Source organism: Hoplias malabaricus, chromosome 7, assembly GCF_029633855.1.
Source record: "Hoplias malabaricus isolate fHopMal1 chromosome 7, fHopMal1.hap1, whole genome shotgun sequence".
NCBI lineage: Eukaryota > Metazoa > Chordata > Actinopteri > Characiformes > Erythrinidae > Hoplias > Hoplias malabaricus.
This window is the reverse complement of record NC_089806.1, coordinates 14,133,613-14,189,340: the sequence shown is the minus strand read 5'-3', so window position 1 is coordinate 14,189,340 and position 55,728 is coordinate 14,133,613. Positions and strand designations below refer to the sequence as shown.

At 37.3% G+C, this 55,728-nt stretch overlaps 2 protein-coding genes across 3 annotated transcripts; one reads left to right on the top strand and one right to left on the bottom strand.

Moving 5' to 3' along the window:
- The first annotated feature begins 29,126 nt into the window (after window positions 1-29,126).
- On the top strand, window positions 29,127-38,829 carry LOC136701875 (leukocyte elastase inhibitor-like). 2 transcript variants are annotated; one of them, XM_066676638.1, is made up of 7 exons: window positions 29,127-29,222; window positions 34,570-34,764; window positions 35,900-36,037; window positions 36,296-36,413; window positions 36,547-36,689; window positions 37,322-37,489; window positions 37,838-38,829. In XM_066676638.1, the coding sequence occupies exons 2-7, from the start codon at window positions 34,597-34,599 to the stop codon at window positions 38,243-38,245; spliced, it is 1,143 nt and encodes a 380-aa protein (XP_066532735.1). In that variant the 5' UTR covers window positions 29,127-29,222; window positions 34,570-34,596; the 3' UTR covers window positions 38,246-38,829. The 2 variants fall into 2 exon arrangements, with proteins under 2 accessions (XP_066532735.1, XP_066532736.1); XM_066676639.1 differs by lacking the exon at window positions 29,127-29,222 and adding an exon at window positions 34,205-34,384.
- Window positions 38,830-42,484: 3,655 nt separating this feature from the next.
- LOC136702300 (uncharacterized) lies at window positions 42,485-54,356 on the bottom strand. The gene is made up of 14 exons (XM_066677303.1): window positions 54,140-54,356; window positions 52,389-52,814; window positions 50,886-50,987; window positions 50,589-50,684; window positions 49,873-49,974; window positions 49,638-49,733; window positions 48,553-48,654; window positions 47,290-47,382; window positions 45,917-46,018; window positions 45,677-45,766; window positions 45,270-45,371; window positions 44,909-44,998; window positions 44,107-44,214; window positions 42,485-43,251 (listed from the first exon to the last, which is right to left on the bottom strand). The coding sequence occupies exons 1-14, from the start codon at window positions 54,240-54,242 to the stop codon at window positions 43,157-43,159; spliced, it is 1,707 nt and encodes a 568-aa protein (XP_066533400.1). The 5' UTR covers window positions 54,243-54,356; the 3' UTR covers window positions 42,485-43,156.
- Window positions 54,357-55,728: the final 1,372 nt, after the last annotated feature.

The window sequence follows — 55,728 nt, the reverse complement described above, 5'->3', positions numbered from 1 at the left end:
TGGAATTTAAACCTAATTTCAGATCAATAAGAGTTTATTTGCTCAGAATAAAACAAAATTAACTCCAAATATTATGATAAAAACATATAGGATTATTACAGTAAGCAGTGATATTCTCTGTGTGTGAATGTGTTGGTTTAGCCTTTCAAAAGGTCTCATGCTATGGCAGTGCAGTATGTTATTGATGGTATCTTCTAATAAATCATTTTACTGGTTAATAGATACTTCATTGTGTTAAATGAAATGTGTTGTTGATTTAATAAATCAATATGATCAAAGAGAATATTTTTATTTTTTACTGTATATTTTGTAATTATATATACTTTTATACAAGCATCAGCAGGTAGTGTCGCAGTCACACAGCTGCAGGGACCTGGAGGTTGTGGGTTCTAGTCCCGCTTCAGGTGACTGTCTGTGAGGAGTTGGTGTGTTCTCCCTGTGTCTGCGTGGGTTTCCTCTGGGTGCTTCGGTTTCCTCCCACAGTCCAAAAACACACAGGTGGATTGGCGACTCAAAAATGGGACAGCAAAAGGATCTAATGAAAATGTAAATAATAAATTATCCCCTACTGTTATGCTTGATTGGTGTATGTACAGTATTATCTACCTACCTAACTATTTATCAATTTATTTTGCCACCTAATCCTTATTAGTTTTCTACTAGCTGTATTTAGTTTCTGAGTACACAGATCCACCAAAGACTCCTAAATCATGAAATAAAATCTGATGCACCAGAATGGATGCTAAATCTTTCACTTGATATGCTACATAGGACAGCATTATCCAGAGGAAAAAGAAATAAAAATCAATATCAAATTCGACATAATCCTCATGTTACAAATAGAGCGTGATCATAGAAATATTTAGATGATGAAAACATCCGGGGTTCAAAACTGTGTGTGAGAGTGATTACATGAGGAATTACAGCTGTCTACTCATTCATGAAGATATTCTTGTATGGGAGGGACACAGTGCGTCACTTTACAGATATACATCTATGCCCATGAATAGATGGCAGAGTTCAGGGTTGATTCTGACTCTGCTGGAATGCTGAGGTGTCACAATAGTCTCTGAATCCTGGTTGACTCATTGTGTCATTGTATTAATTGTAGATTTTTAATTTAATTTTGATTTCATACACACTTTAATCCCCAGGACTTATGCTTTGTTATTTTATTTGGTACAGTTCTGTAATGAAATCTGGCAAATATTCACCTCTCCTTCTGGAGAAGAGAATGTAACATATTTTTAGGGAACACAGTTGAACTTTAACACCACTTTTGTACCTTTACACTGACTGTGCCCTTAATGAGAACAACATACCTGTATTGTACCTTTTTGTCTGAGAGTGTAGCATAGGGGTTCATTAGAGGTTTCATGTGATGATTATCTGGTAAAGCTGGTTATGCAAATGCAAGGAAGGAATTAAAGAAATGTACCATCCTCCCTTTCACCTACCCACACATGCAAACGCACACACACACACACACACACACACACACACACACACACCACACACACACACACACACACACACACACACACACATACACACACACATAAAACCTATAAGCACATACAGTGTATAACCTGTCCAATTGAGTGCTTTTTTTAAAATATAAAAATATAAAAATAAGTACAGTCATATATATAATATTGGTGATAAGACTTCAATAAAAGGGTTAAACATTAACTGTCAGCCTGTATATTTTGAGCTGTTTGCTAACACGATCATTTTGTAATGCAGTAATTGTATATTTTATATTAAGGTTTTATATTAACATTCAACTGTGTACAGTGTCATAGCTCCTTAAAAATGTAAGATTGTGTGCTGCTTTGCTACTGTGCAGATGCTTATCACTTGTTCCTGCTTTGCTCTGTTTTTATCTCTATTTTATTTTCTTTGCAAGTACAGTGTAGTTTTAGCTTATATTTACTACGTTTTTATTGAGAAACATTTTTGGATTTTTAGTGACTGAATCAGTAAAGTCTACTGACCACCAAAGAAGAAATCTACAGAATGCCTCTTTGGGTTCCTGCTCTACTAAGCATTCAGTCATTTATTGGTGGTCATTTATCGGTTATTGCTGCCTGCAAGGAGTAGAAATATGTTTTCCAGGCTACACAAAACACAAAACATATGGCTATAAAACTCTGGACTCTGTCACTCTACAACAACAACATCCTGCCCTTACTGACAGTGCAGCATCACTGGATGAGAGCCATGCTCTACAGTATCAGCTGCCAGAGACACCAGAACTGCACGAGCATTCTACACCATCCTCCATCTCCACCTCACCCTCACCCCACCTGAATCTTCCAGCAACAATGGAGAAGCTGGTATCTGCAGGAACGAAGCTGTAACTTTCCCTGTCAGCTAGTCCTCAGGTACAAAGAAAAATCAGCCCAGATTCACCTCCACTACCATCTACTGCCTCAAGTATGCAGCAACCCCCCCCCCCCCCCCACACACACACACACACTACACTCACCGATCAAGGAGTTAGTTAAAGTTGCCTCGATGAAGCTCAGCCAGATGATCTGTTAAACAAAACTCCCTTACAGCTTACAACACCTCAAAGAAAAAGGCAAGCTTCACCCACCTTCTTCCAATGAAAGGGAAGAGGCCACCTCAAGTAATCAGACAGGTTGATACTTATTGGGTCCATTCTGCTATAGTGATAATGTCAGCAATCCATGTTTTCAAAACAAGCTTGGACCCTGTGAATCTGTAATCTGTCTCCTATTCCAGTATTCATTCATTCATTCATTCATTATCTGTAAGCGCTTATCCAGTTCAGGGTCGCGGTGGGTCCAGAGCTTACCTGGAATCATTGGGTGCAAGGCAGGAATACACCCTGGAGGGGGCGCCAGTCCTTCAGAGGGTAACACACACTCACACATTCACCTACACACACACCTACAGAAACTTTTGAGTCACCAATCCACCTACCAACATGTGCTTTTGGTCCGTGGGAGGAAACAGGAGCACCCGGAGGAAACCCACACGGACACAGGGTGAACACATCAAACTCCCACACAGTCACCCGGAGCGGGAATCAAACCCACAGGGAAAAAAACAGGGAGTACAGAACAGATAGTGTAAATATTTCCAACCTAAAGTACCACCAGTCAGATCTGGAACCCAAGTCCTTTGTTTTAAAACTAGCTCTTCATAATATTAGGTCTCTTACAAATAAATCATTTACAGTCAGTGAACCTATTACCTTAGACTTCTTTCTTTCAACAGAAACCTGCTGTCCTTTTAGAATCCGCTCTCCCAGGCTACAGATTTAATAGTGTATGTAGAGAAAACAGAAAAGGTGGTGGAACAGTCACCCTGTTTAAAAATATATTTAAATGCAGGCATGCAGCATGTGGGGACTTTTTTGAGTATCTAAGTACTGTGCTAAAAGGTACACCTCAGATTTTAATACTTACTATTTATACACCACCTAAATACTCTGCAGATTTTATTGATTAATTTACTGAGCTGCTAACAGTCATTGCTACTGACTTTGATCTCTTTGTCATCTCAGGAGACTTTAATTTGCACATAGATAATGCCTTGGACAAAACTACTAAGGAACTTTATGCTCTGCTTGATGTCTTTGGTCTGTGCCAGCATGTGAATGGACCTACCTACAACCACGGGCACACACTGGACTTGGTCACTACCAAAGGTCTGAATATTTCATCTGTATCTGTATTAAACACAGGATTGATTTTAAAGTGCTATTAAATTGTTTATAAATCAATAAACTGCCTCGAACCAAAATATATTTCAGATCTACTAGAAGTGTATGAACCCAGTAGGCCCCTCCGATCATTCGGGACTGGTCAGTTCATAGTGCCCCGAGTCAGAACCACACAGGGGAAGGCAGCTTTCAGTCACTATGCTGCCTGCACCTGGAAGAGACTCCTGGAAGACATCAGATTTGCCCCAAATATTACTACCTTCAAATCTAGACTAAAGACCTTCCTGTTCTCCTGTGCATTTGAGTAGCACTGCACTTAGACTGAATTAAAAAGGTAGATCTATTTATTTTATTTCTAGTACCATTTTAATAACTGTACTTTTTGATTGCTCTGTTTAATTGTCTTTTAATATAATATAATAATTAAAATAAAGTAAATTAGTTCTAAAGGCATCCCACAGCAAATATTTTATTTAGGGTACAACAATAACTTATAAAATGTATAAATGTATAAATATACATCAGAATTACTATATGTTTGTATACATTTTGGGAGATTCTCTTCATCAAGTTTTGACCACTAATTTTAAAATAAAAGTAATTCTGCATAGTGCACATTTAGTAAGAACTATTCACCACTGGAGGGCAGCAAATATGCAAAACGAGGTTAAACACTGGTTATATAAGTCTGATTAGTCAGAGTACTCTGAAAGCAATATATTTAAGAAACTAACCTTCACACAAACTGTGAAGAAATCTATCTATCTACCATGTGTCTCTTTAAGTGATGTTTGGAGGCTAAAATAAAAACAGTCCAAACATTTATTTGCCCTTTGGGTTTGCAGACAGAGACCAAATGGTGGGTGCTGACAGCCTATAAAGTTGTCTGAATTACTGTTTAACTACCTCTAGTGTAAGTATCACTCATCCACTGATCCACACACTTTACACTTGTACGATAATGTGTGTGGAGCAATAGAAAGGTGGTATATCTGGAGGCATGGAGGATGTTATGTGTTTGTGTGCCAAGATGCATGTGAATTTGGGACCTATAAAACAGCCATGGGCCCATCTGTAACCAAAGCTGAAGGCAGGAATGCAGTAATAATATATGCCACTATAAATATGATATACAATGAGGATGAAAATGTATATGATACAAGGCCTACAAACCAGACGGTATAGTTTACACATCTGTAGAAAAAGCTTTTTTTTTTTTGAATGTGTATAGAGTATTCAACTAGCTATTTTGGTGCTGGGGGCTGCAGAGGGTGAACATATCTCTTGCCAGCCCTCTCTCTCTCTCTCTCTCTCTCTCTCTCTCTCTCTCTCTCTCTCTCTCTCTCTCTCTCTCTCTCTCTCTTGCTCCTTCTCAATTTATCTTATGTAAGACATCAGTGCACTGACCCTGGCTCCTCCCACCATCCTAAGCTGCTAAGGAACTTCAGGCTGTGGGGACGTATGAGTTGACGTGAGGGAGTCCCTGGGAAACTCTGGCCTACACGCTTCTGGAGATGAAAGCATGGGTCTGGCACATGCATGATATAAACATGGTCAAGAGCCAACTGGTTTCACTGCAGCTGCTACTGCACAGGGAACATTACGGTCATTTCAAGAAGGTTTACTATAGCAAATCAACTAGAAATCTGTGCTCTAAAAATGCTCACATGCTTAGGTTTCCCAAACTGTAGGTTGATTACATTAGAATTACAAATAATAACAATTTTTATATAAGAAATATGTGTCAAAATATATTATTAAATTTATTTACACTTGCTAAAATATAATAATTTTGCATAAAATTATATTGACAAAAAATCAACATAATGGGCAGCAATGGTATAATGTTTAAAAAAGGGGGCTTAGGATTCCCAAAGACTGGCAGGGAATTTGGGGGCAGTAGGAGTGAAGTAACAGCACTGTTCTCCTCCCTCAGTCTGAACCCACAGCTGCTCCTCGGGCACCGGGGATGGCTGCCCACAGCTCTGGATGTGTGTTCACAGCCCCTAGTGCACTAGTCCGTGTGTGTGTGTGTGTGTGTGTGTGTGTGTGTGTGTGTGTGTGTGTGTGTGTGTGTGTGTGTATGTGTGTGGTTAAATGCAGATGACACATTTCATTGTACGTTGTACAGTGACAAATAATTGCACATTTACACCAGTGGCGGATGATGGTCTTTCAAGGAGGAGAAGCTCAATTTCGGCCTACATCATAAAATGTGTCGGTTTATTTATACGTAAATTCACGTCTCCAAACACAAGCAGCAACTCACTAGAAATAGAAGCTCGATTTGTCGCTAGTCGTTTTTTAAAAAATGAAAATGCCGCTAAGAGGATTAAGATAGTCTGGTTCAACTCAGAACAGAATGAAAATGTAATGCTCCCTCGGATCTTTACACCAAAGGATCGCTGATTCGCTCATTTCGCTGTCAATCAAAAAGGGATTCAGCCTCAGACAGATCATCCAATCATCATGCAGAAGCTGAGCGTCCGGGCCTTCCGAGGCCAGCCCACTGCCCCATAGACCCCCAGAGACACTGAGCGTCCGATGGGCGGGACAAAGCCCAGCATTTATCCAATCACTCGTCTCGTTTTGCTGCACTTCGCTGCTTCTCCATTGAACTCTGTGGACGCTCAGCGTCCGTACTGTTTAATTCACTGTGAATCTGCACGAATGATTGAGAGGAAAGCCGCATCTTTACCAGTGATAAGAAGCTGATACTGAACAAAAGTTGAGCTCGTTGTAGTGCATATTTATGCAATGACATGTACACACAACAGTATATATTTGATCACTTATTTTTTGACATTAGGGGAAGCTGAGCTTCCCTTGCAGTCTTAGAGCAATCGCCACTGATTTACACATATTTGCCGGACCGGCCTAGAAGAGCGATTTAGAGATACTTATTGACTGACTGACTGACTGACACCTAATGTTGAAACGCACATGCGCGAGTAGGAACTGTTCAGCCGTATTTCACACAGAGAACTTAAGGTGCCGTCACTAAAACGTCTGTTGTTAGTTCAGCCATATTTCACATTCCAGTTTGTGAACTAAATTTGGAACCATTCGGCGATGACCAGAGGTCCTCTTTTCCCTGGACAAGTACTCTTTTTGGGACCTAAAAAATGCGTGTTCAAGTGTTCAAGGGGCCAGAGAGTTGAGAGCTGGATTGGGACATGGTCGCGCCTCTTCAGCGCTGTAGGTCCACCATCCACCGCGGTGCAGCTCAGTGTTTTATTGGAGACTCAAACAGAAATGTGTGAACGTTGTTGAGATAATATTTATCATAGTCTCTTCTTTATGTTTGGAGAATATTTCTGTGAGCCTTTTGTTTTCTACTATATATTTAACAAACAGAAAGTCATCTTGTCAGTCGAACCCTTAGAGAAAGTCAGTAATAAATATCTGATTCCCAGTGATGCCCTGTTCCTTTATCAAGTATAGATTAATTGTTTGATAAAATGTTAAAGTCCTTGGTTTTAGAAATGTTCAAAACCTTAAATGTTGTCTTGTTGCTTTCTGGTAAACAAGTTGCTTTAATGTCATCTCAACAATCAGTTTTATAGCTTTGTATGAACAGAAAATAACAGGCTTTCCATGATCAAACATTCACTGTCAGCACCTGGAATATATACTATTTTTATAGTTTATTATTATTTATTATTATTGTAAACAAAGCCACTGATACGAAGCACCAAAGCTTCTCCAGACCTTCCAATGACAAGGGTAAATATTTTGGGCTTTCCTGTTTTTGAAACACCAGAAAAAAACTCTGTGACATGACTATAAGGATAATGGCGGTCTGGCCAAACTAGGCTTGCCTCGTTTCTCTTTGCTCTTGTTCTCATTTACATAATGTAACTAAAGGTTTAATATATCACTGCAAACACAGATTCCTCTCCTCTGAACAGTAATTTTACTGCATTAAGTTTTAAGGATCCACAGTGAACAATCACTGAAAGTTACAATACAGGCTCAGCTGCTCTTGCCAATCAACAGGAGACGCCTCCTCATGACTCCACTGTACTTGCACTGCCCCCTCCTCCATTTTTTTCATCTATACAGTATAGAATTTAAATATGTCATGCTTAAAATGGTTTGGAATCTAACACACCATCACCACATCAGTGTCACTGCAACGCTGAGAATGATCCACCAGCCAAATTCTATCTGCTCTGACCATAGAAGAACAGAGTGATTGGACAATTGATTGGACAAGGAGCAACAGATGGACTACAGTTGGTAATTGTAAATCTACACAGTGTTCCTGTGTGGTCAGTGGAGCTGAGACAATTGACAGTGAGTGTACAAACAAGGAGGTGGTCATAATGTTATGGCTAATCTGTGTATTTACAAATTAAATTCAAATCAATTAATTTATTCTTTCATTCATTTTCTGTAACTGCTTCATCCTGTTCAGGATGACAGTGAGTCCAGAGCCTAACTGAAATCACTGGGAGCAAGGCAGCAACACACCCTGAATGAGGCACCGGTCCCTCACAGGACATCACACACTCACACATTCACACCAATCGACCTATCAGTTTGTCACTTTGGACTGTAGGAGGAAACCCAGACATGCAGAGGATACCAACAGACACGGGGAGAACACACAAAACTCATCACAGACAGTGACCTGAGCTGGGGATTGAACACACAATCCCAGAACCCTACAACTGTGTGACAGCAACATTACTGTAGTGCCACTTTGCAAATAGTTTGAGGTGAAACACTGGCATTTTAAAGCAAATTTAAATGAAGTTAACATTTTAGACTCTTGTTTTATTGCATTCATTGGAAATGATTTTGCATATATAATGCAATATGTTTAAAATATCACAACTGATCAATGGCTGGTGCATATATATTTTGACCACCAAGAATTACATTTTTTAAAATAAAGAATAAACCCCCAGTTGTGATATTAGTTAATAATTTTGTTTTATTTTTGTCATCCCTCTGTTTCATTGATAGTGTAAATAAATAGAAAAGTAACAGTAAGTTCAAATGGCATCAAAATGAGTTAATAACCTGAACACAGCAATGGCACTATTATACTGACTAATAGACAGAGAAGCAGAAGCCAGATCTGTCCTTCAGTTCAGATACACTGTCAAACTGTGATACCTGACACTTAACCAACACGTTTACACTCTTTCAGAATAGAATAGAGTGTGAGACGCGGAGACAAGCACACTTACACTGAGACAGCATTTTCACATTAATACATACTGCAAGAAAACCAGCACACAAGCAGTGAGTGGTACACACGTTAAAAAAGGACATTTTCTTATGAACATTAGTGTTATATTAACTAAACATTTTCTGATTCAGATTTATTATCTTTTATGTCTTAATGCAGGGTAAGGATTTTAAACACAAAAACATTTTTTTACAAAACACATTTCTCATGAAAATGAGTGGAAAACTTTTCATATCAATTAAATTATATATATATATATATATGTATATATATATATATATATATATATATATATATATATATATATAGTAAGACGTGCTCTCTCTCTCTATATATATATATTCTCACAGAGATTTTTCATATTTTTCAAATTTTTCATAAAGATGATGAAAAGGTGAAAAGTTCAAATTATGTATAACTTTAAAGGTACACATCAAAATCTGAAGTGCTAAAGACTATGAAGTCTTATGTCTCATTGATTCATTAATTCATTGTATGTAAGTGCTTATCCAGTTCATGGTCACGGTGGGTTTGGAGCTTACCCAGAATCTCTGGGCGCAAGGCTGGAACACACAGAGGACAGGGCGACACACACTCACACATTCACTCACACATATGGACACTTTTGAGTCACCAATTCACCTACCAATGTGTGTTTTTGGATGATGTTTGGAAGCAAGAGCACTCAGCGGAAACACATATGGACATGGGGAGAGCACACCAAATTCCTCACAGTCACCGCCTTGCGCCCAATGATTCCAAGAAGGCTCTGGACGCACTGCGACCCTGAACTGGAGTGGTTACAGATAATGAATGAATGAATGATTTTGCAGTTCTCAGAACATAGTGTAGGGCGGCACGGTGGTGCAGCAGTAGTGTCGCAGTCACACAGCTCCAGGGACCTGGAGATTGTGGGTTAGATTCCCGCTCCGGGTGACTGTCTGTGAGGAGTTGGTGTGTTCTCCCCATGTCCGTGTGGGTTTCCTCCGGGTGCTCCGGTTTCCTCCCACGGTCAAAAACACACATTGGTAGGTGGATTAGTGACTCCGAAGTGTCCATAGGTGTGAGTGAATGTGTGTGCGTGTCTGTGTTGCCCTGTGAAGGACTGGCGCCCCCTCCAGGGTGTATTCCCAGCCTTGCACCCTATGATTCCAGGTAGGCTCTGGACCCACCGCGACAATATAGTGTTAAGTACAGACTCAAAAACTCAGTATTTTGCTTCTGTATTTTATACAGCCATATATTGGTCACAGACAGACATATTATTTAATTATTATCATATTTGGCTGGTTTTATCATGGCTAATAAATGTCTAACACCCTGCAGCTCAGTACTGAATGCATACTGCAAATGCAGATTTTTCAGCTGCTGTTTAATGGTAAAAGAAAAGGTTCAGTGACCAGCCCCATGCTCACAAATGGAGACTGGAGGGAGAGATACTGTTTTTTATGCAGCTGGTACAGGTCAATACATGCTATTGTATCAGATAGTGATACCATTGTCATATGTAATATATTTGCAACAACGTTGGTTATGATAAACATTGGTCTATTGAACAAGACTAAGGTCCTAAATCTAAGCCATAAGCCAAGCTAAGAGTAAGTTATTAAATGAATGAAGGGAAGGCAGTTTGCCAAAGTGTACTGATGTAACACAACTAGACCTTCCTGATAAACCTGCTGGCCTAGAGGACCTGTTAACCCATCTGAACGTCTGAATCTTTTGACCTATATCACTGCAGACGCAAACTTGGCAAGGCCAGTAATATAGCTGAAAGATCACATGCTCTGAGTTGCTCTGTTACGTGATCATTCAAACACATTAATATCTGATTGCCCCTGAGTTCTGCCAGGACCAAGGGTAAGACTCAGGCCTGAACAAATTCCATAGAAGACCAGCACTTCATTCTACCTCTATTGAGCAACACAGGTTTTGTTAGGAGCAGGTGCCTGTCATGGCTTGCCAGTATATTCAAAGTTTAACAAGAACATACTTATCCTTTAAAAGATGTTTTAACATTCTTACATTCTCAGATTAATTACAACCCAAGGCTATTATTCAGGGAACCTCTGTGAATCTCAATGAGTAAAAAGCATGAGAGAATTGTTTTATATCAAAATCACATACATATTTTCCCCAAATCCTAGTTGTAGGGGTGAGAAGTGTATACTGGAGTGTTTAAGGGGTTCAAACTGTGTGTATAACTGTGTTACCTCTGTGCTAACTGATGTGCTTCCTGTAGGTTTATCCCTTTTCCTCTTGTGGGTGAGTAAACTCCAGAACTGCCTCCATAGGAGTGACGCGACTAAGCACACACTACCCACAATCCAAACGTCCTTATCCCGCAAGAAGTTCTCCATGGCAACCAGAATCACAAACACAGCGAGTCAGTCCAAGCCTCCCTCCGCCCTCAAACTTCTTCTTTAATGAGACCTTTAATTCCCTCTCACTCTCATTTCACTGGGTCTATCTCACTTGCTCTTTTTTTCCTCTCGCTCTCACCTAACAGCCGTTTGGCTGTTGACATCAGCAGTACAACCAAGCCACAGATTACGAAAGAAAGGCTGGACTGGATGCCCATACCATCCACCCTCCTGCCCCTCGCCCCTCCTCCCCTCTTTATAAGGAGACTGTCACTCAAAGAGATGAGTGTGGGACAGGTGGCCATGTGGCTCTGGGGCAATGCAAAGTGGTCAACGCAAACCAGTGTATCCTTTAACGTTAGACACAGCACTTAATGTGCTCAATCACACCACCCCAACCCCCCAAACCCCCAACCAGCCCACACACGTGAACTTACAAACGTGCATGCACACATAGATACACATTCATGCACATTAAGGGTGTTAATATTTAAATCACCAAAGATTCATTTCAGTTTAGATTCTGTTTGAGAAATTCAATGCATTATGAAATAAATCTGAATAAATAAATCACAAGATTTTCCTAAGATTCAGATTTATAAAACACTAAACCTCTAGGTACCTTACAATATGATTTAAACAAAACCCCTTGCATCTTGATCTACAACAAATTTTGATTTCTGTAGCCTACATTATGATTTCCTCCAGCATCTGACATTAACAAGTTCTTTAGTTTATCTGAATTTGGTTTATTTTTTAATATCATGGTCATTATTGCAGTGAGGATTTGATTGCATTAGGTTATAACATCTTAGGTTGATCCTTGGCAAAGGGCATGATGATCTCGCAAATAAGTGTAGAAGTTCTACAACGTGTCTCTAAGTTTCGTTTGGAGATTGTAAAACCATTGCTGGCAGTATGAACCCAAGACATTTCATGTTTTGTCTCGTCAACTTCAATTAATTGGTTAATGCACATCCATTCCTGCATTTCAAGCCTGAAAAACATTCCTATATTTGGCTACATTGGCAATTTAGGGAGAGTAAAAAGTGTAAAAATAAAACCACTAAATAATAATAATGTCATTTAAAAAGGGTGATGTCAACTGGTGACTGCAATCATGACTTGATACAAAATCAATATCTACACAAGGCTGAGGTTTTGAGGAGAGAAGACCAGCAAAGGATTTCCAGTTTGTCAACAAATGAAATTCATTCAGTAACCGCTTATCCAGTTCAGGGTCGCAGTGGGTCCAGAGCCTACCTGGAATCACTGGGCACAAGGCAGGAATACACCCTGGAGGGGGCCCCAGTCCTTCACATGGCAACACAGACATACACACACACACACACACACACACACACACACACACACACGAGTCACCAATCCACCTACCAATGTATGTTTTTTGGGAGGAAACCGGAGCACAGGGAGAACACACCAACTCCTCACAGATAGGCACCCGGAGTGGGAAGCGAACCCACAACCTCCAGGTCCCTGGAGCTGTGTGACTGCGGCACTACCTGCTGCGCCACCGTGCCGCCACAAATGAAATAAATTGTTAAAATGTTTAAAGACAATGTTCCTCAAACAAAGATTGGAAGTAATGTGCACATTTCTCCATCTACAGAGAAGAAAATCATTAAATGAATTTCAGTGCATCAATGGTAAGTGCTCCAGGAGAAAGACATAAAAGACCATCCAAACTGTTATCAGCAACAAGTCCAGAAGCCATTGCACGGGGTTGTGTCAGTGCCCATAGCAAAGGTGATTTACACTTCAGTGATGGCAGCATTAATGTAGGTATGTACATGCATTTTTAGTAAGGCAATATAAAACAACATGCTGCACATCTGTCATGGCTGCGGAAGAGGACGCTCTGGGTCCAGGACTGGCCTTTTTCAGTCCTGACCTGTCCCCAATATTTGAGATGGAAAATTGTGACAAGGACCCCGTACTGTTGCACTCATTAAGATGTGTTTGCATGAAGAATCAGACACAACTCCACCTGAAACACTTCAAAGCTTGGTATCCTCTGTGCCAAAAGTATTGTGAGAAGCAATGGCAAAATTACAAAGTGGTAAATGCTTTAAAATCCCAACAATCCCAGGCCTGAAATGCAGGAATGGATGTATATCCACAAATGAAACAAAGTTGACCAGACAAAAGATGAAAGAGTTTGGGTTCATACTTTCAGAAAAGCAATAAATATTAAGCAAATTCAAGAGATGTATTTATTTATTTTTTTTGCATTTTCCATACTATCCTGGCTTATTTTGGGTTGTACAAGCTGTGAGTGCACAACTGATGTATAAAGGGATTTTTGCAATTTTATTAAGTAAATAACATGAGCAAAGAAATAAATAATTAAAACCAGGATTGAATTATTCAGTGTTTGATTAAATTACTAATTTGCAAATCAATATTTAAACTGGGCATTTCGTGAAATAAAAGTCACTCTTTAACTGCATTAGGATCTGGCACACCTACCAACTCACACACTGAACAATGATCACCCAGTCAGTTTTAATGAGCTGCTTAATTTGGAAAACATTGGATAAAAATGTGTATTTCTGATTATGTGCTGCTACTTATGACAAGTGCAAAGACTTCTACATTTTCCTGTCTTTTTATCAGAGTATCTGCAATCACAATGCTGGACCCGTGATTATGTGAGAGTGCAAAGATGAGGTTACAAAAGGCAAAACACACTGCAGGCACAGAAATATCAGTACATAGTAAAAATGGTGAAAACAACAATCCCTGTCATTCTTTTAAGAACCCAGAACTGGGCTCTATTTTGCATTATAATATAATTTAAATTCATCCTCAGAATCATGCAGGCCAATCTATTTTAAGTTCATTGGTGAAAGCCTCTTGAGCACACGATGTCCAAATAATGCAATGGGGAAATGAAAATATGGGTAGCCCAGACCCTGTACAGGAGGTACTTCAGTAAAGGAGAAGTGCAGTGTTTGAAACTACTCCGTGGTCTATGCCTTGAGAGAGAATGAAAAAATAGTTTCTAACCTCTGAGAATTTTCCTCCATTATCTGTAAGCACTTATCCAGTTCAGGGTCGCAGTGGGTTCAGAGCCTACCTGGAATCATTGGGCGCAAGGCGGGAATACACCCTGGAGGGGGCGCCAGTCCTTCACAGGGCAACACACACTCACACCTACTGTCACTTTTGAGTCGCCAATCCACCTACCAACTTGTGTTTTTGGACTGTGGGAGGAAACCAGAGCACCCGGAGGAAACCCACGCGGACACGGAGAGAACACACCAACTCCTCACAGACAGTCACCCGGAGCAGGAATTGAACCCACAACCTCCAGGTCCCTGGAGCTGTGTGACTGCGACACTACCTGCTGCACCACCGTGACAGAATCTATGTTTGCAACACTCAGTTCAATTTATTCATCAGATCCTACTAAAAGACTCTGAAGATCTTGCATAACCATGAAGCGAGCTGCCTGAACAGATCAGTTTAAAGCACTGCCCAATGACTTTGATAATGAGTGATAACTTTGATTAATGCATAGTTCACAGAAGAGCAACAAAACTCTAAAGCAATAAATATTTAAGTTATATCCAAGAATAAATTCTCTCGTGTACCTATACAACTTCAGACGTACCTCTACACCGTCAACTTATTTAATTAGTCCTTGCCTCACCCACCTACTTCTCTGCCAGAAGTCTGCTGTTCAAGCTTCCCTGGAAACCCCTCCCCACAAGTGTACAGAATTGATCACATTAATTTGTGACATACGAAGCCATGATTGTCTGGTTTCTTTCTTTTTTTTTTTTTTTATTTGTTTCAGGCATGTTGTTGACTGCTTTTTCCTGCAGAAAGAATTTTATCATATTTATAGTTATAGTTGATTATAAACAGTACCACACTGCCATATTAATGAGAATAAAAATAGATTTTCATTGGAGTGTATTTAAATCACAATTAAAATGTAATTCATTCATCTATTTAAGCTTTTATTTCCAAATTCAGTTCATTATTTAAAAATTTTATATATATTTATTTTATTTTATATTTGTTATATTTCTTTTTTATTATTTATTTATTTGCTCATGTGTCTATGTAACAAAACCTCTCCATTTCGAAGAGAAGGAATTCACTAATTAAAAAGGATGACGGGGTACATACAGTATGTCGTATCATATCAAGAAAACCTGCCTGTGGTCAGCCCTGTTACAACACAGTTCCCAAAACAGGTTTATAATCAAAACAGATGCTCACACACTGCTGGGTATCAAAGGCATTCTGACTATTCAAACTTGGCCGACAAACATGATGTCTGGCCAGAAGTGATATTCTACTAATGTGAAGAGACTAATGTGTGTGTGTATACTAGGGTGACCAGACGTCCTCTTTTACCCGGACATGTCCTCTTTTTTAGACTTAAAAAAATGTCTGGGCGGAATTTCACAAACGTCCGTTATTTTGTCTATGAAGAGCTTACATAGAATTTCGAGAAGCGTTTCGTTCACAAACTAGTCCCGCCCTCCCATACTCCGATTGGTTCGCTTGAGTGAGAAGGGGGCGTGGTGAAGTAGCCTAAAATCTTCTGAATGGACGGTCTGATTGTAGAGCTACCGTTATTGGTCGATAACCTTCTCTGTAATCATTTAATTGGTCAGTCTGCACGTCAGTAGTCGTCACCCCCATCTCAGATCTGGTCACCCTAGTAACTAGCGTGTGCACTATGAACTGCAGTTGTATGGAAGGGTTTAAACCTCTCTGATCAATGTATGATTTATTGACTTTGGATGATTTTTTTTTTTTTTGTCTGTTAGTTCTTTTTTTTGCAGTGAACTTTCATAGCTTTTGCTCAGGCCACATTCATTCATTCGTTCATTCATTCCTTTTTTGTAACTGCTTTATCATGTTCAGAGTTGTGTTGAGTCCAGAATCACTGGGCATAAGGCAGGAACAAATCCTGGACCGGGCATCAGCCCATCACAGTGCTCGCACCACATTTAATGTTATTTTATTAAAATCAGTGAATAAAGGAGAACTATCTGAGCTTGTTCCTTTATTCAAACTCCTATCTGTGGTAAATGTGTTTCACTGAATTGATGTTTAGTAATTGTGGTAAAGGTAGTAACTGTATAAAAAAACAGGCCAGGAACGTCTAAGCATGTTTTATTATATGATGTGAATTTAATTTGAATGCACAACTTTATTTGATATAAGACAATGCCAAGAAGAATAAAGACAGAGAGGGAGAACTGCCGAATAGCTCCCTCTAGTGGTGTGTAGTTGACAGTACAAACAAAACTCAAAGCGCAAAACAAAACGTGTTACAAGAAAATCACTTTTAGTTTTTGGTGCACAGGTATTGATATCACAGAAATGTTAACATAAAATATAACTAATATTCATATATAATACATTGCTTTTATTAGAAACACACTTCTACTTTGAATAAAAATGGATCATTTTCCTGGTTAATTTGGGAAGAACAATGTTTACTAATTTGAAAAAGAGAACTATACCTTGTGTTCATTTAATTCACAAACAAACAAAACGTCCACTGTCAAATGCTGAAATTCTAAATATTATATACTTGTGCAAATTATATTCTTATGTGTAAAAACAAAAATGTATTTCTTTTCCATGCACTAATGACCTATTTATGGTTAACAATTGGATATTCATTGATAATAAAACAATATAAATATGTAACAATTGTCAATTTTTGAAGTTTAAAACTGCTGAAAGAATAACTGTGATCCTGGGTATAAATGTCTGTTTTATACTGTTCAGTCTGCTGAGAGAATGTTTGAATACCTGATAATTATTATAAGTATAAGTGTGTGTGTGTGTGTGTGTGTGTGTGTGTCTGCGTTTGATACCTGAACATGTTTGAGCTCCCAGTAGCATCGCAGTGTTTCCACTCGTTCAAGGTGTCTGAAGAAATCTAGTCGACTGCCACTCGGTCCAGTGCTCACACACACAGCATGAAGAGAGGAGCTTACTGAATCAGGACCACCACAAACACTCTCTCTTCCTCCAACACACCTCTTAAGACTGCATAGAAAGATAGAGAAAACGAGGCAGGTATAGGCAAGAATGAAAGACAGGAACAGAGAATGATGATGAACACTTACTTTTGTAACTTTAAGGACCATGTCTGCATCAAAGTCCATGAGAAACAATAGACTGAACTACACTATTCTCTTTATACATTGTCAACTTTAGCGTGTAGTGTTCTGTCTAAAGGCTCCATAGAGGATCTGATGATGAGGTTAGTTAACACTTACTAAAAATGAAAACTGAAGAAAAGCACAAAGAATTAAGCAAACTTAGTAAAGCAATTATAGAAACTGCCTGTGATAATATGGATTTGTATTTACTGGTAGGTCAAATGGACTTGATCCATACTGCATTAAAGAGCAAATTGTATTTTACAATACAGTTACAATTTTGTGAAAAAAATTCTGAAATTGAAATCAGTCCCAACTAATAAAAATCCTCCCAACTAATAAAAAATACAAAAAAATCTTAAACATTTTTTAAACGCACTGTATACATTCATTCATTCATTATCTGTAATGCTTTTCCAGTTCAGGGTCACAGTGAGTCCAGAGCCTACCTGGAATAATTGGGCGCAAGGCGGGAATACACCCTGGGGGGGGCGCCAGTCCTTCACAGGGCAACACACACACACACCTACGGACAATTTTGAGTCGCCAATCCACCTACCAATGTATGTTTTTGGACTGTGGGAGGAAACCGGAGCACTCGGAGGAAACCCACGTAGACACTGGGAGTACACACCAACTCCTCACAGACAGTCACCCAGAGCAGGAATCAAACCCACAACCTCCAGGTCCCTGGAGCTGTGTGCACGCGACACTACCTGCTGCGCCACCGTGCCGCCCGTGCACTGTATACAATTACAATCCAATACACTTTCTGTAATATGTAGTGAAAAAGGTCCAGCATTCGTGCATAGCCCTAGCTATGCAAATAGGAAACAAAATGGCGCAGACAGAAAAAACACAACATTATTTCAGCCAGTCAACAACAGGGGAGATTCATGCTCGTGCACAGGACTTGGGAAGGTGAAGGCTAGGGAAATTGCAAGCCCAGTGCTGTTATGTTGGCAGTGAATTTTGGGAGGAGGGGTTTTCTGAGCAGTAACTAAGCAAATATTTTTCAAATTTGTCAAACCATAAGTTTAAAAAATGAATTTTATTAGATAATATATTATCTCTTTCAAACAAATTCATCATTTTAAGCAGAGCAAATTTCCTTTGCACTGGGTTCAGTTTCATAATGGGTTTACCAACAGACTTGCTCCAAAATTGCATTGAATATTTCATATTAACTGACATTAAAAGTACAGAATATATTTCACTTCTGCTTCTATTTACATGATAGATTTTTAATAAGACTAATCCAAGTACAAATACGAATATTATATGACATCAAATAGAATAGCAATGTTCAATGCAGAAACACACCCCTGTTGTCCATTAGCATTCCAAACCAACTAAAGTCATCCAGCCCCCACCTACAGCTCAATATGCCTCATAGTGTTCATGCCAACTGGCCATGAGTGAGGTCCCAAATGAGGCATGAAGCTACAAAAACAATGCAGTGTCCCATTGTAAAGGTCCATAGTAAATAATAGAGTAGACTCTCCGGTGCTCAGAAACTGCAGAGACAAAGCATTCACTGAACACTGCTCTATTTTTATCTTATATGATCCTGAATCAGGTCTGGCGCCTGTGCCCAAGAGGCAATTTACAAAGCAAGTGAAGTGAGAGTCTACAGCTCATTTCTCAAAGTGGAAGTCTGAGTATACATTCTCACAAATAAAATGGTTTTCTCCTAGTTTAATTACTTGTTTTTAACTTGTATTTTCTTGGCTTAAAACAAACTTGCATTCATATTGATTGAATTGATTAAGCTGTAAAATGTTGGTAAAACTGGTTTTGAACCTTGATGTTCTGTGGAGTGGCAATGAAGCCTGGCTAAGTTATTATTTATTATAGGACTGCAAAACAGAATCAGGACTCTTAAGCAGCTCATGGTCGTTTAAAAAGTTTAAAATGTCATTCACAATCATATAGAAGATTTACAGAGACCTTTTCATAGGAAACCTTTTTTTAGGAAATCAAACGTTTGACATTTCTCCAAGTAACTCATTTGGCACATTCATTTTTAAGACAGTGGAGATGTTGATAAATGAATGTAAATGCTTGGCATATACTTTCATGAGTCAATGAAACTGCTCAGAATGTTGGGCACAAGGCAGGATCCCTCCCTTGCCCATCACTGTACTGGAAAACATTATATGTTTAAAGTATAACTTTAACATACATTGTTATTTATACAAAATATGTAAAGTATAAATATGGAATGCAAAAAGCTCCCATTATTATTCATTGAGAGAGAGTTAGAGAGAGAGAGAGAGAGAGAGAGAGAGAGAGAGAGAGAGAGAGAGAGAGAGAAGATAGAGAGAGAGAGAGAAGAGAGAGAGAGGGAGTCTGTCTACTTTGTTAATGACCATCATTTCATCGTCCTCATTGCTGTGTTCCAAGGGCTCAATTCAAAGGCTTTGAAGTGCTCATACCACAGTAATGAAAGATAAACTCTCTCTCAACACATTCTCCATTATGTAAACTTGCATTCCCTCTCTCTCACACTCTCTCTCTCTCTTTCTCTCTCTCTCCATTTTCATGTGCATATCCTTGCTGTGTGTACATAATGTCCTTGAAAACAAATCTAAAGAGTCCTAACACTTGAAACTTAAAGATTTAGTCGAAGAATTAGTCAAAAATTGATGGAGCTGCAGCCAAGCTAGTTCTCACATTAGTTGGACATTTGAAGTTGAACAAAAGGCCTTACATGTTAGACTACCTCTTGTTAAAATAAGAAAGGCAGAGGAACAATACAGATTATCGGCTAGAACATTAAGCTAACATACTCGTTACTTACTTGTTAACCGTATACCATAGGCACATGTGGACATTTACTTAAATGCTTTTAATGGCAAATGCTGCTAGTTTACCTATATGGACTCACAGGCCTTACCCACAGTATCACAGTGTATATTTTTACATCTAATCAGACATAATTACAGATGCATTTACAAACTACTGTAACCTAACCACTAGTGAGATCCCCTTTTAATCTGTGAGGATGTAGTTGTCAGTACTAAATGTTTGATATTCTCAATCATTCTCAACATCAGTCAAAGGGATTTGCCTCAATCAAAATTAAATGTCAACATTCATAATGGTCAAAAGAGTGAGTAACATAGTAATGTTTTACTCAGACGTTATTCTGGGCTTTGAATAATGTTGAATAACATAGCATTCATGCATCTCACTAAATCATTAAAGAGGATGTTAGATGACACAGCATATATGATTAGCGGTGATAATTAGCTTCATGTTCAGCGAGCAGCTCAAAAGGATCTTTACAGTATGCGGCTAAAGCATGCTAAGAATTATAGCACCATTTCATCTTCATTAATTTTGACTGACAGTTTGGTCTCACTGGCATATGGTTGGGCAAAGGTTTGAGCCGCAGAGACATGATAGATCGCTTCAAAGCATGGTCTATCTATAGCTCTGGGTCTGAAAATTCCTATCTTGAAGCCTAGCAGCACCATCCCACTGGTATAAAACCCATATTATAAGAACTCATTGTAATAAATGTACAGTAAAATAAATAATATCACTTTAAAGCTTAGAAAAAAAAACATGCCACATCTCATACATACAACATGCCTTCAAACAATCTGAATATGCTAACAAAAGTACCACAAAGCTATCAAACATCTAATGCTCTCTGTGAAATACTATAACAGTGTTGAATTACTATCAATGAGGGATGAAAACTCTCTGCTATGCAAAAACCAACGAACATCTCTGCTCAAAGTTGGAAGCACTGAGAAAAGGGTACACCATGACTGTAGCATTCTAGATATTAAAATATAATATCTAAATCAAAATTAATATCTAATAATATATTACAAAAAACTAAATTGCTTATAATGAAAACAGTTTTATAAATGTGGACTTGCCGACTCACCAACTAAAACTAAACATTTTATCAGCTCCAATGTCCATAGAGGAGCACTTTGTAGTTCTGCAATTACAGACTGTATTCCACCTCTTTTCTACATACTTTCTTAACCCTATTTCAGGACCTGCACAGGTATGATTTGGAAAGTGAATGATTCTCAGCACTGCAGTGACACTGATGTGTTGATGAGGTTAGTGTGTGTTTTGCTGGTACGAGTGGATTAGACACAGTAGGGCTGCTTGAGTTTTTAAACCCCTCTGTGTCGCTACTGGACTGAGAACCAAAAATATCCAGCCAACAATGTCCTGTACCCACTGATAGACTAGCAACAGATGAACTACTGCCTCTGACTTAACCAATGACCAACAAGCTAGGAGTGTCTAACAGAGTGGACACAGCACAACCGAGAATGATCCATCACCCAAATCATACTTGCTATGCTATGGTGCTTTGGTGATTCTGACCATTGAAGAGCAGGGTGGGATAAGAAATTATGAAGAGAAATAGATGGACTACAGTCTGTAATTGTAAAACTAAAAGTGCTTCTTTATGCCTTTATGGTCTATGGAGCTGATAAAAAAGGACACTGTATGTAGATCCAAAGTCGGTGCTCCTAATCCAGCGGTTCCTAATTCATGGTACAGTGATATACCATGAATATACCATGATATAACTCAAAAGAATATGTGATGTCTTTATTCTCTTAAACGTTATTTAACTGCACAAAAAAATATTTGGAACAACTGAGGATACAAATTGTTGCAACATGTGGAACATTTGCCCATTTTTGCTTGATACCAGACTTCACATGCATAATACTGTATGGTCACTCCTGTCTGATCCTTAAGTTCATGACTTCCATCCTTTTCTACACAGATACAATTTCTATGGATTCTCTTTTCACAACATTGGGTTTGGTGGCTGGTGAGAGACCAAAATCCTTTGAACACTTTTTTATGACATGTTTTTTGAACTGTTTGACAATTTTCTCAGAATAGTGAAGTGAAGTGAAGTGAATTATGGCACACCTTTATCTGCAAAGACTGTGCCTTACTTGAATACGCATTGTTGATTCACCAGTAAGCCTCCTTGCAGTAAATGGTTTGAAAAGTCCTGTCTAAATTATTCTATACAACTTTTATCTGTGGTGGCACGGTGGAGCAGCAGGTAGTGTTGCAGTCACACAGCTCCAGGGACCTGGAGGTTGTGGGTTCAAGTCCCACTCCTGGTGACTTGTCTGGGAGGATTTTTCGTGCGTTCTCCCCATGTATGCATGGCTTTCTTCCGGGTGCTCCGGTTTCCACCCATGGTCCAAAAACACACATTGGCAGGTGGATTGGTGACTCAAAATTGTGTGTGTGTCTGTTGCCTTGTGAAGAACCGGTGCCCCCTCAAGTTTGGGCACCAGTGCGGTGGTGCCCCCAAGGGTGTTCCTGCCTCGCGTCCAGTGATTCAGGGTAGACTCCGAACCCACTGCCACCCTGAACTGGATAAGCAGTTACGGATAATGAATGAATGTTTTCAGTTATTTGCCCCATAATAACTTTTTTCAGGGTGTGACAGGCATCAAATTCAAAACAAATCCTAAACACTGGAAATATTCTTAGTTACTATTGTGAGTTAAAAAAATGTTCAAGAGAATTAATAAATGACATATTCTCAGTGTTATAGGACATAAACATTGCTGTGTGTGAATGAGTAAGAGAGAGAGAGAGAGAGAGAGAGAGAGTGAGAGAGAGAGATAAAGGTGAATGCTAAACCTCTTGTTCTCTTGTTTCATTGTAATAACACTCACAGCTGCTGAACACAGAACTATACAGTGTAAAATTACACAGACCTACTTTTCCACTTGCAGGAACACATTAAAGACACATACACAGCTGATAACCCTGTCATCAGTGTTTTACCTGCATGAGAATGGTATAGTATATATAAATACACTGTCAAATAGAGTACTGGCTGTGTATGCAATGCAAACGTTATGGCAGCTACATTTAAGTTCATAGAGTTATACTCCCTTAATATATCAGGTTTATGAGGTCCTAAATAGGAGAGAGATTTTCAGTGTCAAGAATAGACTATGGCTCACACACACACACACACACACAAACACACACACACATACACACACATACACACACACACACACACACACACACACACACACACACACACACACACACAAAGAGATAAGCAATTTTAACTTACATTTCATATTTAGGCATATTGGCAATTTTTTTCTCTTTTCCTCCCATTTTGTTCAAATCTAAGGTCTCTTCCTCTCTTCTCCTCTCAGTCCTCAGTGAGCTAATGCAAATTCACCAAGTGCACTGGCCCCACTGTGTGTGGTTTTCTCTGAGGAGGGTACTGAAGTGGTTGTTCAGTGAACGAGAGCAGGCTGAATCAGACGAGTGTGTTGATGAGTGGATATGGGGATGGGAGAGAGTAGGCGGAGTGTAACTTGTTATTGTGGGTCATGTGGAATTTCAGCTGCATGTGTTCGGTGTGGATCAACTCAGTGGGAGCCTGCAGCAGAAAGGGCTTAGCATCATTGATCCCCACTTGAATTTACACGTGTCCTGACATATACAGTATACAAGGAATACCTCCAGGTGGAAAAAGGTGCATTATAATTGAACAGATATATCTCCTTTGCAAAAATATATGTTCTATACAAAAAATCATCACACGCTTTGGTTTGTTTGAGTCAGATCACACATTTATTGATTTTGTAAACAGACGTAAAGACACATTCTCTACAGAGAACACAGTAATGCACCATTTAATCCAATAACTGTGTATGTGCTGAATACTGAATAAAATGTTTATTTCAAATAAAATGTAGCCTGTGTCAAAGGCAAAATTTCCATTGTCATTTGTCATAGCCCCCCATGTTGGCTAACTCCCAATATTACTCCAAGCCCTCACTGCACCCTGGAGAGAAACTTTATGCTTGTTAATAATTCATGTTATTGTCTGTATGTTTTATGCGTAGTCGTGGTCATGATATTTTTTACAGAGACAGTGGATGTGTCTTGGGTCTGCCCTATGCCCATGTGCCCCCTCCTAGCATTTTGTAAGATTCCAGTATACACTGAATGGGGTGTAATGAGTCTTTGTGAATGATGTCAAACGAAACCCATCTCAAAAGTTTGTTCCCTGTAGAGAATGTGGTAAACACAGCGTAATGATAATTTAAGCAAATGCATTACAATATTTTTAATGTGGTGCGAGTTTTTTCATAACTCTGAGCACTAAAGTAGATGTACTTAGATAATTAATAAAGGGGTGTCAAACAATTTCCATTGCAGCGGGCAGCACGGTGGCACAGCAGGTAGTGTCGCAATTACACAGCTCCAGGGACCTGGAGGTTGTCGGTTCGTTTCCCGCTCCAGGTTTGGTGTGTTTTCCCTCTGTCTGCATGGGTTTCTTCCGGGTGCTCCAGTTTCCTCCCACAGTCCAAAAACACACATTGGTAGGTGGATTGGTGACTCAAAAGTGTCTGTATGTGTGAGTGTGTGTGTTGCCCTGTGAAAGACTGGCACCTCCTCCACCTATACCCGCCTTGCGCCCAGTGCTTCCAGGTAGGCTCTGGACCCACCACGACCCTGAACTGGATAATGAATAAATGTATGAATCCATTGTAGCAAATGGCAGGTGCCATTAATAAAGAAATCTTGAATGACCTTGTCAACAAATAATAGAAATAAATACATGATTAGACCAATAGAAGAAAACATTACCTGACATAATTGACATACAGTACTGTAATGCACCTAAGAGTTTTATTTTTTTTAATGATTTATCTTAATAAGTGTAATGAATGTATACAATTACACATGTATTGGCAGGATAAATTATTTTGCTCTATTTACTTATTTGTATTTATTCTAATTAGTATACGTTTATAAATATCACACTGACAAGATAAATCACTTCTTAGGTGCCTAAGACTTTTGCACAGTACTGTAGTTCAGTTGTTGCTCTCCTATTTTCAGCTTTCTAAACAGGGCACTCTGCTCTCCCCTATTGTTTTGGCCAGAGTGATCTCATCCTACCTCCTAGAGGGGGTGAGGACACCCTTACATTGCAGAAGAACCTGTATTTTCTCATTCCAGTGTGCAAACCATATTCTGTAACTTTAAACTGTATATTGACTGTTTATTTCTTGATGAGAGAGCTGCTTAAAACTAAAATTCCCTAAAGGAGACTTCCAGAGGGATTAATAAAATTTTATCTATCTACATAAATTAATCATTTACATTAGTGTTGTTTTGTTGAATTTGTGTAAATAAATGTTACCTGAGAAACAACAGTAACGTGTAGTCAAATGGTGAGTCAGTGACAATAAATAGTGTTGCTGACACAGAAACACAATACAAACAAAAAGTGTGCCTTAAATAACCGATGAACAAGGGGCATTACGCCTCATGGTTTTCTTAGACCTGGTGTAGCAGCTACTGTGATGCTCTGGATTCCACATTAAACATGTCCTACCATGTACCACTGAAAATACCAGGGTCTAGCCCATGTTCTTGTATTGTCAGGTCCTACAAAATATACAAAAAAGCATAGGTTTGTAATAGGTTTGAGTTTAAAAATGTTAAATACAAATATAGTCTAAATAAATAGCACTGGAATGGCAAAAAGGTTCTATTTATTAACAAAAAGTAAAATATCTAAAACATAAAAATTAAGCCTTACCATGCACAGGTAGGTTAAGCAAAGTTAAACAAATGTGTTGTGTCAAGGAAAAATCTCTCTCACTGGGCTGGTTTTAGCACCACAAAAGGCTTCACTTGCACAATATAGAAAACAACTGATGACAGTAGTGTGAAGCTGAATGCAGATGCATTCCTGGCAATTGTGTTTGAGTGGCATGCTAGGCGTTCTGAAGATTAATGCTTTGTATATTCTATGGCAAATCTGGCAGGGTAACTGCAGCCTCTGGACAGACCCAATTAAGTTGTGTTTTAATTCCAACGTTCGCACAAGCCAGGTGGCTGTATGTGTTCAGCAGTTGTATAAAACAGAGCTCTTTAAATATGCAACTGTCTCCACTATCCCAGTGAGAACTCTCATTAGTCCGTTCTAATCATTCTTGTTCTGAGATTTCCCAGGTAGTTGCTTTAGTTTTGTCAGAGAAAGCCTTGGCCAGCCTAGCAAGAGACCACCTTGCTGCTCTAAATCTCCCAGCATAACAGTGTGTGAGGTCTCTACCAAAACTCAAAAAAGACAAAAAATTTCTTTGAAGATATTTAAGGTGTGAAATCAGTGAATCAGTGTGTGGTTGATGTAAGTGGAGCTATTTTTGTTTTTTGTACGTTTGTTTTAAGCAGCCTTTACTTGCATTAGTAAACTATGATTATACTAGTGTAGTATATAAATTAGTATACATTTTATTGCTTGAACATTCACAAAGAAGCATCAACAAATACACTATATTGACAAATGTATTCACTCACCCATCCAAATAATTGAATTCAGGGGTTCCAATCACTTCCATGGCCACAGGGGTATAAACCCAAGCACCTAGGCATGCAGACTGCTTCTACAAACATTTGAAAAAGAATGGGTTGCTCTCAGGAGCTCAGTGAATTCCAGAGTGGTACAGTGATAAGATGCCACCTGTGCATTTGTGAAATTTACTCACTACTAAATATTCCACAGAAAACTGTCAGTGTTATTATATCAAAGTGGAAGCAATTGGGAACAACAGCAACTCAACCACAAAGTGGTAGGGCAAGTAAAATGACAGAGTGGGGTCAGCAGATGCTGAGATGCATAGTGTGCAGAGGTTGCCAACTTTGTGCAGAGTCAATTGCTACAGACCTGGTTCCATGGCCAAGCAGCTGCATCCAAGCCTACCATCACCAAGCGCAATGCAAAATGTTGGATGCAGTGGTGTAAAACACTCCCCCAATGGACTCTACAGCCATGGAAACATGTTATGTAAACATGTAAACATGACAAATCACACTTTTCCTTTGGGCAATCCGATGGACAGGTTTGGATTTGGAGGTTGTCAGGTAAACAAAGCTACTACTGCATTGTGCCAAGTGTGTTTGAGGGGGGATTATGTTGTGGGCTCAATCTTCGGAAGCTGGGCTCGGCCCCTTTGTTCCAGTAAAAGAAACACTTAATGCTTCAGAATACAGAGATTTTGGACAATTTCACACTCCCAGCTTTGTGGGAACAGTTTGGAGATGGTCCCTTTCTGTTCCAACATGACTGTGCACCAGTGCACAAAGCAAGGTCCATAAGACATGGATGAGTGAGTTTGACTGGCCTGAGTCCTGACAATGTCCTGACCTCAACTTGATAGAACATCTTTGGGATGAATTAGTGTAGAGACTGCGAGTCAGGCCTTCTCTCCAACGTCAATGTCTGACCTCACAAATGTGCTTCTGGGAAAAAGGGTAAACAATTCCCATAAACACACTCCTAAACCTTTTGGAAAGCCTTCCCAGAAGAGTTGAAACTGTTATAGCTGCAAAGGGTGGGCAGACAGAATATTAAACCCTATGGATTAAAAACAGGATGTCACTCAATTTCATATGTGTGCAGACCTGCAAATACTTTTGGCAATATAGTGTAGTTGTAATATTTCAGAATTCAGAACTTTTTCAGAATATGCTCATCCACTGCTTCCATTCTTCTAAGAAATGTGCTTCTGTTATTTAGATCTGCTGGGATATTTTTCAAAATGTTGTCTTTAAAGTCTTTAAATACATTCACCAGTGTTAAATCAACTGAGAGTGTTAATGTGTGATACATTTTAACACTCACCGTGCTAATTTAGCACTAATGGTATTGGTTTAACACTGTATTGTTTAAACCAAAAATTGGTATTGGTTTAATTTGCTCTGTGAGAAAGAAAACATCTGGAATCTGACAATGTGCTCATGTTTAAGTAACTTGAGGGCAAATACCTAATGCCTGTTTAAATGTTATATAATGACGAATATCTGTTTTAGAGCATGGCTTCTTGAAATACACTTATGCAATGCTGGAAACTTCAGTCACTGCTAAAGTATCATACTGACTGGTCAAAGTCCAACTGATGAATCAAGATCTTTGGGTTCAAAACTAACAGGCCATAACCAAACCCATAATGTACACACAAGACCTCACCCTTTCTCTCTTTCTCTCTCTCAGACCCAGATAAATACAGAGAGGCGCATATCCAGGGTAGTGCTTATAATGCAGCCATTATAATGAAAAGTGATAATAAAAAAATCTACAAAATGCTTTCTCATGATTTAACTGTAACACTTTCATTTCAATCAATCATCATCAGTTATAACCTGAAAGGAAGATATATGTAGAGCTTGCAGGTATTTCACGAATCTAAAGAGCTTTCTACTTCATATACTCAGTTATTGCAAATAGATTAACAAAACATATAAAGAAAGAAAACAGGAAAACTGCAGTTAAAAATGAAATATTCATCACTGCTCTAATTCTCTGAATGAAATGAAATATTGTTTACACGGTGTTACATTTGTACTCTGGTTAGGCGTGTTATCTTTCTTTAGTGTACTACTGTGTTGTGTCACTTTCCCCATTGTAAGCCCCGGTCCAGAGCTCTCAGTCAGTGACCACCAAGTTCTTTTAACTACTGTAAAAGTGGTTTAAAACACTTAAAGAGACATTGCAAAGGAAAAGGAACGTCATGCTACATTTTTATTAAATCAAAACCTAGTGGTTTGCTTACTAATTTCTGTAAATAGAGAGATGTTTCTCGCTGAGTACGAGTGGGTGTGAATGGTTTAGGGCGTTCACCCTTTCTGTTTGTTTAAAGTGCGCGTTCACGAAGCTGTGGGTTTAAAGTGCGCGTTCACGCCGCTGTATTTTTTTGAGTAGGAGCGGCGTTCACAGAGAAGAGCTTCGGTTTGTGAGTATTTCTAACCCCCTGTTCTCCTCAGTTTGTGGTTCCCTAGTCAGAGGTGGTTTTGTTGTTTTCCAAAGGGAGTAAACACGGCCCGGCAGCTCTACTGTACTTTATTCCGCTGATACACAGTGTGCTTACATTGCATTGTGGGACCTCGATGCGGAAGTAACGATGTCTGTCGATGTTCGAGCAGTTTTAGCGAATGAACGGTGGGGCATAAACACTCAGATGTGGTGAGACTGGAGTAAAATTGGCTTGAAGGATGATGTCACGGCTCTGAGATGAAATATGAAATATGAATTCCTACGGAGACCCAAAGACGCCATATGACAACATCTGTCGAGAGAATATTTGACTATTTGTGCGAAATCTTTTCGCAGCCACCCTCCTGTTTTCTTCAAATCATGTGCACTTATTTGTAATTGGTTAGATATTTCCTTCCATTTTGTCACAGTAAAGTATTTTTCGTATAGCTGTTACTGGAGTCAAGCTATCCGCACTTTGGAAACTGACGGTCAAGCCATCCGCACTTCAAATCCGAATGCCCGTATAGGCGCGTCATTACGGTTTTTCATTGCGGAGAACACCACGTCCGCTTTGGGACAGATAGAGAGTCTGAAACCCGCGTTTGAGCAGCGATGTCTCTGTTACTAAATAAATGCACGCAATGCTAAAATGGACTAAAATTAACAAGCCATTAGGAATATATTTCATTTTAAATCACTTTAAAGAGGCAAAACATGCTTTGATTATTTCATATATTTACGTATTTTTTACTTTTCTATAAACACTTAACTGGCTTTGAATAGTAATCCTGGTGGACATGTAGAAATACAGATTACATTTTACTGTCATTAAACAAAGGGACCTCACTGTATAATATTCTCATGGATTTATACTGAATACTTAGCAATATGGATTTCTCAAAAATTACCCATAATGCCTAAACTGTCATTAAACAGAGGGACCTCTTGGCTATTACCTGTATGATTTTGACAAAATTTCACTGTGTACTTTTCTCATAGAATCATACTGAATACCTTCCAATATGGATTTCTAAAAAATTATCCATAATGCCTAAACCATTCCACTGTCATTAAACAGAGGGACCTCTTGTCTACCAACTGTATGATTTTGTTAAGATTTCACTGTATACTTTTCTCATAATCTCATACTGAACATTTACCAATATGGATTTCTCAAAAATTACCCATAATGCCTAAACCATTCCACTGTCATTAAACAGAGGGACCTCTTGTCTACCAACTGTATGATTTTGTTAAGATTTCACTGTATACTTTTCTCATAATCTCATACTGAACATTTACCAATATGGATTTCTCAAAAATTACCCATAATGCCTAAACCATTCTACTGTCATTAAACAGAGAGACTTCTTGGTTATTACCTGTATGATTTTGGTAGAATTTCACTGTGTACTTTTCTCATAAACTCATATTGAATATTACCAATATGGATTTCTCAAAAACTACCCATAATGCCTAAACCATTCCACTACCATTAAACAGAGGGACCTCTTGGCTATCAGCTGTATGATTTTGGTAGAATTTCACTGTGTACTTTTCTCATAAAATCATACTGAATACCTTCCAATATGGATTTCTAAAAAATTATCCATAATGCCTAAACCATTCCACTGTCATTAAACAGAGGGGCCTCTTGGCTATCAGCTGTATGATTTTGGTAGAATTTCACTGTGTACTTTTCTCATAAACACATATTACATATGTACTGATATGGATTTCTCAAAATTTACCCATAATGCCTAAACCATTCTACTGTCATTAAACAGAGGGACCTCTTGGTTATTACCTGTATGATTTTGGTAGAATTTCACTGTATAGTTTTCTCATAAACACGTATTACATACGTACTGATATTGGTTTCTCAAAAATTACCCATAATGCCTAAACAATTCCACTGCCATTAAACAGAGGGACCTCTTGGCTATCAGCTGTATGATTTTGGTAGAATTTCACTGTGTACTTTTCTCATAAACACATTTTACATACATACTGACATGGATTTCTCAAAAATTACCCATAATGCCTAAACCATTCCACTGTCATTAAACAGAGGGGCCTCTTGGTTATCAGCTGTATGATTTTGGTAGAATTTCACTGTGTACTTTTCTCATAATCTCATACTGAACATTTACCAATATGGATTTCTCAAAAATTACCCATAATGCCTAAACAATTCCACTGTCATTAAACAGAGGGACCTCTTGGCTAATACCTGTATGATTTTGGTAGAATTTCACTGTGTACTTTTCTCATAGACTCATACTGAATATTAACAATATGGATTTCTCAAAAATTACCCATAATGCCTAAACCATTCCACTGTCATTAAACAGAGGGGCATCTTGTCTACCAACTGTATGATTTTGTTAAGATTTCACTGTATACTTTTCTCATAAAGTCATACTCAATATATACCGATATGGATTTCTCAAGAATTACCCATAATGCCTAAACCATTCTACTCTTATTAAACAGAGGGGCCTCTTGGCTATCAGCTGTATGATTTTTACAGAATTTCACTGTATATGCTTCGCATAGATAAGAAAGATATTTTCTGAAGCCCATGGGAAAGGACCTTGTGCATTTTCATATCATATGGCAAAAGCATTTGAGTTACAGTTGTTTTTCTGTGATGCTTGGAAGGCAGACTGCACAGCTGTTTTTAAACAGAATCTGGAAATACACAGTAATTCAAGTTCTTCATAATTTTGATAATTATTAACGTTCAAGTTGTTAGGATGTTGGAGTTGGGGGGGTTAGAGGTGGTTCGGTATAGGTTGGAAACTAACCCTAGCTCTCTATGTTTTTGAACATAACCTATAAAATAAAATATGCAATATTATTAAGAGGGCCGAATAATATTGCATGCCCCACTTTTCAGTTTTTTATATGATATTTTATTTTATTCACGATTGTGTCCCACTTGTTGTTGATTCTTCACAGAAAAATTTAAATTTCATATATTTGTTTGAATCCTGAAATGTGGCAAAAGTTTGAAAAGTTCAAGGGGGCCAAATACTTTCGCAAGGCATTATATATTCTGCTGTTGCATCAGTGGTCTCTTCCCTGCAGTTACATAAGCATGGCATGCTGTACTCTGGGAGGCTCTGTAGCGGATGGATGCTCTCATTTGATTGGTTGTCATGTACGTTATGTTCAAAAACATAGAGAGCTAGGGTTAGTTTCCAGCCTATACCGAACCACCTCTAACCCCCCAACTCCAACATCCTAACAACTTGAACGTTAATAATTATCAAAATTATGAAGAACTTGAATTACTGTGTATTTCCAGATTCTGTTTAAAAACAGCTGTGCAGTCTGCCTTCCAAGCATCACAGAAAAACAACTGTAACTCAAATGCTTTTGCCATATGATATGAAAATGCACAAGGTCCTTTCCCATGGGCTTCAGAAAATATCTTTCTTATCTATGCGAAGCATATACAGTGAAATTCTGTAAAAATCATACAGCTGATAGCCAAGAGGTCACTCTGTTTAATAAGAGTAGAATGGTTTAGGCATTATGAGTAATTCTTGAGAAATCCATATCGGTATATATTGAGTATGACTTTATGAGAAACGTATACAGTGAAATCTTAACAAAATCATACAGTTGGTAGACAAGATGCCCCTCTGTTTAATGACAGTAGAATGGTTTAGGCATTATGGGTAATTCTTGAGAAATCCATATCGGTAAGTGTTCAGTATGACTTTATGAGAAAAATACACAGTGAAATTCTACCAAAATCATACAGTTAATAGCCAAGAGGCCCCTCTGTTTAATGACAGTGGAATGGTTTAGGCATTATGGGTAATTTTTGAGAAATCCATATCAGTAAGTATGTAATATGACTTTATGAGAAAAATACACAGTGAAATTCTACCAAAATCATACAGGTAATAGCCAAGAGGTCCCTCTGTTTAATGACAGTGGAATGGTTTAGGCATTATGGGTAATTTTTGAGAAATCCATATCAGTAAGTATGTAATATGACTTTATGAGAAAAGTACACAGTGAAATTCTACCAAAATCATACAGCTGATAGCCAAGAGGCCCCTCTGTTTAATGACAGTAGAATGGTTTAGGCATTATGGGTAATTTTTGAGAAATCCATATTGGAATGTATTCAATATGATTTTATGAGAAAAGTACACAGTGAAATTCTACCAAAATCAAACAGCTGATAGCCAAGAGGTCCCTCTGTTTGATGACAGTACAATGGTTTAGGCATTATGGGTAATTTTTGAGAAATCCATATTGGAATGTATTCAGTATGAGTTTATGAGAAAAGTACACAGTGAAACTTTGCCAAAATCATACAGGTAATAGCCAAGAGGTCCCTCTGTTTAATGACAGTGGAATGGTTTAGGCATTATGGGTAATTTTTGAGAAATCCATATTGGAATGTATTCAGTATGAGTTTATGAGAAAAGTACACAGTGAAATTTTGCCAAAATCATACAGGTAATAGCCAAGAGGTCCCTCTGTTTAATGACAGTACAATGGTTTAGGCATTATGGGTAATTTTTGAGAAATCCATATTGGTAATATTCAGTATAAATCCATGAGAATATTATACAGTGAGCTACTTCTGTTTAATGACAGTAAAATGTAATCTGTATTTCTACATGTCCACCAGGATTACTATTCAAAGCCAGTTAAGTGTTTATAGAAAAGTAAAAAAAAATACGTAAATGTATGAAATAATAAAATCAAAGCGTGTTTTGCCTCTTTAAAGTGATTTAAAACGAATTATATTCCTAATGGCTTGTTAATTTTAGCCCATTTAGTCCATTTTAGCATTGCGTGCATTTATTTAGTAACAGAGACATCGCTGCTCAAACGCGGGTTTCAGACTCTCTATCTGTCCCAAAGCGGACGTGGTGTTCTCCGCAATGAAAAACCGTAATGACGCGCCTATACGTGCATTCGGATTTGAAGCGCGGATGGCTTGACCGTCAGTTTCCAAAGTGCGGATAGCTTGACTCCAGTTAGCTGTTGGCGATATGATAAGGCATACCCCTAAAATACAGCATAACGTGGAATAGATACGAAAAACATGCAGTGAGAAAAAATGCAAGTGGACACATCATCTTCATCTGTAACAGATCACATTAGGTCAGTTCATTCACCTTAAAAAATACATTATCAGGAGGGGGTTTCTTTCTCTTTAAACCAGTCTCATTCTCAAAACTGTTATAGCATCACCTGATGTAGGCCAGGCCTGTTCATTAATTGTTATAATGTAAATTTTGAATGGCTTGCCTCTTTCTGCTACTAATAATGTGTATTTTATTTTGCAGACTGCATGATTGTCTATAATATCCAACATGGTTAGTTTGACCCATGCTAATGGCACCTTTGCTCTGGACCTGTATCGGGCCTTGAGTGAGGGTAATCCAACACAGAATTTGTTCTTTTCACCACTAAGCATCAGTGCAGCTCTCAGTATGGTCTACTTAGGAGCTAGAGGGACCACAGCCAAAGAAATGGCTGAGGTAAGACAGTCTATGTTAGTATTATGCTTGTTTCAGTCTGCATGCTCAAGAAAAAAACAAACAAACAAAAAAAAAAACGAAGTTCTCCTACATTAATAATTATAGCAAGTATGTTTTGAATTTGACAACATCACAGGTAGACACTTCTGGGACCTTTGAACTTCTGATGAGTAGCCCGTGAGCGTACTTACCATTTGCTAATATTTGCCAGCTTTTCAAAGCCACACCTTTATAGAATGGTCTCTTGTCTTCTGTACTAACATGGTATAGCATGAAAAAACCTGCAGGTTTAGCCAGGCACGAACTTTTGGTACAAACCTGAAAGCCACTGTATAACCAAATTCTAAACACAGACAATATCTAATTAGTTCATTCATTCATTCATAGTCTGTAAGCCATTATCCAGTTCAGGGTCTGGTGGGTTCAGAGCCTACCCGGAATCATTGAGCGCAAGGCAGGAACACACCCTGGAGGCGGTGCCAGTCCTTCACAGGGCAACACACGCTCACACATTCGCTCTCACACACTCACGCATTGGGACAACTTGGGAGTGCACCGTGGGAGGAAACCGGAGCACCCAGAGGAAACCTACGCGGACACAGGGAGAACACACCACACACCACAGCCAGTCACCCTGAACCCACAACTTCCAGGTCCCTGTAGCTGTGTGACTGCGACACTACCTGCTGTGCCACCATATCCAATTAGTTACCAAATTATATACAAATTCCCAGCAACAGCACCTAATAACTCAGTTTATAATGCAGAAATTACAATATAAAATTAAGCTTACCACATTTTCACATAAACCACAAGTATGAAATCTGGATAAATTTAATAAGGCGACATAATAACTAGAACCTGCACTGATCTCGGTTGTCCTTGGCATGTTGGAGCTTATCTTTATTCTCCATGGATGGGTGGTTTGGTGAGCACACATTCAATAAAAACCCAGCTACAATAAATTTATGACTTGACAACAGACTTTAGACCGACCCATGTTTGTGCTATCAGGGCAGGGCCACGAGTGCATTGTAACTGTCCATACTGTTGAAGCATATGTCTGAGGAAGTGTTGAAACAATATTCCATGCACATACTGCCTCACTGGTTTATGAGATTCTTATTTTTTGCAGGTCATGTCCTTCAGTTCAGTCCCTGATGTTCACACTAACTTCAGTAATCTCAACAATGCAATCAACAGCCCCAAATCTTCCTATATCCTCAGACTGGCCAACAGGCTCTATGGAGAAAAGACCTTCAAATTTCTATCCGTGAGCCTACAGTCTCAGTCCTTTCATTTTACTTTTGCTTTGTCTTAAATGTAAAATCCATCATGTTTTCTTAATATATTTTGAATGTTTATTAATTTTATATATTGTAAGGAAATAATGAGCAAATCAGAAACTCTTTCAGAAAGTTAAAGAAGTGTTTGTATATTTTTATTTAGTTCGGGAAATTATATATGTTTATACTGAATACAGGTGAAATGTCTAACACTAACCCTAACCTGAGTCTTTCTGTTCTTGCAGGAATTTGTGGAGTCTACTCAGAAGCTGTACCAAGCTGATCTGCAGGCAGTAGACTTCGTTGGTGCTTCAGATGCGTCGCGGAAACTCATAAACTGCTGGGTTGAGGAACAGACAGAGAGTGAGAACAGTTGCTTTTTTTTATTATTATTATTTAGATAACAATATCTAATTTCAAGAAGTATAACATTAGAATACACTGTGATAATGCTCTACTTGCTGTTCATGAATTGTGCTTTTGTCTGGTCTCTCAGATAAAATCAGAGATCTTCTAAAGCCAGGCATGATCACTGGAATGACTCGGCTCGCACTAGTGAATGCCATCTACTTCAAAGGAAACTGGCTGCAGAGGTTTAATCCTCAAGACACCAAAGAGACACCCTTTAAGATAAATAAGGTGGGATTCACAGACTTTGTAGAAATGTAACATTTCTAAATAAAGTGTGTAAGGCTGTACTCACACTAGGCAAACCATACCATGCCTGAGCAGGTTTGACCTCAATGTAGAGGTAGACATATAAACAGGGTCTACTGCTGAGGTTTAGTGTTTCCTGGAAGTGTTTGCCAAGATTTGTGATAAAATGCATTATGAATTGCCTCCATATAAAAGTGCAGTTATGGAAAACCTTGAAATTGAGTGGTATTCTAGTACCAACAGAAGCCTAGTACCATTAAGCCTGAGACTGAATATGCTTATAACACAACTAATATAATTTAGTGTTTACTTAATCTTTACAAGAAACACAGTGCTCAGCCACAGAGCTTTAGCATGATCAGCTAATCATGATCAGTGCCAGGGTACATTACTTTGTTTGCGTCACAGAAATTTTATTAGGTAAGTCCCGCTCATACAGGCACATTGTAACAGAAAATGTAATGGAGCTCAGGAGTCTGGAACAGCACAAAATGGTGCAACAGGGATGTAGGATTTTGGGTTCCTAATGCCATAAAGTTAGCCTCTAACATTTTAAGTCGTTCAAAATAATCAGCATTGACCAAATGTTTTTAATGTAAATGTTTGTTTAACAGAATGAGAGGAGGTCTGTACAGATGATGATCCAAAAAAAGAAGTTTCCCTTCAACTACATCCCTGAGTACAATCTGCAGGTGTTGGAGTTGCCGTATGTTCAGGAAGAGCTCAGTATGCTGGTGCTTCTTCCTCAGGAGGCTGAGAATGACTCTGACCCACTGCAGAAGGTCAGCAACTATTTCCTTAAATGACAACCCTCTTTAATTACTCTAGTTCACCATAATGCTGTGAACATAAACTTAACAAGTGCCTTTAAAAAGGGCCCCTTTTTATTTATATTTATTTATTTATTTATTTTTATGTAAAGTGCAACTAGCATTAGATGAAGAAGTAAATTGCGTTTTAGATACTGACTGAGCCATTTTATGCTCCATAGTGTGGCCCTCCACAAATTTTAAAATATGTTTAATACACTATCTTTGAAAAATACAGGCCACTAGACATGAGTACAATGATGATTAGTGGAGAAATGTGTGTGTGTGTGTGTGTGTGTGTGTGTGTGTTTTACTGAACAGCTGGAGAGTGAGTTGACACTGGATAAGCTGTTGGAGTGGACCAACCGAGATAACATGGACACAGGAACAGACATCATTGTCCACCTGCCAAAGTTCAAGCTAGAGGAGGAGAGCTCTCTGGAGGACGTGCTGAGCAAGATGGGCATGACCTCTGTGTTCCAGGCCTCCAGCGCAGATCTAACGGGTATGAGCGCTGAAGGGGGGCTATATTTATCAGCAGTGGCACATAAAGCCTTTGTGGAGGTGAATGAAGAGGGCACAGAGGCAGCAGCGGCGACAGCAGGAATCATTGCTTTCTGCATGCTGCGTGAAGAGTATTTCATTGCAGACCACCCCTTCCTTTTCTTCATCAGACACAACCCTACTAACAGTATCCTCTTCCTTGGCAGGTTTAGAGGCCCACCCTAAAACTGTAGTGTATTCTCTTATGCAATGAAAATGAAAGCGTCTTTCAGATGTTTTCAGTTAAAAAAATGAATAAAGAAAAACGATAACTACAACTGCCAAAAAACTCCTTTGTGTTGGAAATATAGAAGTAGCCATTTGACAGAATGTCCCTTGAAATTTATCAAATGGATTATACAAGTATTATATTTTAAGCTGAAATAGAAATCTGGAAATTATCCAATAGGATAATGGAGCCAAAATGTTATTGTTTATATATTATGCATAAACATTTGACATTAACACTTTAAATATGTAGACATTTGAAGTAATTCTGCCTGGATTAGCATTACAAACAAGTATATGTTTAAATGGCAATGTGTGCATAAGTTAATCTAGCTGGTGTATTTTTTTTTTCACATTGTTTGTAAACAGCCTACTGACAGAAGGCTCATTTGTCCATTACAACTAATCAGTCTAACCAGACTCGTGTGGTTTTAGGGTGATTATTTTAGGCTAGACGGTTTGGTTTTTGCAGTGGCTTTTCTCCATATTGACAATAGCATTTATGCTTTGTTTAGGAGAGTGTTTGCAATAAATGTATAAAAACTGGCAATGATTGTGAGTCTGTTATATACTAGTTTATTTATTATCATACACCACCATGGATTTCTGAAGGTTATTATTGAAACAAACCCCATTATTATTCCAATGTGGGTTTTATGTTTTATGTGTTGTTTGTTTGTTTTTGCACACAGCGAGTATCTGATTAAGAAATATTTCTGGGTTTGGGGCCATTTGGTTTTCTAGAGTACATTCAGTCATTCATTGTCTGTAGCCTCTTATTCAGTTCAGGGTCATGGCTTGAACACACACTTGGAGGGGGTACCAGTCCCTTGCAAGGCAACACACCCACACATTTTTTGAGTAGCCAATCCACGTGAAGGGAGCACCTGGAGGAAACCAATGAAGACACAGGGAGAACACACCAAACTCCTCACAGATTCTCACCTGGAGCAGGACTTGAACCCACATCCCCAGGATCCCAGAGCTGTGTAACAGCGACACTACCTGTTGTGCCATAGCTGCAATTCGGTTTTTGTTCACTGAGAGGTCAAGTTTAGACCATCACCAAACTATTAAAAAGCATCAATAAAGAAGTGTCAGCAGCTTAAAACAATCATTCAAATGCATAATAAATTTTGAGGCATATTTTGCTATGTGTAATACATCACAACATGATCCAGATAGACCAAGGAATTTTCAATTTATATAGCAAGTAATGCAAAAACTTATAAGCCTATTTATATGTATTTTTTGTTGTTATAATTGGTGCTTTTATATACATATAATCTAAAATGGTCAGCTTATAGTACTTAGTTGACTACAAGTAAAATCATGTGGTTGAAATTATTTAAAATGTGTATTTAAGCAATGTAAATTTCTGCTGTCCTCCACGATGATGGCAAACCATGTGGATTTGGTGAGTGTAAAGAAAAAAAATGTATTTCAGATGTAATGTGATTTTGGTAAACGATACAGACCTGGGATCAGAGCAAATATCTTCCAACACACATTTAGTGTATAATTTATTTGGTCTGAACACACCCTGGTTCCAAATCCAAAGCTTGTGCTTCTTCCGTAAAGCACAAGAAAACATTGGGAGACACATGACTGAATAAGATGCCAATGTTTAAACCAATAAAATTGCTCCAAAATAAGGGCTTAGTGAGCAGAGACCACAGGGGCAGAGTGTAGGTCAATAACGGGGAGAACCTTACACACCATATACATCTCAGCCCATTCACCTCATCTCTGATACACAAACACACCACAAAACAACAGCAAACCCCTAATATGTGCCACAACACACAAATAACACCCAAATGGTTCAATGGGAGCTGCAATACATGCTGGGAGCAGTCCAGGACTCTACACTGTCCTACTGGGACAAAACCAGACAATATGCAGAAACCAAATGAAAACTTAGTAGGAAAACTGACGATCATTGTCCTGTCTAAAGACACATTTGCAAAAAATACTTGACTTACACTCTAAGAATATTTTGTTTATGTCATTGTTAGTTTTATATCAATCTCATATCAAATGTGATTTTTAAATTTTTTTTTAAATAACTTAAAAAAAACCATGGGTCCAAATTTTCAGGATGTTTGTGCAAAAAACAATACTGTTATTCATTCATTGAAAAAGCGTATCCAGCTCTGGGCGCAAGACAGGAACACACCCTGGAGGGGGCCCAGTCCTCCGCAGGGTCTGTCTTAGCCATAGACGCTTCACCCACAAATTGACAGACATATGTTTACCTAAGGTTTATTACAAAAGTGAGGGCAGTTTTAAATAACTTTTAAATGAAAACAATATAGCCTATACATAAATTAAATATTATTATTATTAATGTTTATATTTTATTTAATTTAATAACAATTATATTAATTTAATTTAATTATAACAATGTTTGAATATATATATATATATATATATATATATATATATATATATATATATATATATATATATATAAAACCTTGATCTTAATACACAGTCATCATTTAAACCCTGGTTTTAAATACCTCATCATGATTTTTTTTATATACCTGATGTTCTTGAACTATGGATAACCATTATGAAATACATTGTGTGAGGTTAGAGATAAGTTTTATTAAAAGGAAGAAGAGAGCAATACTTAAGGATTAGCAGCTTTCATTCCCTCAACACTGTATTATGATATTGTTTTCCAGCAATATTCTGTCTCGTTTTGTCCCACTTGAAATAATAAAGACATTACATGTTTAAGTTATATATTGAAGATATAATAACTTTAATGATGTAGTTAAAGATGGATTTGAATATTATTTTATCTTCAGTTCACTGAAGGAATGTAAACATATTTTTTTAAACAGATACAGATTTATAAATTCATTCATCACTTAATCCACCACACATCACTTTTCCTGCAGAACCCAGTAGGACAGAATACATCTATTTCCTATTACCCCCCTTTTGAATGAGGAGTTGGGGCAGCATGTAGACCTGATTTACAGGCCTTTTTTAAGTAGGGAATGGGTAGAAAGGATTGGACGCAGAAAGAATAAATCAAGGTCTATAAAAGTGGAAAAAAAGCTATACAACCAGTACATTAATACAAATAAAGAGCAATTACTCTCTGGTGGGTGGGGGGCATAGGGAATCTAAGGAGCTATTCACTGCACTGGCAACAGATGCTATAAAGCCAGTGGGTCTGGGTGTGAAGGCCTCTGTGGTGAGGCAGCAGGATGGGCAGATGAGCAGACTGAGGGGATTCTGGGGTCCAGGGGACAGCCCAGCCCTGGGGGCAGGAAATGGTTCCATTTAGAGTCCTAAACACTTGAAGAAACTTTGTAAGATTTAAGGTTTCTTTGTATCATGAAAGTGTTCTTCAGACTGATGGAGAATGTGCTATAGATGGCTCTCTATAGCAACATTTAGAAAAAGGGTTCTATACAGCACAACAAAGTGTTCTTCTATTATTATGATTTCAAACTTGTAACAATAAAGGAACATTTTATGGTGCCATACAGAAGTGTTTTCTACAAGGTGCTCTATAGAACCATCTATAGCACATTCTCCTTCAATCTGAAGAACACTTTCATGATGCAAAGGAACCTTTAAACATGCAAAGGTTCTTCAAATGTTCAAGGTTCTATATAGAATTGTTTTCTTTACTAAAGACCCTTGTAGGACCCTTAATTTTTAAGTGTGAGATTAGGGCATAAACATATAGCAGATGTTTTCTCACAGGTTCCCCCACTGCTCTAAACTGTTTAATTACTACAGGATTCACCCAGAGGTAAAAAAGTTCAAACAAAGGATGAAACAAAGAGTACAACTGGCACTTTCACTGTATTGTGTGTGTGTGTGTGTGTGTAAAAAGATGTTATCATGTTGGTATATACTACAAATATATATATATATCTGAAGAGGCAACATAGAATACTTTACAGTGCTTTAGTGAATTAATGTTTCATCACTGAAAGCTTCAGTTACTGTTATAAAAATGAGCAATGAACGCTCACAAGTCTCAAACTCACCTCTGAGCAACACACAGAGGCAGAGATTTTACGTGTAGCCCACTTTTTATAATAATAAATACACTGAAATATTATTTTTTTCTAGACAAACACTCTTTGTCTATTATCACTTTTATTTCTTTTGTTCTTTTTTTAAATTTGCATTTATTTTTAATTCAAGTAACATTATTCGTTTTGCTGCTGATTATATATGATTACAATATGAGTGCATATTTGCTCATGATTTTACAAAATGCATGAGTTTTTGCAAGTTTCCCGCTGTGAAAGCCAGACCAAACACGTCTGGAACATTGTAGTTGGGCCTACGGTGGTTTAAACCAACAAACTACTGTGGTACTAACATAATGCGATGATTTTGGGAAATGGTTGGATTTCAGATTCAATAGTTTAACGATGCATTGTACCACTTTAGTTCAATGCTAAACAATGCCCACACTCTCCAGGTCCCTGGAATTGTATGACTGTGACACTGCCTGCTGCTCCACCATGTCACCCCTTTCTGATACATGGAAAAGACAATTAACTGTCACCTTGTGGGACTGTCACCTCGTCTAGAGTGTGTTCCTGCCTTGCGCAGTGATTCTGTATAGGCTCTAGGCCCACCCAGTCACTCAACATGATAAAGAACTTACAGAAGATGAATGAAAGAATGGAACATATGTTGTGAAATAATTAAACAATCAGCAAATTACACTTGGCCAAAAAGCATTCAAAAGCTCTTTTTATTTTATATTTAAATAATATTTAATACGGTTACAGTTTGTGTGATTCATGTGTGACCATACTCCAACATAAAATGGCTAAAACTCTTTAAAATCTCACACGCACAATCAGATGAGTGTGATGATCAAATATGATAGAATGGCGTTGAATCCAGTTCCATTTCAGAGGGCTCTGCAATCCAGCCAGATTGTTCCGGAAAGTCCACAGTCATTTTAAGAGCTAAAAGGATTAGAGGTATAAACTTTATAAAGTTCAAGCTAGTTTTATGTCAGACTATCTGTTGTTCTCATTGTGACTAAAGTGTTAAAAACTATAGCTGTTCAAAACAGTGGTACAGTATTTTCCAATAGCTGTGCACATGTTCCCAAAATATGGTAAGACTTTATTTTCTTATATTTTCTACAGTTGCCAATGCCTGTTTTATTGCTTTGAGCATATTTTAATATTGTGCTTAATCACACATCTCCCTCTTGCAAACAGGCAACTAAGGGAAATTATTTTTAAAATTTTTAAATGGGCAGAACAATAAATTACTGACAAACATTGCTTCAGTTCTATGTGTTCCTTATTATCTGCTTCTGTCTTGTGTTCACTGTTGTGCACTGTCTTGGTTTTGTGTCATGCTCTCTCCTGGTCCTATGTTTTGAATGTATTTATTTTATTGTATTTTAATAACGTAATGTGCTTGTGTTGTCATCCTGGTGTTCCCTAATATATGCCCAGCACCCATGAGACATTCGTAATTAAGTGTCAGAGCACACATGGGTCCTCTACTGTCTCTATTGTATCTTGGTCTGAGTCTTCTTGTTCATTGTATGTTTTCTTTGATCATCTGATTGTGTTCTGTGCCCTCGTCGTTACCTGCACTTTGTTTTCACATCCTAAATATTATAGGGTTTTATGTTTATATTTATTTGCAAACTTCATTATTTACTTTTTTCATGTCTTCACACACACACCCCTGCATTACAATCATCCATTTATATACAATATTTAAAAATATATATTTAACCATGTTGTGATGTATTCTGGATTAAAACAGATATATAACTATACAGAGTAAATTAAACTTGCCTTTAATTTCACCCACACTCTTGTGACTGACAGATCCCCAACCATAGTTTGGATCTTTCACTGAGGCTTTCACATGGACTTTATCTCCAACTTTCAACCTGCAGAATGCTGCATTAAACAGAAAATATATATCCATGGTTCACTTGTTCTCTGTTTCAAACTCTGGAACGCAAGACTTAGAGTATGCTTAAGAAAACTTATTTATGCTCCTAAAAACTAAAGTACACTATAAAACAAACTGTTGCACATGATCTAAATACCTATGCTATAATAGATTGTATAAAATATGGTATAATTCCGCAAATTTAGAACAGCAAAATCTATATAATGTTCTTAAGAAACAAGAATTCTGAATTCATGGCAAAACAGTACTGTTTAAATGCAGACTTGGCATTTAAATAGATATCGTTAAGAAATGTTTGCTATGTCATTATAACTGACAATTTTATCTAGCAAACAGGAGGTTAACAATGTATCTCAATAGAAAAAAAAATATTTTAAGACCTACAAAATAAATGTGGTACCAAGGGTTTGTTGAGTGATGCCATAGAAGAACAAATTTCTTTCCAAAAGAACCATTTTTGATATTAAAAAAAAACACAAAAACCATAAGATCAAGTGATGAATTTTTAAACCTTTTAAAAGGTTTGTCACACTCTCAAATCACTTTAAGAAATATAGTTTTTTAAGGAACAAACGTGGTTCTTCTATGGCATCATTCAAAGTACCCTTTGCAGCACCTTATTTTTAAGAGTGTACAAGGACAATTTAATTTAATTTGTCAAAGCTATGTCAAACGTACCAGGACTGGGAAGCAGCTCCATTTCAGAAACTATACCCTTCCAAGATTTATGCTCAGGAAAATCTACCGTCATCTTTTCACCATTAAGAACTGCAGAAAGAGAAATAAAAACACAATTTTCCAGGAAGAGTTGATGCCAAAGTAATTGCCACTGATGCTGTCATTGAACTATTGTGGGTGGATTTAGACTTATTTTAAATACATCTACAAAGTTTCAATAATGATTTACTTTTACATTTTCTAGAGGCACCTAGATTTTTATTTTGAATTTCCTGAAAATTTATGAGGAGTTTATGAGGCCATGTTTCCAAATGACATTTAACAATTTTACAACAGTGTAAATGGAAGTAAAGGCCCTTGCCTGTAACCACACCAACACTTATGTGAGAGGCTTCTCCCCACTGAAATTTGGGAGTAGAAACAGAGGCTTTCACTCTGACCCGATCTCCAATCCTGAAGTGTTCTGTAACATGGTGAGAGAAATTTACCAGTTCAACTTAAGAGGAAATTGTACAAATGCATTTTTCAAAAAATGTGACACATGCTTATATTTCAATTCTTGCTTTTGTCATATGGACAATTACCCTATATGTATTTAAAGTAAATTAGTTTCTTTAATTTTACTACAATAATTTATTGTCTATTAAACATTTAATCATTTAAAACTTGCTATTTTCATTAAATATCTGGTGGCTATATGTTTTAAGGATTTGCATAAAGACTAAAAAATGATAACATTTTAAAACATTCCCCAGGTCTCAAACTTGCCAGCACTGGGAGCCAGTTCCATTTCAGAAGCCGCACCATTCCATGATGTTTGTTCAGGAAAATCTACAATGATTTCTTCATCTTTAATAGCTGTAGAGGCAGAACAGGCCCAGATGGATAGATAGATAAATAGATAGAGATAAATATATAGAGCATATTTAAAATGATTGATATTGAAAGAACTCTTAATTTTTAATAATTAAGTAAATCACTATATATATAATTTGAAAATGCTCTTGCCTGTAACCACACCAACACTCTTGTGACTGACACTTCCCCACTCATATTTTGGAGAACTAACAGAGGCTTTCACCTGGACCCGATCTCCAATCCTGAAGTATTCTGCAGAATGATTAGTGGAAGTAATAATTTAATTAGTATAAAATAATAGTTATAAAAAACAAATAAAGCTTAATAAAGCAAAAAGGATTATAAGAATATATAAAATGTATGCAGAAATAACAGTAAAATGTAAAATACTCAAATACCATTGTGATGATCCATTCCATCCAAGTGTTAACATAAGTAAAGGCATCTATGACTGCTACTCTTATTTATGGACGGCATATTAACGTAAAAGATACAGATATAGTTCTAAATATACTACATATATAGTTCTTGTTATATGGAACTGGAAACTACAAAAGGAAAACTACTTGCAGTCATATAACATATCTTGGTTTGAGGCATGTGTGTCAAAATAGGCATGAGGTTTGCACAGTGGTGACTGTTGTAAACTACCATGTATTTCATTAGCATTGCAGCTCCCATGCAAAATTAAAGAATAAAATTAGAATCAACAAACTAAAACAATCTTATGAAACAGAGGTCCTCCAAAATTCATTGACAGCATAAGTCGAGGACATTAGAATTGTTTTTATCATTTCAGCTATACCTTTTGCACAGTACACGGTGAACTGAAGAAATGTTCTGGACTAAAGTGTATGAGTGCAAACATGTGCAAAACACCAATAATGCAAGACAATAACAATAAACAATAAATATTAGGGAGGGACAACCAGTCAGTACACAGTATGGGTGAAGTAAGTGAGATAAATTTCAGTATGCTATAATTATATTGTTGAAGGTGAAAAGAAATATATGACATAAACTACATTGCCAAAGGTATTCGCTTGTCTGGCTTTGCACGCAAATGAAATTGAGTGATATCACATTCTAAATTCGTAGTATTTAATATTAAGTCAGCCCACCCTTTGCAGCTTTAACAGCCTTAACTCTTCTGGGAAGAGTTTCCACAAGGTTTAGGAAATGTTTGTAGAAGCCGTCTGCATGCCTAGGTGCTTGGCGTTATAAGCCTGTGGCCATGGAAGTGATTGGAACACCTGTATTCAATGATTTGAATAGGCGAGTAGAGGAGAGTAGGAGAGTAGGAGACCTTTCGCAATATAGTGTAGCTAGACTACATTTATTCACATTTCTTAATCTGAAAATACTTCCTGTAGGGGCTGATAAGGGCAGTCTTGGCTGTGGGATGCAGCTTCAATTGCAGTTTAAAACAAAATATAGATATCTTATAGACACAAAGCCTGATTTCAAAATTACAACCATAAGCAATCCAGACATTATTGTTTCACCATAATATTCAGTCATACCTGAGGCACTGGGAGCCAGTTCCATTTCAGAAGCTGCTGCACTCCAAGATTTATGTTCAGGAAAATCGACAGTCATTTTTTCACCATTGATTTCTGTAACATTAGTAAAAATATAAAATTAATATTAAAACATTAATGTAAAAAAATTATATATATATATATAAAAAAATATATATATATATATGACTGTATATATATCAATCATAACTAACATTATGAATGCCTTGTTTCTACACTCACTGTCCATTCTCTCAGCTCCACTTTATACTTTGTAGTTCTACAATTACAAACTGGATGTTGCCTTGTATACATTGTTTGCCTTCCTTCACTCTGTTCTTCAATGGACAGAACCCCCACAGAGCAGGTACGATTTGGGTAGTGGATCATTCCAGCAGCACTGCTGCGTCTGATCCACTTTTAACAGCACAAAAGACATTAGAACATCACCATCACATCAGTGTCACTGCAGTGCTGAGAATGATCCACAACCCAAATCATACTTGCTCTGTAGTGGTTCTGTGGGGGTCCTGACCATTTTAAAACAGGATGAGAGGGGGAAAATAAAGTATAAAAGGCAACAAATGGACTATAGTTTGTAATTATAAAACTACATAGTGCTGCTGTATGGACAGTGAATCTCAGAAAATAGGCAGTAATTGCAGATTATAAATAATAATTAATGTATATATTTTTAAATATTATTATTATTATAGATTTAATGTAGGTGATGTAAAGCTGTGAACACATGTTTGAAGAATTCTGACCTTTGAGTTCCTAATGACAATCTTTGACCTGGCCAAACAGTGTGAATGAGTCGATTAGGGTCTAAGAAGCTGGCTAAAAGAGGCATTTTGTTTAAAATAAGATCACTGAGAGCTGTGCTGTATTGTTTCATCCTTGTGTTATTTTGACCAAAATATGTCACAGATATTTAAGACCCCAGACCTGTGTTTGCTTATAGAAAAGGGGTAAAACATGTGAGATTTAACAGAGGTGTCCAAACTTTTAATAAGTTAGGTTTGTAATGTTTTTTTTCTTGTGTATAATAATTATGTAATAAGAACTTCAAAAAGAAGAAATTTAAAAAAAGTTTTAAAATTAAAATTAATTTTATTTTTTAAATTTGTGTGTGCTTTTTTACACTTTTTCTTACACAAATTATCCAAACCTTTGCACAAAACAGTAAATTGCCATGATTATTTAATGAAGATCTTTGAGTTAGTTATTGTTGTATAAATGATAATGTAAATATAAAGTTCTTGCCTTTAACTACACCAACACTTTTGTGAGAAGCATGTCCCCATCCATGTTTTGGAGAACTAACAGAGGCTTTCACCCTGACTTTGTCTCCAATTCTAAAGTGTCCTATAACATGGAAAGAGGAAAAATTCACTGCATTTTTTCTCCCATTTATTTCCTGAAAAATAAACTTGGACATAAATACGAGCTAAAGGGATTAACCATCATTTATTCTCCCCATCCATATGATTGTAAAATAGGTTTATCCGGAATAGCATCATCAACAATTAGTTCATGAATATTGTATCCAAACAATAAGTGCATTCATTGCAGTAACAGCGTAGTAAGTAGCAACTAATGCCTTTAGCGCAATCAAGGAAGTATATTTTAAATCATCAGCAAAACCAGTGGAAACATTTCTGTGTTCATTTTCTGAGATTGGAATGAAAGTATTTTAAACCACAGTTAGTAAGTATTTAGGCATCATTGATTTTGAAAATGAACATATATTAATACAATGTCAGAAAAACTGTCACTGTGGTCATTTTGCTGTCACTCTAGTGGTACACTCAAGGTTACATACTCAATTCATTAGAGAACATAATTTTACCTTACTCTATTGTTTAGCCCTACTTCATCTCCAGGACTTATATTACGTTCTTATATATTACACAGTTCTATAATAAAAGTATACAAATATTCAACTCTTCTTCTGGAGAAGAGAATTTAATATACATTTAGGGAACACAACTGGACTCTAAAACTAGTGTTGTACCTTTTCAAGGTACATTTACAATGTTTGTATCTTTATGACAATAAATGTTCCTCAGCCGTACCTTTTTTTTCTGAGAGTGTAGATGCAGACCAATAATTGGTCCCACACAGAGAGTGTGGCCTTAAATTTCTGAAGCATCACTGGGGAACCACCCACCTTCCAGTGACAGGGCCAACGTTTGGAACACTTCACACATTTGTTCATTTTTATAAATATGCATATAGTTATAAACTGGGGTAAAATGAAATGTATATTTGTGAATAGATCTCTGCCTTAATATTTCAGTGAGCTATTATACAATTAGTCTTGACAATTAATATGGTGTCAGTCTTACCTGCATCAGTACTGGGAGCCAATTCCATTTCTGAAGCTGCAGCCTTCCAAGATTTATGTTCAGGAAAGTCTACAATGATCTTTTCACCATCAACAGCTGCAGATTCAGAGAAAAAGGAAGTATCCGTCATATGCATTGGTTAAACATTTAATGTTATTGATGTTATTACATAATGCAGGTATGAAACACATTTTTCTAGTGATAGAAATATATAAATAATTATAAATATTCTTGCCTGTAACTTCACCAACACTCTTGTGAGAGGCATCTCCCCATTCATATTTTGGAGAACTAACAGAGGTTTTTACCCTGACACGATCTCCAGTCCTGAAGTATCCTATACCATGATTGATAGAATGAGTAAAAAAATAGTCATCAGTTACAACAACAATAATAATTATAACAAAATAATTAAAATCAGAATAAAGCACGTCTTGCGTAAATAAGAAAAACGGCTCATTGCACCAATAAAAATAGACACTCACAGAAGCATTAATTTTTCACATTTTTAGAACTGGACAGTAGGAGGTAAAATCAAATACTACTATTTACTTAGTTGTACATGTTTTCCTTTGGAATTAATTCATATAGCTTAAGAGAATCAAAATAAATTATGTGACTGATATTCAACTGATATTCAGCATTTAAAACCAATGCAGAGTAGAAATGTTTCAGTTTACCTCAGAACTAATATTTTTATGAGAAATACACATACATATGCTACTGCACCACTACAGCGCAGCAACTGTATGTATTTGCCGATATAGTGTTTGTCTCTAATCTGTTTGGTTTTACAATCTGCCCTTGTGTAGTTTTTAATGCTTGTTATTGCCAGTAATTGTATTGATAAATACTGTAGATTTGTGCATTAGAAGCCTATTGGGAAGACAACATTTTCACAGAAAAGTTAAATTACTGACTGAGCAGAAAATTAAACGGTAGAACTCTTACCTTCGTCACTACTAGAAGCCAGTTCCATTTCTGAAACTATTCCATTCCAAGATTTATGTTCAGGAAAATCGACAGTCATGTCTTCATCATCAAGTGCTGCAGAAGTAGTAAAAAAATAGCATCCACACACTTTAACATCCAGAGTAATTATAGATTTATAGTAGGGGGTATGTTTTTGTTGTTGTTGTTGTTGTTGTTGTTATTTATTTATTTGTTTATTTATTTTATTTAGTTTATTTAACACATTTGTTGCAGTTAGATATTTTCAGATGTGTAAATAACATAAAATATTCTTGCCTGTAACTACACCAACACTCTTGTGAGAGGCATCTCCCCATCCATGTTTTGGAGAACTAACAGAGGCTTTCACCTTGACTCTGTCTCCAATCCTAAAACATCCTGCCAAATGAAGAGAGAAATCTTGAGGGTTAATTTGTAATTTGAAAAGTTGTTTTTCATGTGTCTTAAGAGCCACCCGAGTCATTATATAGAGACTGGGTTTCAAAAACAGACAGTGCCATGACAGTTGTATATAAAAAAAGTCAAATATCAACATGAAGGAAGAGATGCGTATGTCACACCACATTTCCAAAAAGCCTTAATCCAGCTTATATTTAAAATGCTGGTGGCTTTATTTGGACTTGTGCATCATGTAAGTGGCACAGCTGGTGTATGAGGTTCTGACTATTAACATAGTTATGAATAAGGCTATAAAGAAATTTCAAAGAGTGCCCTGTTGTCTTAGTAGCATCACATAGTTTGAGAAATGGGTGCTAGAACTACTGGTAGGGCAGGTCCAAATGGAAGGGCCGGGCTAATGTTGGGTGATTTAAATGGGCAGTGTACTGGTCTATTCTACTTACATTAGATTCTGCCTTAATAAACCATTAATATCTAATGTAAATATACTTTGCATTAATGTAATTTACATTCTTCGCTTTGCTGTGAAAATAAATCATTAAAGATGCATCTCATATAATTTCAAGGTCAGAAACAATATTGAGAGCAATACATTTGGACAACAAGGCTTTGCAAACTGACTTAAAGCTGGAGAATGACTAATCTGTTCTTCAAACAACTAAAATGCCAGAGCTGCTTCATGGCAACAATTTTGTTTTTAAAATTCTGAAGAGGTTTCAGTTAAAAATCTAATCTAGATACACAAACATATGTATTAGTTGTACAAATATTTATTTTGTATTTTATAATTGTAATTAAATATTCAAATATTCCTCCACTCTTTTGTCATTTTATGGTAACTGTTACATAGTACTCAAATGTCAATTTGGTAGATCCTCGGGATATAAATGGTATATGAAGGATGTTTTTTATTATAAACTTCTGGAACTGGGTAAAATTGCTAATGCTGATTGCTACAAACAGCATTTGTTTTGATTGAGCACAGAAATCAATAAAAATGTCTATTTACTGGAGCATGTTCCGTTAAAATGCAAAGCCTCATGTTGCTAAGTCGGTCAAGAACATGTTTATGACTTTTGGTTTGGAAATCATAGCCCCTTCTGACTGTCATTTGTTCCGATCAATGCAAAGTTCATTGTCTGATGTACTTTTCAAAATATTTGAAGATGTACAAAAATTTGTTGAAGACCTCTGCATGTCAAAAGATAAAATGTTCCCCACTGCTAGATTTCATAAGCTGCCTGAAAGATAGCGTAAAGTGATAAACTTTTTTGTAAACCTAAAAATAATTACTATATACTGTACGTATCTGTTAGAATTTGCAATAATTTCATTTTACATTAATTTGTAAAAACACCTTATACAGTAATATGTACTCACCAGAATTACTATCTTTCTCCTGAAACCCACTTTTAACCTTCTGCAACAGCTGAAACAGGTCTTTCAGTGTGGTGTACTTAGCTTCTAATTTCACATTTTCTTCAGTTACTTGCTTCAGTTTGAGCTCTAACTGGTCTTTCTCTGTCAAAAGATTGTTGTAATTAGTCTGTAATTGATCTTTCTCTATCTTTAAGCTTGCATAACTGGTCTTTAACTGGTCCCTCTCTATCATCAGGCTGTCATAACTGGTTTTTAACTGTTGTGACCTGTCTTCCTCTATCTTTGGGTTGTTGTTAAGGATTTTTAATTCATCTTTCTCAGCCAATGGACCAGGCATGGTTGAGACAGCAGGCAGTAGGAGAACACCCATCAGACCCAGATACACTGCAGTCACTCTGTAGGCTCTGCTCTGTGCAGTGTGGATTGCTGAAAATTAGAAAGAAATGAATAATTTTAAGACTTTTAAATTGTATAATCTGTTTTAATTTGTTACTAATCTGGTGTTGTAGTAAGGGAAAAACCACAGAACTAATATGGCACAGTGTTTATTTGTGTGTGTGTTTTAATGGTTGACAATAATTAAAATTTTAATGCAAATTTGGTTTAAAATGGAATGTGATATTATACCATTTTCTCAAAGCTCAAGGAATTTCAAAATATGTGATGCATCATAGCGCTATGGAGAAGTTATTAGCAGGTTGTGCATAAAATTGAATTGCATTATAAACATTTGCACCAATATTTTTGTATGAACAGATAAATTGTAATTCATTCTAGTGTTTATAATAACACCAGGCATTCATTAATTCCTTATCTGTAACCGCTTCATCTAGTTCAGGGTATGGAGCCAACCTGGAATCACTGGGCTCAAGACAGGAACACACCCTGGATGGGACACCCATAAATAACACCAATGGCACCATGAGGAAACCCATGTGAAAATGTGGAGAACACACAAGACTTCTGAAAGACAGTCAGGTGGAGCTTTATGACAGTGAAACTAGATGTTGCACCACCATGTCGCCCTTAATGCCAGGCAAGCAAGTTTAATTATTTCAGTTCAGATTTATTATTTCCAGCTCATGGGCTTTTTGTTTAGGACTTATGTATTTGTGTATCTTCAAAATCAGAGACGCTGACACGACACATACCAGGCTTTGAGCATATCTTTGTGGTGGTCAAAATCAGGGAAAATGTTTTGTTCCAGGACGAGAAGGAAAATAGTAAAAGGCACACAACTAAGCACAAACCTAAAACTAACAGAACAATCACTACACAAGCTTTATACAATAAATTAAAGGAACTAAGAGTACAATAAAGAGATTAACTAGAGGTTAAACACTGAAACTAATCCTAGTGGCTTAGCAGAGAGACTAAACCTGGAGGCAGAACACAGAGACAAAACACAAAACGTAAACACGGAAGCAAAATACTAGCCACAGTGGACCTTTCACTCCGGTAACATTTAAAAAATCATCTCTAGTTAAAAATGCTTAGTTTATTTATGCAGTTTCTTTAAGTTTAATTTCACAGATGATAATTAGGTATTTTTGATTTGATGATGGGTTCTTAGTATGCAAACTGTCCCACATATTTAAAATGTCCTTTTGGCCTGACATAATTTATATGTGAATAATACAGACACAATATAATTGTCTGAGAGTGTAATCACAACAAATATGAAATACAGAAATATGAGAAAAGACAATATGAGAGAATATATATGTGTGTGTGTTATGCATATGTTCTACCTTTGTTCTTGAGTTCCATGGTGATTTTGGTCCTGTGAGTTTTTAAGTTGTCTTCATTTGATTTATCCTTGAGGCTTATAGAAGATATATAACCTGCAAGCATTTTTGAACTACACTCACTAGTCTCTTTCCTATTTTTTCAGGTACCTAGATTAAACTGAAGTGTGAATCATGCAGATCTGTTTCCAGAGCACTTGGAGCAAAGATATCTTCTTAATCTAAATATGTGTGTGCTTCTGTTGCTGAATTGACCTTTTATTTATTGCATTCCTTGATATTGCGAAATGTGTACTTTCAGGGCGTGGAAAGAGTATTGAAAAAGATAACATTTGAAAATTTCAAAAAACTGGAAGTATGTGACTTCTGCATTTTCTGGGTTTCTCATCAGCACATCTGTTGTAATCAAAGGTGAGGGCACTTGACCTGTTTCATTGAAACTGTAATAATAGTTTGAAATAATACTAAAACAATGTACAGAAACTTTAAAAATGTGTAGAATAACAAAACGCAAAAAAATATATTAGATCCAGGTGAAAGTAATGCAGTGAATGTTTATATATATATAGTTTAATGTAATTGGGATAGGAATCACATTAACATATAACACATAACACAGTAACAAAATCAGAATAACTTGATGTATTTTTTTATGAAATATGGCAAATCAAAATGCTCATTACAGCTGCTGGCCACCATAAACCTTTACTGAAACTTAAACATTCATACAGGCCACACTTCTATAACCTAAGATCAGCCCAACCAGTTTCCAGTAATTTTTCTGTTGTTACATAATATAAGCCTTAGTGTGTTATATTCCAGTAGCATTACTTTCACTTCCACTTTGTACTGGTGTACATGACTCATTTATATGGGACTATATGGCCCTGGTACAAGTTTGCATCAGACCACACTTTTGTTATGTGTTTTACCAGAAACCCACTCCCACCCAACAGCTTTGAAAATAAAGAAATGAAACTGCCATTGCTATATTTATGCCTTTTTATTAGAATTGAGTATGAATGGATTTCAGAAACATGTAATTTACAAACCGGATTCCAAAATAGTTGGGACACTAAACCAATTGTGAATAAAAACTGAATGCAATGATGTGGTGGTGCCAACATCTAATATTTGATTCAGAATAGAACACAAATCACAGATCAAAAGTTTACACTCAACAGACGTCTGGGAACAGAGGAGACCAGTTTCTCAAGTTTAGATATAGGAATGCTCTCCCATTCATGTCTAATACAGGCCTCTAACTGTTCAATCGTCTTGGGCCTTCTTTGTCGCATCTTCCTCTTTATGATGCGCCAAATGTTCTCTATAGGTGAAAGATCTGGACTGAAGGCTGGCCATTTCAGTACCCGGATCCTTCTCCTACGTAGCCATGATGTTGTGATTGCTGCAGAATAGGGTCTGGTATTATCTTGTTGAAAAATGCAGGGTCTTCCCTGAAAGAGATGACGTCTAGATGGGAGCATATGTTGTTCTAGAACCTGAACATAGTTCTCTGCATTAATGGTGCCTTTCCAGACATGCAAGCTGCCCATGCCACAAGCACTCATGCAACCCCATACCATCAGTGA

Excerpts from the sequence above, each read along its gene's own strand:
- LOC136701875 (XM_066676638.1), top strand. The coding sequence starts at position 34,597 with ATGGTTAGTTTGACCCATGCTAATGGCACCTTTGCTCTGGACCTGTAT. Across the intron at positions 36,414-36,546 it reads GGTTGAGGAACAGACAGAGA|ATAAAATCAGAGATCTTCTA; the intron begins GTGAGAACAGTT and ends CTGGTCTCTCAG. Across the intron at positions 36,690-37,321 it reads CACCCTTTAAGATAAATAAG|AATGAGAGGAGGTCTGTACA; the intron begins GTGGGATTCACA and ends TTTGTTTAACAG.
- LOC136702300 (XM_066677303.1), bottom strand. The coding sequence starts at position 54,242 with ATGCTTGCAGGTTATATATCTTCTATAAGCCTCAAGGATAAATCAAAT. Across the intron at positions 49,734-49,872 it reads GAGTGTTGGTGAAGTTACAG|CTGTTGATGGTGAAAAGATC; the intron begins GCAAGAATATTT and ends CTGAATCTGCAG. Across the intron at positions 44,999-45,269 it reads AAGTGTTGGTGTGGTTACAG|TTCTTAATGGTGAAAAGATG; the intron begins GCAAGGGCCTTT and ends CTCTTTCTGCAG.